The sequence below is a fragment of the Zalophus californianus genome, chromosome 11 (assembly GCF_009762305.2).
Source record: "Zalophus californianus isolate mZalCal1 chromosome 11, mZalCal1.pri.v2, whole genome shotgun sequence".
Classification (NCBI taxonomy): Eukaryota; Metazoa; Chordata; class Mammalia; order Carnivora; family Otariidae; genus Zalophus; species Zalophus californianus.
In genome coordinates, this window is record NC_045605.1 from 6,878,392 (window position 1) to 6,950,480 (window position 72,089).

Consider the following 72,089-nt stretch of genomic DNA (forward strand, 5'->3'; position numbering starts at 1 on the left):
TCAGTAGATTAATATTTCTTATCAAGTCTGGAAAGTTCCTGACCATTATTTTTTCTTTATATTTTATTTTCATTTTTTAAGAATTTATTTATTTATTTAAAAGAGAGGGAGAGAAAGAGTACCAGCAGAGGGGAGGGGCAGAGGAAGAAGGAGAAGCAGAGCAGGGAGCCCAATGTGGGGCTCGATCCCAGGATCGTGACCTGAGCCGAAGGCAGACACTTAACCATCTGAGCCACCCCGGAGCCCCTGACTATTATTTTTTCAAATATTTTTTTTCTGTCACTTTCTCCCCTCCTCCTTTCTCTGGAACTGTCTTGCAGGTCTCTGGAACTCTTTCATTTTCCTCTAATATTTGTCTCACTATTCTTTATGACTTTTATTTATCTTCCTTCCTGTATACTGATTTTTTTCTCTTCTCCCATCTCAGATTTTCTATGGAACCCATCTAGTGTATTTTTATTTCAGTTACTGTACATATCAACTTTAGAATTTCTTTTTTAAATAGTTCTTATTTCTCTAGTGAGAGTCCCTCTTAAGGTGTTGTCATCACATTTCCTTTAATTCTCTGGGCATAGTTTACTTTTGAATTCTTTGTCTGATGAATTCAACAGTTGGGTTCGCTCAGCATCATTTTATATTAACTGCCTCCCTCCCCCCCACCCCCGTATATCTCGTATATATATGGCACGTTTTCAATAATGCATTGTATGTGAATTCTGACTTATTTTTCTGAAACATTAAAAAATCAGTAACTACCTGAACATAAACTGCAAAATCTATCTTCACTGCAGTATATGGCTTTTGATATCTCTGCTTAGACCTTAGGGATTTCCCCGTGTCTGCATACCTAGTGATGAGTCAGTGAGCTAAACAGAAATTGTGCTCACACACCTTAAGCCCATAAGGCTTCTGTACCCTCTGCCCATTTAATTTGTGTGACTTTGGGAGTACACTCAAATTTCAGCCCATTTTCAGGGCTCTCTTGCCTTCACCTGTTTTATAGGCTTTTTCCAGTATCTTCTCCACATGCATGCAGTTTCTCAGACGGTGAGGGACGTGCAGACTGCTTGTCCAGACTTTCTGTGGCTCTCTCATTTATAGGATATCCTTGTTGAATTTCTGAATGGATGCCACTTTCTCCAACCAGGACCACAAACTTGGGCTAGCAAAGATAAAAGGTTTCTTATTTATTTTTTATCAGATTTACCACTTTTATTCAATAAATTAGCATCCACCCATTCTACCCTGCACCTGAAATCAAACTTTCTCAGCAAAGCCGCTGGGATTCTCAAATACAATGATGAAGTAATTGCCCTCGTTGACTGTGCTGGGAAGTGGCAGTGAGGTGACAGAATGGCCCAGCCAAGAAGGTCACGGATTCCCACTGATCTCATTTGAAGCTGTGGCAGGTTTTCCAAGAATAAATACTTCTCAATTTGTTTTTGCCTTTTATTAATTTCCAGGGCCCTAAATTTGTTTTCAATAATTTCATTCAGCTTTATAGTTCTTGTTCTATGGAAGTTAATCTAGCCTCCCTACACTCCCTAATTCCTGAAATTCTTTTATACAATTATTTTTATAGGATCACATCTTTTTAAATTAATTCCATGTCTTTTGGTCTTTGCCTGTTCCTTTTTTTTTTAATTTTATCTGTTAAAATTTTATTTTATCTATTTAATTTAATTTATAAATTAATAAATATAATATATATAACATATATTATATATAATAATATAATATATAATATATAATAAATATAATAATAAAAGATAAATTTAAATTTATCTATTAAAATTTAATTTTAAATTTAAATAAATTTTAATATTTATTTGACAGAAAGAGACACAGCGAGAGGGAACACAAGCAGGGGGAGTGGGAGAGGGAGAAGCAGGCTTCCCACTGAACAGGGAGCCCGGGGCGGGGCTGGATCCCAAGAACCTAGGATCATGACCTGAGCCGAAGGCAGACGCTTAATGACTGAGCCACCCAGGTGCCCCTTTGCCTGTTCCTTAAATGTTGATATTTTTCGAGGGTCTCTTCTTAACATTCTTCTATTCTCATAAAACTCACTCTCTCTGATTAAATGGAAAAAGGAGGTTCATTAGTCTGCTCAGGCTACTCTACAAAATACCACAAACCATGTGACTTAAACAATAGGCGTTTATTTCCCTCACAGTTCTAGTGGCTAGGAGACCAAGATCAAGGTGCAGGTGATTTGGTTCCTAATGAGAACTCCCTTCCTGACATGCAGTTACCTCCTCACTGCATTCTCTTAAGGCGGAGAGAGAGAGAGAAAGCACAAACACCTTGGTGTGTCTTCCTATAAGGGCACGGATCACATCATAACCTAATTATCTCCCAAAGGCCCCATTTCCAAATACCATCACATTGGGGGTTAGGACCTCCGCTTATGAATTTTTGGGAGACACAAATGTTTAATCCATCACAGGAGAGATGGAGTAGGGTCTCTCAGCCAGAGAAGGCTGGAACAGGTACAGAAAACATAGAGTAGGAGAGAATGGCTGGGTCACAGAGAATACAAGCAACTTAGAATGGGTTCCTAGGAAAGGGGCTCAGACTGATATGATACCCGGTGTCCCAAAACTACAGCATCAGTGATACTAGTAGGTGGGGAATGGAAGAGTACTGCTTGGCATAATAAACTTCAACAATTCTGGGAGTGGCAATGTAAGTGTATTTGACAGAGAAACTTGTGGGCTTGTGTGCACAAAAATCTATACAAAAGATTCTGATGACCTGAAAAAAAAATGCATTTTTCCTTCCTCGCTGGTATATTCTTACTAAACCTGTAATTCAACTTTCTGCCTTCCTAGAAAGTTATCTACAATTAGCAGTTAGGTAACAGGAGAAACCCTTACATAATCACAATTCTGACTAATCAGGACTTGGGAGAAGACCTACTTATGTATAGATTAAGTAGGGCATAGTGTTAACAAATATCTGAAGAGGGTGTTTTAAAGAGAATAAGGGAAATACTAAGTGAGACACAAGGGAATATGAGTAGGAGTAATGAGATGACAGGCAAAAGGGAGTAAAGAGACTAGAGCAGCCCATGATGGAGGTAAGAAGAAACATCACTAAAATTCAGAAGACTCAAATAAAATCATGCTATTTCTCTGAGAAGAGTATTTTATGAGTCTAAGAGACTCTAAGATAAATGCATAGGAAAGCAAAAGTGGAGTACACTTTCATGACCACAGTATCTTCGCAGTGAGGATGTCATACTTTAGTATTTTTATCTGTGCAAAAAACAAACAAACAAAAACTAAAAAAAAAAAAAGCCAAAAACAAACCCATCTGCGGTGTTGATATAAAAGTTCTAGTTTAACACAGTTGCTAATCTCTCAAAGATGTCAGGTGTCTGCATGATATACCACCCATTGCTGCCCAGGACATTCCCAGTGTTAGTTCCCTAGTGGCAATTTGTGTACCTTTGCAAGGGTTAGAGAACCGGGAGAAAGATACTTAAGCTAATCTATGTGTTCATGTCCACATAATAATTGAGGACATACTCAGCTATGTTAAACATTTACAAGAATTTATTTAATTCTTAAACGAATCCTATAAAGTATGTTCCCCTGTGTGGTAAGATTAGATTGATTTATTGTATCCAACTATTTTCTGTTCTCCCCAGAAGAGAACAGACATTGGCTACAGGCTTGAATACTTGACTTTCTCCATTGCTTATTTCCCACTGCTATGATTATAATATTTTCTAGGTATAAACTGTTCCTTTAGCCTGGATCTCAGAATAATCTGTGTCAGGCATCATTACATATGAAGCACAGCTAACAGATAACATGAACGAGACAGAAACCTGTGGTGTCTGCAATCTCTACAACTTGCAAGTTGTTACACAGTAGAATCTAGTGGGGGAACTGACCAATACATTTTGTTCCTATTTTATGCATGATAAAATTGAGTCACTGAAAGTTATAAAAGGTATAAAATTGGCTAAGAATGTACAATTCAAGAGCAGTGGACCTGAGAGCCCACACAGTGCCTAAGCTCTCCTAACTTTTACTATTTGGATTCAATATATCTTTTGTAAATCTCATTCTGTCCTGATTATTCAGACCCGGCCCTTTGCAACTCTACGTAACCCACTGATGGTGAATCATTGGGATATCAGACCTAGATTCAACTCTTTGGAAAGCTGGAATGAGAAAAAGTCATGTGTTAATAGAATCATGTATATGATCACTTTCTTCACTGAAAATATAAAGGACATCATTGGGTTTACTGAAAAGCTCTTGAGAACATTTTATTGATACTGGGCTTTATTTTATAGAGTTCCATACCTATTTAATGACTGATATTTTCTGGGCCAATATTGTCTGGGCTTATGATCCTTGTTGTAATGGAAAAAAATGTTAGAAATGAGAAGAACAAGGTTCCATTCCTGGTAATATCACTTTTCAAAATTCAACCAGGGATAAATCACTTATCTTCCCATAACTTCATTCACATTATTTGTGAAGTAAGGATAGTAATTCCTATGATACAGCCTAAGACAGTCATTAAAGAGATTAAATGAGACCTGTGATACTGCTTTATCTATTGTAAAGATCCACATGCAAACATAAATGGTTATTCTTCTCATTAGAGACTCAAAATGAGAAAGGCTTTTAAGGATCACATACAGATCTTTAACTTGCAGTGAGAAATGCAGATTTCCAGATAAGGGTTGAGAATGGGAAGAAAAAGGAAATTGTTCTCACCTTTACAAAACTCCACCAAGGCTGCTATGTTTGTTTTGTGAGTCTGTTCTCTCTGCAGTGAGGAGAAGAAAACACATTCTTTAATTAAGCTTAGGAGGGATGAACTCCTAGGGGACTGGAGATAAGGAAGAAAGAATAGTTAGAGAAGCAGAAAGATTACTTGCTCTAAAAAGTTTTCTTTTCTTGCAGCTGTGTATACAGTAACCAGCGTTCTGGTGATAGGCATGTATCAAAGTCAGTAATCAAACTTGGAGACGGTTCAAGAAATCATTTTTTCATTCATTCAGAAACATTTATTGAGGGTCTTCTGTGTGCCATGCTTTGTTCTAGATGTTAGAGATACAGCAGAAAACAGAACAAGGTCCCTCCTGTGACGTACATTTTAGTGAAGAGCGACAGACAATAAGCATAATTTAAACAAATACATAATAAGTAGAATTTTTAAAAAGATTTTATTTATTAGAGAGAGATAGCAAGGGAGAGCACGAGTGGGGAGGAGAGGGAGAAGCAGGCTCCCTGCTGAGCAAGGAGCAGATGTGGGACTCGATCCCAGGACCCTGGGATCATGACCTAGGCCGAAGGCAGCAGCTTAACCGACTGAGCCACCCAGGTGCCCCAATAAGTAGAATTTCAATAGTGACCAGTTCTATGGAGAATTAAAAAACAGAAGCTGAGTTGGGGTGGAGAGATGGAAAGACAGCTAAGATGGGCAGGAAAATACTGCTGAGAAAATGGGGGGAAAGCCCACTAACCAAGAGAGATATGCACTTGCAGAGGCACTGAGGTAGCAATGCAAGACAAATACGGTCCAAGCCCAATTCGAGGGAACTAGTCAGATAGGAGTGCCAAGAGGCTCCATTTTTTATTTTATTTATTTTTGTTTTTTTCCTTTAAATTTTTTATTGTTATGTTAATCACCATACATTACATCATTAGTTTTTGATGTAGTGTTCCATGATTCATTGTTTGTGCATAACACCCAGTGCTCCACACAGAACGTGCCCTCTTTAATACCCATCACCAGGCTAACTGATCCCCCCACCCCCTCCCCTCTAGAACCCTCAGTTTGTTTTTCAGAGTCCATCATCTCTCATGGTTCGTCTCCCCCTCCGATTTACTCCCCTTCATTCTTCCCCTCCTGCTATCTTCTTTTTGTTTTTCTTAACATATATTGCATTATTTGTTTCAGAGGTACAGATCTGTGATTCAACAGTCTTGCACAATTCACAGTGCTCACCATAGCACATACCCTCCCCAATGTCTATCACCCAGCCACCCCATCCCTCCCACCCCCCACCACTCAGCAACCCTCAGTTTGTGTCCTGAGATTAAGAATTCCTCATATCAGTGAGGTCATATGATACATGTCTTTCTCTGATTGACTTAATTCACTCAGCATAACACCCTCCAGTTCCATCCACGTCGTTGCAAATGGCATGATCTCATTCCTTTTGATGGCTGCATAATATTCCATTGTGTATATATACCACCTCTTCTTTATCCATTCATCTGTCGATGGACATCTTGGCTCTTTCCACAGTTTGGCTATTGTGGACATTGCTGCTATAAACATTGGGGTGCACGTACCCCTTCGGATCCCTACATTTGTATCTTTGGGGTAAATACCCAGTAGTGCAATTGCTGGGTCATAGGGTAGCTCTATTTTCAACTTTTTGAGGAACATCTGTACTGTTTTCCAGGGTGGCTGCACCAGCTTGCATTCCCACCAACAGTGTAGGAGGGTTCCCCTTTCTCTGAATCCTCTCCAACATCTGTCGTTTCCTGACTTGTTAATTTTAGCCATTCTGACAGGTGTGAGGTGGTATCGCATTGAGGTTTTGATTTGGATTTCCCTGATGCCGAGCGATGTTGAGCACTTTTTCATGTGTCTGTTGGCCATTTGGACGTCTTTGGAAAAACGTCTGTTCATGTCTTCTGCCCATTTCTTGATTGGATCATTTGTTCTCTGGGTGTTGAATTTGATAAGTTCTTTATAAATTTTGGATACTAGCCCTTTATCTGCTATGTCATTTGCAAATATTTTCTCCCATTCTGTCGGTTGTCTTTTGCTTTTGTGGACTGTTTCTTTTGCTGTGCAAAAGCTTTTCATCTTGATGAAATCCCAATAGTTCATTTTTGCCCTGGCTTCCCTTGCCTTTGGCGATGTTTCTAGGAAGAAGTTGCTGCGGCTGAGGTCAAAGAGGTTGCTGCCTGTGTTCTCCTTTAGGATTTTGATGGACTCCTGTCTCATGTTTAGGTCTTTCAACCATTTGGAGTCTATTTTTGTGTGTGGTGTAAGGAAATGGTCCAGTTTCATTCTTCTGCCTGTGGCTGTCCAATTTTCCCAACACCGTTTGTTGAAGAGACTGTCTTTTTGCCATTGGACATTCTTTCCTGCTTTGTCCAAGATGAGTTGACCATAGAGTTGAGGGTCCATTTCTGGGCTCTCGATTCTGTTCCATTGATCTGTGTGTCTGTTTTTGTGCCAGTACCATACTTTGTTGATGATGACAGCTTTGTAATAGAGCTAGAAGTCCAGAATTGTGATGCCGCCAGCTTTGCTTTTCTTTTTCAACATTCCTCTGGCTATTTGGGGTCTCTTCTGGTTCCATACAAATTTGAGGATTATTTGTTCCAAAAAGTGGATGGTATTTTGATGGGGATTGCATTGAATGTGTAGATTGCTCTAGGTAGCATTGACACCTTCACAATGTTTGTTCTTCCAATCCATGAGCATGGAACCTTTTTCCATTTCCTTGTGCCTTCCTCAATTTGTTTCATGAGTATTTTATAGTTTTCTGAGTAGAGATCCTTTGCCTCTTTGGTGAGATTTATTCCTAGGTATCTTATGGTTTTGGGTGCAATTGTAAATGGGGTCAACTCCTTAATTTCTCTTTCTTCTGTCTTGTTGTTGGTGTATAGGAATGCCACTGATTTCTGTGCATTGATTTTATATCCTGCCACTTTACTGAATTCCTGTATGAGTTCTAGCAGTTTTGGGGTGGAGTCTTTTGGGTTTTCCACATAAAGTATCATATTATCTGCAAAGAGTGACAGTTTGACTTCCTCTTTGCCAATTTGGATGACTTTGATTTCTTTTTGTTGTCGAATTGCTGTGGCTAGGACTTCTAATACTATGTTGAATAGCAGTGGTGAGAGTGGACATCCCTGCCGCATTCCTGACCTTAGGGGGAAAGCTCTCAGCTTTTTCCCATTGAGAATGATATTCGCTGTAGGTTTTTCATACATGGCTTTTATGATATTGAGGTATGTACCCGCTATCCCTATATTCTGAAGACTTTTGATCAAGAAAGGATGCTGTACTTTGTCAAATGCTTTTTCTGCATCTATTGAGAGGATCATATGATTCTTGTTCTTTCTTTTGTTAATGTATCACGTTGATTGATTTGCGGTTGTTGAACCAGCCTTGCAGCCCAGGGATAAATCCCACTTGGTCATGGTGAATAATCCTTTTAATGTACTGTTGGATCCTATTGGCTAGTATTTTGGTGAGAATTTTTGCATCCATGTTCATCAAGGATATTGGTCTGTAATTCTCCTTTTGGATGGGGTCTTTGTCTGGTTTTGGGATCAAGGTAATGGTGGCTTCATAAAACGAGTTTGGAAGTTTTCCTTCCATTTCTATTTTTTGGAACAGTTTCAGAAGAATAGGTATCAATTCTTCTTGAAATGTTTGGTAGAATTCCCCTGGGAAGCCACCTGGCCCTGGGCTTTTGTTTGTTGGGAGATTTTTGATGACTGCTTCAATTTCCTTAGTGGTTATAGGTCTGTTCAGGTTTTCTCTTTCTTCCTGGTTCAATTTTGGTAATTGATACATCTCTAGGAATGCATCCATTTCTTCCAGGTTATCTAATTTGCTGGCATAGAGTTGCTCATAATATGTTCTTACAATTGTTTGTATTTCTTTGGTGTTGGTTGTGATCTCTCCTCTTTCATTCATGATTTTGTTGATTTGGGTCATTTCTCTTTCCTTTTTGATAAGTCTGGCCAGGCTTTATCAATCTTGTTAATTCTTTCAAAGAACCAGCTCCTAGTTTCGTTGATCTGTTCTACTGTTCTTTTGGTTTCTATTTCATTGATTTCTGCTCTGATCTTTATTATTTCTCTTCTCCTGCTGGGTTTAGGCTTTATTTGCTGTTTTTTTCTCTAGCTCCTTTAGGTGTAGGATTAGGTTGTGTATTTGAGACCTTTCTTGTTTCTTGAGAAAGGATTGTATTGCTGTATACTTTCCTCTCAGGACTGCCTTTACTGTATCCCAAAGATTTTGAACAGTTGTGTTTTCATTTTCATTGGTTTCCATGAATTTTTCTTAATTCTTCTTTAATTTCCTGGTTGACCCATTCCTTCTTTAGTAGGATGCTCTTTAGCCTCCATGTATTTGAGTTCTTTCCGTCTTTCCTTTTGTGATTGAGTTCTAGTTTCAAAACATTGTGGTGTGAAAATATGCTGGGAATAATCCCCATCTTTTGGTACCGGTTGAGACCTGATTTGTGACCTAGGATGTGATCAATTCTGGAGAATGTTCCATGGGCACTAGAGAAGAATGTGTATTCTGTTGCTTTGGGATGGAATGTTCTGAATATATCTGTGAAGTCCATTTGGTCCAGTGTGTCATTTAAAGTCTTTATTTCCTTGTTGATCTTTTGCTTAGATGATCTGTCCATTTCAGTCAGGCAGTGTTAAAGTCCCCCACTATTATTGTATTGTTGTCGATGTGTTTCTTTGCTTTTGTTATTAATTGCCTTCTATAATTGGCTGCTCCCATGTTAGGGGCATAGATATTTACAATTGTTAGATCTTCTTGTTGGATAGACCCTTTAAGTGGGATATCGTGTCCTTCTTCATCTCTTATTACGGTCTTTGTTTTAAAATCTAGTTTGTCTGATCTAAGGATTGCCACCCCAGCTTTCTTTTGGTGTCCATTAGCATGGTAAATGGTTTTCCACCCCCTCACTTTCAATCTGGAGGTGTCTTTGGGTCTAAAATGAGTCTCTTGCAGACAGCATATCGATGGGTCTTGTTTTTGAATCCAGTCTGATAGCCTGTGTCTTTTGATCGGGGCATTTAGCCCATTTACATTCAGGGTAACTCTTGAAAGATATGAATTTAGTGCCATTGTATTGCCTGTAAGGTGACTGTTACTGTATATTGTCTGTGTTCCTTTCTGGTCTATGCTGCTTTTAGGCTCTCTTTTTGCTTAGAGGACCCCTTTCAATATTTCTTGGAGTGCTGGTTTTGTGTTTAGAAATTCCTTTAGTTTTTGCTTGTCCTGGAAGCTTTTGATTTCTCCTTCAATTTTCAATGACAGCCTAGCTGGATATAGTATTCTTGCTCCATATTTTTCTTGTTTAGTGCTCTGAAGATATCATGCCAGTCCTTTCTGGCCTGCCAGGTCTTTGTGGATAGGTCTGTTGCCAGTCTAATGTTTCTACCATTATAGGTTACATATGTCTTCTCCCGAGCTGCTTTCAAGATTTTCTCTTTGTCTCTGAGACTCGTATTTTTACTATTAGATGTGAGGGTGTTGACCTATTTTTATTAATTTTGAGAGGGTTTCTCTGTGCCTCCTGGATTTTGTTGCCTGTTTCCTTCCCCACATTGGGGAAGTTTTCCGCTATAATTTGCTCCAATATACGTTCTGCCCCCCTCTCTCTTTCTTCTTCTTCTGGGATCCCAATTATTCTAATGTTGTTTCGTCTTATTGTATCACTTATCTCTCGAATTCTGCCCTCGTGATCCTGCAGTTGTTTATCTCTCTTTTTCTCAACTTCTTTATTTTCCATCATTTGGTCTTCCCTATCGCTAATTCTCTCTTCTGCCTCATTTAGTGCCCCCATTTTTGATTGCACCTCATTAATAGCCTTTTCGATTTCGACTTGGTTAGATTTTAGTTCTTTTATTTCTCTGGAGAGGGTTTCTCTAATAACTTCCATGCTTTTTTCAAGCCCAGCTAGTATCTTTAAAATCATGATTCTGAACTCTAGGTCCGACATCGTACTAATGTCCGTATTGAGTACGTCCCTGGCAGACGGTATTACTTCTTGTTCTTTTTGTTGAGGGGATTTTTTTCGTCTTGTCATTTTGTCCAGAGGAGAATAGATGAATGAGAGAACAAAATGCTAACAGGTTAACAACGTCCCCAGTAAATATACTCTAAACAAATCAGAAAAGACCTGAAACCAGGGGAAAAGAAAGGTAAAGAAAGAAAAAAGAAAGAGGAAAAAAAAGAAAAAGTTAAAAACAAACAAAAACAGAACAAAACAAAACAAAAAAACAGAATATGATCAAATATGATCAGGCTAGTGCATAGAGCAGTGCCACACACTAGATTTTGGGTGTATTTTGGTCTGTTAGAAGAAAGTGCCTCCTAAAATTTTAAAGAAAGAAAGACTTATATATGTACAAAATAAGGGTTGATACAATGAAGGGATCAAATATGATTGTAAAGATGAAAATTGTAAAAAATTTTAAAAAAGCAATTGATAAGGTGCTTGAAAAAAGAAAGGATTAAAAAAAAGAGAGAAAGAAAAAAAAGGGAGAGAGAATGTGATCAGGCAGGAGACTAGAACAAAGCCATACACTAGAGATTTAGGGTATATTTTGATATGTTAGAAGAAACTGTATCCTAATTGTAAAGAGAGAACAACTTATATATATATGCCAAAAATAAGGGTAACTACTATGAAGGGATAGAATATGACTCTCAAAATGAAAAATAAAAATGTTTTTTTAAAAAAGGGATTGATAAGATGTTGGTTGAAAAAGGGAAAAAGAAATATTAAAAAAAAAACCGTTAAAAAAATTAACTTTGAAAGACTAATGAATCATGGTAAAAAAGCCATGAATTCTATGTGCAGTATTCCCCTAGTGCTGGAGTTCTGCTGTTCTCCTTGATCGGTAAACTTGGTCTTGGCTTGCTGGCTGTTCGTGCTGATCTTCTGGGGGAGGGGCCTGTTGCCGTGGTTCCCAAGTGTCTTTGCCGGAGGCAGAATTGCCCCGCCCTTGTCGGTCCGGGCTAAGCAAGCTGCTCGGGTTTGCTCTCAGGAGCTTCTGTTCCCTGCAAGCTCTCGGCACAGCTTTGGAGGACCAGGGTGAAAATGGCGGCCTCCCAATCTTCGCCCAGAGGAGCCGAGAACTCCGGGCCCCGCTCCTCAGTGCGCCCCCAGAGAAAAGCAGTCACTCCCGTGTCCCCGGGCTCCGGCCGCACTCCGTGCTCACCCGGCCTGTGACCGAGCGTTTCTATCTCTGGCCCCTGACCCCGTGTGGAGTCTCCAAACCCAGCAGATCCCTGCGGTGCGCTCCCGCGCCGCTCCTCCCGGGGGAGGAAGGGGAGTCTCCCCGGCTCTGCCGCTTGTTGGGTCCCTGCTGGAGGAGCAGTGGCCCGACTGTGCCGCGGATCACAGTTTATGGCCACCCCGAGCTGAGAGCCCGCGCCTCGGCTCCGTCTCTGCAGCCAGCTTCCCCGCTCCGATCCCTGGGAGCTCTGCCACACTCAGGCTCCTCTCATCTTACTGTGACCCCGAGGGTCCTGAGACCACACTGTCCCGCGAGGGTTCCACCCCCGCTTAGCCACTGCAGCGACGTCCCTCAGCGGAGCCGACTTCTAAAAGTTCTGATTTTGTGCTCCGCGGCTCTAGCACTTGCCGGAAGCGGCCGACGGAGGCCCCCTCTCCCGCCGTCTATCCTCCCGAATATTGCCTCGGATTCACTTCTCCGCACGTCCTACCTTCCAGAAAGTGGTCGCTTTTCTGTTCCGAGAGTTGTTGCTATTCTTTTCTTCGATCTCTTGTTGAGTTCGTAGGTGTTCGGAATGGTTTGATCCCTTTCCAGCTGAATTCCTGGGACCAGACGAAATCCAGGTCTCCTACTCCAAGAGGCTCCATTTTTATAGGACTTCTAGGCCAGGAGAGTGCCTTCACTTGCTCTAAGTGTAGTTGGAAATCACTGCACAGCTTAATTTTGCAGAGTGATGTGGTCCTGTTTATATTTTTTAAAAGATCACCTTTGATTTCTGTGCAGAATGTGGACAGAAGTGGGTCAAGCAGAGACTGGGAGACCAGTGAAGGGGCGAGGCAGTAATCGGGTAGAAAGTGCTTGTCATTAGATTGGCTAAAGTGGTGGAGTTAGGGCAAATTGGGCAGACTCATAGTACATTTTGGCAATGGATTCAGGGGAACACCCTGATGTTTTGGATCTGCAGTGTAAAGGAAAGAAAAACCAACAAGGATTTCAGGATGGATTAGGATTTTGGCATTTTACTAGATTAGGAAGACTTGTGGAGGAACAGCCGGCATGGGTGGGCAGTGATCAAGAGGTTTCTTTTGGATACCATTCTAGATGACTGTTACAACATCCAAAGGGACAGATGTAGTAAGCAGTTAGATATCTAGTCTGCAGATCAAAGGAAAGATTTAGGCAAAGGGATATGAATGAGAGATTAATCAGTATATGTATTAAATTTAAATCCCCGAAATCGATGAGAGTGTAGATGAAAGAAGAAGACCAAGGAAGATGCTGGAGCAATATAATATTTAGACCCAGAAACCTCCTACCACCCACACAGAAATAGCACAATAGCTAAACAATAAATATTTGGTAAGTGAATAAATTTGTTACCATAGGGGCTGCCTAATTTGTTAGTAAAAACACTTAATATGCTATGCCTGGGCCAACACATTTGATTTATCTATTAAAATATGCTAAGTTTGTCATTCTTATGCTAACAAATGTTGGGGATTGGTAAACTTTAAGTCTTCAGTTTCTTATATTATGCCAATAATTTTCACCCACTCTCAATCTTTGTGTAACGCTGGTAGTTTTTGTCATTCTCCTGGCCTGGGGCAGAGGGAAATCTTGAGCTGATTCTGTTTATTCTCCTTTCAGGTACAGATGTGAAGTGGAGGTTTTCCTTTATTTTCCCCATCTGTCTTGCACACCTGGTTGATCAAATCTTTGCTGTGGGGAGCTTATGAGTGTCCTGAGTTGCCATAATTTGGAAAGGGCTGAGCAAAATATTAGTCCAGACAAATAACACTCCTTCTCAATTATCAGTGTGTCATAGGGAATCAGGCCCACACAGGATGGTTATAGTAGGTTAATAGAACTTCATCTTGAAGGAAATTCACATTGCTTATTTGAGCTACAACAGAAGACCTTTTGTATACTGACTTGGTTTCCACTTTTGGTTAATGGCACCCATGTGGACAGATTTTGGGTGTTCTCTATTTGCTGATTCCCCTCTGATCTGTGAAGTGGAGCATCTTCCTTCATGGTTATGCCATCTCTAATTTTCCTCCCCGTCATCAGCTATGCAAATTCTTATCTATCTTCATGTTTGAAGTTGTATGGCTCTTAAACTATTCTCTTTCCCATGTGTTGCTTATACATAAATATTGTGTTTCTTGTTGCAGGAATTTTTTCTTGTTGCTCTTCAAAGCTGAACTCCTGGTATTCAAGGACATCACTTTACTTTCAAGAGATGACTGTCTTCACCATGATTTTGATAGTTTACTTCACAGGTGGATTTGGCATTTCTTTTAGATGGCCTCCTGAGGCTGTTAATGAAATTGAAGTAATTGGGGGCGCCTGGGTGGCTCAGTTGGTTGAGTGTCTGCCTTCGGCTCAGGTCATGATTCCGGGGTCCTGGGATCAAACCCCATGTCAGGCTCCCTGCTCAGCGGGGTGTCTGCTTCCCCCTCTGCCACTGTCGTGCTCATTCTCTCTCTCTCTCTCTCTCTCTCTCTCACATAAATAAATAAAATTAAAAAAGAAAAGAAATTGAAGTGATTGTTAGTATTGAGCAAGAGAGAAAACAGGGTAACCAGGAAAAAGTGGGAAGAAAAATCTTAGGTAATATTTAGAAAGAGCATCCATTGGTAAAATGTGTTAGGTAGGGAATATTCAGCATTATACTACTATAACTTTACTTTGTTTTTTATGTTTTAAAGGAAACACGTCTAGGGCAAAAAAAAGTATGCTTTCTAACATACAGAGAGCAGGGAGGCTTTACCGCCCTCCTACGTTCTTTATCTGTACTATATAAAATTATTCTCTGGGAGATAAGACCCTAAATGGCCCCATTATGTCATGGTTTGAGTTCCTGCAGAAGCAAACCCTGACTAAGGATTTGAGTGCAAATAGCTTACATGGGAAATATGCCAAAAATTGGGAGTAGGGAAGTAAGGGCAGAGAATGATGTCATTCCAGGTACGTTAATGAGCAGGTTACCACAGAGGACAACTGGGGCTCAGATACTGCTGGGTATCTTGGGAGGTTGTGTGGCGTGTGCTTCAAAAGGACGTGGAAGGAATGAATAAGCTTTGTCATTTGGCTCTCATCTTTCATTGGCTGAGTTCTCCTTGGGAAATCCACTGACTGATATTCCAGCCTGCCTCGCATGGGCCTATCATATCAGAAAAAAGTAGGGAGATGCAGATGCTTATAGTAGAAAGCTGTCGGGAACCCTTAAGAACTGTGAATGCCAAGGCGGTATGTGTGGGGCAGTTAACCTCTAAGTCTCAGTAGCTTACCAACAACAAAACACTTTTTCTCACTAGTACTGCATGTACATCACAAGTTGGCATGACAGTCTGTCTATTCAGTGACATCTTCTCTTCAGGGTGAGGCTAACTGAAAGTTGATGGTCTTTGTGGAAGAAGGAAATGGAGTTGTGGAGGATAAGACACAAATAATTAAATTCTCCTGCCTAGAAACAATAGATGTCACTTCTTCTGACAACTCATTGGCTGGAAATAGTCACATGATTCCTCTCAAAAAAAAAAAAAGGGGAGTCAGGAAATTCACTTTTGTATATGCTTGAAAGAGAGAGAGAAAGAGAAATACATGTAAATAAGCTGCACAACTTACCACAGTTTTCTGGTCACCAAATATTTAGTTAACATTCCTTCTCATATGCAAATATACTCACCCTCTCCCTAAGGAAAACTACCCAAAAGTCCTCTCTAGTCACAGAATTAGGAAACCCCTTCCTTCCCCATGCACCCACTAGACAATGGTGCAACAGGAATAGCATACCTGCAATAAAGACTCCCATTTGGAAATGGGAACAATGGAAATAGAAAGCTGACTCTAATCTGTGCTAATTCTGATATCCTACTGGGCAGACACTTGAAGGTGCTTCCTATGCAGAGAAGAAATATTCCTTGCTTGAACTGCACTTCTCTGAAGAAGAGCTCCCTTGTTTGTTTCCTGCATGAACTATGTCTCTACATTCTGGGATATCATTCATTTTCCATAATCCTCTTTGGTCAGATTTAAAGTGGGAGTTGGGGCTTGCCCTCCTGAAAGAATGAGTAGATTTCTTAGCCTGAGTCTTTGCCATAGAAAGTTGAGGGCCCACAGGTGAAGTCTTTTTTTTTTTTTTTTTTTTAAGAATTTATTTATTTATTATTTATTAGAGAGAGAGAGAGAGAATGAGAGATAGAGAGCACGAGAGGGAAGAGGGTCAGAGGAAGAAGCAGACTCCCCGCTGAGCGGGGACCCCGATGCGGGACTCGATCCCGGGACTCCAGGATCATGACCTGAGCCGAAGGCAGTCGCTTAACCAACTGAGCCACCCAGGCGCCCCACAGGTGAAGTCTTAAGCAAGTACGGTCTCCTTTACTCTAGACTAATGCAACAAACAAACAAACAAACTCTTTCAAAAACTTGTTTCATATGAGTATTTGATTTATGCCGTTCCATTTGTCAATAATCCCACTCAAAATTCTTTTCAAGACCCATTTTCATGTCTGGCATCTATCTTTCTTTTCCTCCTTACTCCATGCCTTTGCTTCTCTATTTAGTTGAAGGTGTGTGGAGCATATGAGGCTCACACTGTCAGTCTTTTCCCCCCTCGACATCATTTTATCCAATTGAAAGGATTTATTGAGGCTACCTTAATCCATTCAGAGATTTTTAAACAGTCAGCATAATAGCTACATCCTTGATTTGATTCTTGCTGCAAATTTGAATTTTAAATCTGTTACTCAAAGCACTGTTCAATTTTATCTATCATTATTTGAAGTTGGAAGCAATTATCCCCACTGTATTTACAAGTTTCCAAAATTGCAGGAGACCCCCCCCCCCAATTTTCTTTCATTCCTTCTTGAAATCTGGCCAATTCTTTTCTCTTTTCTGTTCTTTTTTCTGACAGCTTGCTGGACACAGCTACGAGCAACCAATACATACAAATAACACTGTCTTTCAACCTTTTCCCTGTTACTAAAAGTTCATTAAGTACATGCTTGGCTCCCCAAGTTACCGTAGACATCAGTTCTACCAAATGTCTTGCCAGTGTGTAATCTGGAAAGCTACCCTTCTAACTCTTGAGAATAGTTCTCTTTCCACCCACCACCTGACTCCTAAGCTAGCGGCACATACTTTTCATATTTTTTGTGGCGTTGCTCCACTTCTAGATAAACACATCTGCATCAGTCACTGTAATCTAAGTTATGCTGTAATAGGAGCAACCTCAAAAATTTCGGTGGTGCAAAATAACAGGTTTATTTCTTAATCATGCTTTTGTATCCATCGTAGTTTTGCTGGGAGATTTTCTTAGTGTCATCTTGTTCTAATTACATGCTGGTGGAGAAGCCATCATCTTGAAATTTGTCATTGCAGAGTGAAAATGTGGTCCGGGAAGTCTAACACAACAATTAAATGTTCCAGTCCCAAATGGACACACATGTCACTTCTGCTCACATCTCCCTAACCAGAAACTGTCATTTGGTGCTGTCTAGTCACCAAAGGGTCATGAAATTCAGATTTCCCTCTGCCTGGAATGAGAAAATAGCCTAATGCTTATTAAGCAGAGCAATGACCACCAGAGTCAATTATATGTTTTAAGCAGAACAAATTTGTCTAATATAATAAGGTTTGCTACTTATCTCTATGTAGGTTGCTAAAAAGGATTTTCTTAACTCAGATTTTAAGCTGTATTTGCGTGTCTCACTGTAACAAGGAAACTGAGGATAATGTACCTTGAGAATAGCTTGAAAAATCAGTGGACTCAAATTTTATTTCTTGTTTTTTTTTTCTGTTTAAATAATGATTTTGAGAAAGATTAAAATTGTACTGTTGGTATTGTGTAGTGTATAGGCCAATATTGCCTGTAATAAAGATTTTGTATTTCATTTTTATTATTTTTTTATTTTTTTGAGAGAGAGAGAAATGCATGAGCTGGTGAGGGGGGGTGGTGGCGCAGAGAACAGAGACAGAGGGAAAGGGAGAGAATCTTAAGCAGGCTCTATGCCCAGTGCAGAGCCCAGTGCAGGATTTGATCTCATAACCCTGAGATCATGACCTGAGATCATGACATGAGCTGAAATCAAGAGTCAGACACTTAATCAACTGATCCACGCAGGTGCTCCAAGATTTTGTATTTTAAAAAAATGGGGTAGAGTCTGAGCAGAGGAGACACACACTGCTCTCTCCCACCTCCTAGTAGATGGGAGGTAGAGAAGCAACCATCTCTTACTCTCTGAGTGTGTTCAGCAGGCGTCACCTGCTAACAAAGCCATAACAAATGCTTGCGGTCTTTGCCAGCTTCTAACCGCTTGGGAATATAGGACCTGGAGATACTGAAGTTTCGGAAACACAAAGTGTTGGTGCTTGAGGGAGTTTTCAATTTCATATAACCTAATTTCTAATTTTTTAAAGATAAGAAAACTTTACTAATGGTAGGCATTAATGATTTATACTACTAATAATTACCACTTATTGAATATTATGTGTCAGAAACTGTTTTAAGCAGTTTATGTTTGTTTTTTCATTTAATCCTCCAACCAAACCAATGAAGAGATATTGTTATTATTGCTAGCCACATTTTATATATTAAAAAGCTTCGGCTGAGGGAGGGCCACTGACTTGCCTAAATTAGCATGGACAGCCAGTGCTAGGTCCTGGACTCAAATGCAGATCCACCCGGTTCCAATATCTTTGTCGAACATTGCAGGATACCTCCTCCCATGACAGTAGCTCCTCTGTCATTATTAGATTTTCATTTTCAGTACCTTCTCTTTTAATACAGTGATATATTATCAGAATTTGTTTTTCCCTCATGATATTAGATATCTCTGAGTTATGTGATAAGCATAAAGAAATATCTTTGCTGAACTGATTCCAGTAAAGACTGAATCCCCAAATTCCAAGATGTTTAATTATTGTGTCCAGATGCTGGGATGACAAGTTTTATTTACATGCCCCTCATTTGTTTCCATGCTTGGTTTGGTTCCTCTTTGCTCTGCAACTGTCCTTGGGGGCATTTCTGCTTAATGGAATAACAAGATCAATAAGCAAGGCTGTTCTATTAGCCTCAACAAATGGCAGAATAACTGGCCTGATGGTCACATTTTTGTGGATCTGTTACCAGAACTTGGATGTTCTGCATTTTATAATAGCCATTGCTCAGGAAATGCAGATGCAAAGATTTAAAGAGAGTCCTGATGAAATTATGTAAACCCCTGGATCCAGTCATACTTGAGGTTAAGAAATTCCATATTCTCCCTGATACAGTTTTTTTTTTTTTCTCTTAAGGTACTTCAAGCATTAAAATTAGTTATATCGTGTTGTTGCCTTAATTCACATGGTCAAGGCACATTAGATATACTTTCTATTTCTTATGAATAGTCTCTTCTAACACAAATCTATATGAAGAAGAGGTACTCTAAAGGACACAGATTAGTTCTCATCTCTACATTATAAGGCCTTTACTTGCATTAATTGAGCAATTTGGCAACATCACCTCTCACTCTATACAATGATATTCACTTCAAAATTACACACATTACAATTTTATATCGTCTTTTATTCTAGGTCTTCATAATAAAGAGTCTGTATTAGTTCCTATAACTGTTGTGACAAATTACCACAAATTTAGTGGCCTAAAAACCACGCAAATTTATTCTTACTATTTTAGAGGTCAGAATTCAGAAATCAGTATCATTGGGTGAAAGTCAAGGTGTCAGCAGGGCAGGACTGTGCCCCCTTAGGTGGCTTTAGGTGAATCCTTTTCTAGCTTCTAGGGCTGTATTCTTTGCATTCATTTGTTTATGGCCCCTTCCTCCATTGTAAAAGCAAATGGCATTGCATCTTCAAATCTCTGCTCCGTTACTTCACTTCCTCCTCTGTGGCAATATTCCCTTCTGTTCATCTCTTACAGTGATGCTTGTGATTATATTTAGGGTCCATCCAGATAATTCAGGATAATCTCCCCATGTCAAGATCCTTAACATCCTTTGCCATATAAAATAATATTCACTCTTTTGCCATATAAGGCAAAAATTACAGGTTCCAGGTAATAGGAAGTGAGTATCTTTTGGGCTCATTATTTAGCTTACCACAGTGCCCCATAGAAACCATTTCTCTCTCTGTTGTAAGGCCTGATTTGAGGACATTGTCTTCTAATATGTATTTCTACATACGAGGAATGCAATTTTGAGTTTCATATTGAAAAAATATTTCTCTTAAATAATAAGTGAACTTTTTCTTTATATAAATTATGATGGCCCCATTTCAGTCTTTTTAAAAAAAGATACCAGGTAATGTGCTTGAGATGCAAGTTACTTATAGGCCGGGAGAAAAGGTAAATGTGTGAATAAGGTAAAATAAAATGTGTTAAATAGCGATATAAACCATGTTTTCACAGAGTGAAGTAACGGTTCCTGGGAGAGGTGATATATGAATTGGGTTTTTCAGGTAAATTTGCATAGAAGAGGAAAGGCAGGGACATAAATGAATTCCAGATTGAGGGAAGCATTAATTCCTTGTTTAATAAAGATTCTTCTAGCACTGTTCTGGGCACTGGGGATACCCGAGTGAACAAGAGAGATAAAGCAGTGTTTGTAGTCATGAAAGAGGAGGTAGACAATAAACTTAAGCAAATAAGTGTATAGTCAATTAACACAATAACAATTAAGATGAAAACTGTCACACCTGAGGAAGGAGACATGGTCCGTGCAGCTAGAGTAGTGGTTCTCAGGCAGGGGTGATTTTGTCCTCTCGTGGACATTTAGTAATTACATGGAGACATTCTTGGTTGTCAAAATGGAGAGGTGCTACTGGCACCAATGGTTAGAGGTCTGGGATGCTGCCAAACTTCTTACAACGCGCAGGACAGACTCCCAGACAAAGAATCATCTGGACCATCCATCAGTAGTGCTGAGGTTTAGGAGCTCTGGGCTAGAGAATGAGAGTGAACTTGGTAGGAATTGAAGTCACTGAGGTTAGCAGAGGCCTGCTCATAAGAGCCTGTTGACATTGGTAACCATTTGGGTTTCATTCCATGTGTAACGGGAAGCTGTTGGAAGGCTTCAATCAGGGAAGCCGAATGATCTGATTTGCATTTTAAATAATCTTTTTGGCTGTTGGTTGTAGAAGGAACTGTAGTCGATGCCACAGGGATCAGGAAGAACAATGAGAAGTTTATTAAAATAATGTGTGTGAGCTTGTCATGACAAGCATGAGGCTTCTAGAATATGTCTTCAGATTCTTGGATAGTCCTCCCTTGGAGAGATAGAACTTAATTTCCCTTCCCCTGAGTGTGGACCATATTTAGTGACTTTTGTTTAACAGACAGAATATGCTGGAAGTGACAGTGTGACTTCTGAGGTTAGGTCATAAAAGACATGGTATCTTCCTCCTTGCTTCATCTCTGGGGGAAGCCAGATGACATATTATAAGGACACACAAGCCCTGTGGGGAATTCCATGTGGTGGGGAAATGAGACCTCTATCCAGTACCACACAAGGGGCTGAGGCTTCTGCACAGAGCCAAGTGAATAAGCCATCTTGGGAGCCTTCACATTACTGCAACCCTGGCTGACATCTAGGCAGGAACTGCATGGGATCCTGAGCCACAGTCGCTCAGTTAGACCACTCCTAATTCCCGACTCACAACAACTGTGAGCTAGTTAATATTTATTGGGGTTCGGGGGTATTTTGTTATGCTGCAAAAGATAACCCAATACAGGCAAGGAACCAGGGTCAGCGAAGGTGCTGCCAAGGGCAGAGGGACTATGGGATGGGTAATAGAGGAAGGAGGTTGTAAATACCAGTTACAACAATGTGACCAAATATAGAACGGAAGAGTGTCATAGTTATGAATATCTCTTTGTTAATTTGATGTGCTCATGTATATATTAACCAAATATTCTTGTTTTCTTCCTCTCCCATTTCACCACTATCTAATATAAGATGTGTTAATAACAGTTAACTTTACACACAAGATTTAAGTAACAGGAATGTAAATAGCTCTAAGAACGAACATCACCGTGGGCATTAAGGAGGACACGTGATGTAATGAGCCCTGGTGTCAGATATGACTGATGAATCACTGATCTCTACCTTTAGAAACTAATAATACACTATACGTTAATTACTTGAATTTAAATACATTTAAAAAAAAAGAACGAACATCACCCAAACATAAAAATAGGACATTGCCTCCTTTTTAGGGGGGAAAAGGTTAGCATGTTTTCATTTGTAGGTGGGACCTGTCTCATGTTAGGTGGTAGCATATTTTCATTACTCTCTTTATTTGGAAATTAGTATGGCTATGTTTTAAAGAGGGGTATATGGGTGCCAAGTTGGCAAGGTGTGTACTGTGGTGACCTTGTCATGTGTCAACTTGCCTAGGCTGACCTCAGTTTCCCAGATTTCTCTATATGTTTTTGGTTAAAGTGAGCCACAAGAGAGATGTTTTTAGAATGAAATTTGGAGAGCAGAAGTAAAATTACAGCCATTTTGGTTTTTATACTCAGTAGTTGGAGACAGCAAGTTTGCAGCTTGCATACATTGTTGCTTATTTGCTGGAGCACCTTGTTGTGTGGGGCATCAACCATGCCTGAAACTACTTGACCTTCCCCTGGATTTTTTTTTTTTTTAATCTTTTCTGACCTGTGGGCCAGGTGTATATTTAGCTTTGTAATAAAGGGCACCAACTTCTCTTGCAGGATAACCATGTTAGCATGGTTGGAGGCAGTGGCAACAGACATGGGGTCCATTTCACCCTTGTGGGTTCCCCCCGCTCACCCGTTTTATGTCTATATTCCCTTCCTGCCTCCTGCCTAAACTGTAGATTTCCAGCTCTTGTAGCAAATGCAAAGACAACAGCTCTTAAGAGACTGTTTAACCAGCCAGGCTAATTGAGTAAGATCAGGTTCCTGTGACAGATCACAGATAAACACACTCACACCCTAGTAGATTATCTCCGATTGGGTCCTGATGGTTGTGTTAGTGGAGAACTGGTAAGAAGTAGCTGGGTTTGCAATACGATTTGAAGGTACAACCAGTGGTGGTTTCTGGAGGTTTTGATCTGGGGAATGAAAGAAAGAGATGAGCCACAGATGATTTTTAGGTTCTTGATCTAAACCACTGAGTGAGATTTGGAAGACGCTCATCAGCTCTTCAGTCAGCAACTCCTGAAACAGTTCCACTAGGGCCCTCCAGGGTTTGCAGTCCAGCTCCAGCAAAATTACCCATTTCCTCAACAGCCTCTCTCTGCTCAACTGAGACCTGGATGGCTCTTGCCTAGGATGTCATCTCTCACAGTCCACACCCACAAGGTCTGAAGGTGCATTGAGTGTCCTCTCATTTTACCACTTCCAAGCTGGACTTATCATCAGTGAATGGCATATTATCAGACTCTTCAGCCATTACCTCCCCCTGGAACACCCCACTCACTACTTAGGTTTTAGCTCCTTGATTACTGACTCTTTCCAAAACTATTATCATAATTCCTGGATATGTCAATGTCCATGAAGATAATCCTCCCAAGATCCTGGAATGTTAGTTACTGGGTCACCTTGCACCCTCCATATCCAGGTTACCCACTCCCATAGTTCTCTCTTATCATTACCAGTAATTCAACCTCTCTATTGCCTCAATTTTAAGTACCTGTTAGTTCCAGCTAACCTACTAAGATACCTCACATCTAAGTGTCTTGATTTCCAGGACTTACAATCCATTGATGTCACTGAATGTAATCCTTTCATAACCTTACTGGCCCTCTTACTCAGTTTCAATTGCATGGTTCATCGCCGTAAATTGTCTCCTGCATATATCCTCAAGTCTCTGGCACCTCTCATACTTGCCTAGCAAAATCCCTGTCGTGGTTAAATCCAGTCTTCCACTTATTTTGTACCTGTACCCCAATAACCACACATGGTCTGGGGAAACTCGTAAACATGATTGCTATGGATGGGATGTGTGTGCCCCCCCCCCAAGTTCATATGCCAAAACCTAATTTCATAACTAGTAGCATCAGATAAGCCCCGAGTGTGGATCTTACACTTACTGTGTCTTCCTAGTTCTTTCATTCCCCGACTCTTCCCGATGACAGCTGCATGCTATGTTCTAAAGCCTCCAAATATTTGTCCTCACTCTTCTAAGTCTTCACTCCCCGCAACCTCAGTGTTTGGCCTCACTTTCTTTCACTGAGAAAATAAAAGCAAAAAGGAGAGAATGCCAGAGGTGCTCACCATCACCAGTAACTACATACCTTCTTGGCTTGTGCCCATTTATTGTGCCTTCTAGCTTGTTGTTAGGATGAACTGAGCCTTCTTCTACTTGAGTCTGATCCTTCTACTTGAATGTTAGGTCTTGTTCCCTTTCACTGACGCCAGGATGTATTTATGGTAATCCCCTCTTTTTTCATGAATTGTCAGTTTTACTGTCTCTAGTTGATCATAATCTCAGTTTATAAATGACTTTTGTAAGTCATTTATATAACAGCCTTTTTTGACCCTAATATCTCTTCCAGTTGCCCCTCATTGCTCTACCCCTCTTCATAGTAAACATTTCCAAATATTTGTCTGTATATGGTAGCTCTAATTCCTCTTCTCCCATTTTCTCTTGAATCCACCCCATTTGGGCTTTCACCTCTTAACTTATCCATTGAACCTCCACTTGTCAAAGTTACCATGCACCTCCTTGTACCATGTCCACTGATTAATTCCCGAGTCTACACCTTACTGGATCTATCAGCTGCTTTTTACATAGTCCTCTTCTTCTACACCGTTCCTTCTTGGCCTCTAGAACTCCACACTCTTTGTTTTTGGCTTACCTTGCTGGCTGCTCCTTCTTAGTTGGAAAATAGAATAAACAAAAAAGTTTGTTTCGTCTTACTGTTTTCTTGTTGTCAGCTCTTTCTCACTGTCCTGACTTCCAAACTTTGGAATGCCCCAAGACTCAGTCTTTGAGTAGTTCCTGATGATTCCCATTTTCTTTTCCTACGTAGAGCCCTAATGAAGCTGCGCTTCCACAGTGTTCTCCCATCACTCAATGACAATTCCATTCATCCGGTTGTTTAGGCACAAAACCTAGGGATCATCCTTTAGGTTCATTCCTCAGGACTTGGCCATTGCTATTTTTTCTGTTTGTTATATTCACATTCCAGACAAGCACATAGGTGGCTTCCCCACCCCTGCAGGGCTTTCTTTACTCACAAGTTGCTTTATGAGGGAGGAATCTCTCTGACCACCCTATTAGAAATTACAGCCTTCCCCTACCCACCTCGGTACCCTCTTGTACCCTTATCTCCCTTTCCTGCTTTATATTTTTCCATAGCATTTATGATCTGATGTTTTATATTTTTTACATATTTGTTTGTGGACTGTCTCCCCTCCCCCCAGCATATAAACTCCACAAGGACAAGTATCTTTGTTTTGTTTACTATTATATCCCCAGTGTCTAGACACTGCCTCGTATATGGTAAGTGCTCAAAAATATTTGTTGAACGAATGAATATGCCTCAACAGACTCTAATTCCTTATGTATATTTGGATCTCAGTGAATGGTTGTTGAATTCATCTTTGTTCAAGATGGAAAAGGATCATTGGGTACACACCTATATTTTGCAAATGAGAAAACTAAAATCTTAAAAAGCAAGTGATTTGCCATAACTGCACAAATAGCAGAGGGCAATAGCTAAAAGTCTCCTGTAAGTACACATAACATTTAAGTTTGAAATAAAAGCAGAGGTTGATAGACTTCAGATAGTTTGGAGCAGTGAGGACCAAGAATGGATATATTTATTTTTGTATCTGTTCTGTAAGTATTTATTTAATAGCCCGATGTGCTTTGCCCCGTTCTTGGGTCTGTAATAAAATTTTGAACAAGACAGAAAAGATCCCTGCCCTCGAGAGGCTGTCAAAGGAGACAATTAAACAGGCAATCATAATAAAATGTGATAGTCCATAAGATAGGGAACTGGAAGGTGAGCAGAGAGAGATATCTGACCCGGGAAGAGCCTTCCCAGATGAAATTACTTTTAAGGTGTGACCTAGGGCGAAGCAGGAGAAACTGATCTTAGCTTCTTCCCAAGCAAAGCTGGGAAGTTTGCGACTAGAATTGTACCTCTTTGAGAATCTTAGAAGTCAGAGTGTGAAATAATCTAATTGGATTCCCATTAGCTTCTCTATCTTATCTCCTCCATGTTTATTGCTACCTCCACAATCAGCATTATCATCATCTGGCTGTTGTTTTAATTTCTGGTATAGTAAGGACTTGCACCTTATTTGAATAAGGTGGCTTTAAAAAAAAAAATCTACACAGTGTCATGAGAATTTCAGCAGCGTTTGCATCCCGTGAATGAACGCTGAGGATGAATATTTTCCAAATAGCCCTGAAGGTGCATTATGTAAAAATCTGGACTTGCTTGATAACCTGTTCCTCTCAAAGTACCCAATATACTGAGATCTTTTTTCTTTCCTTCTCCTATCTGCCTCAGCATTACTTTAAATTTTTTTATTAGAGCAGTTAGGCATTCAGAATATTAATAAGGACTAGCATAGTTATTAAATTACAATGATATGTTAATATTCAGAATTTCGGTGTCATTTTTATTTTGGAGTTTGGGCCACTAATAAAGGCAACGCAGGGTCAAGGTGATTTTCAGATCATTTTAACAGGATAACTAATGTAAAAGGATAAAAATTTCTATCCTGGACTGCTTTCCATTTCAAAGTTGATGAGGACACTGTTCTGCTAGCAATAAGGACAGAAAATTTATAAGGGTATGCAAGGCAGATTACAGTGCGACCTAGCTGTTGAATTTTTCATCAGTACCATAAACAAAGAAGGATGAGAAACATTTACTCTGCCTTTCAAAGATCTGTACATGAAAAGAGGCTGTGGAGTAGGAAGCCAGCACAATTAAGTTTCTGTCTTTAAAATGTCACTGCATTTTAGACATTTCTGTATATGCCTTCTCTTAATTTTTTATTTTTCATTAAACTTTATGAAATGCCTATCTCGTTTGGAGAACAAGTCACTGAAAAGCAGGAACCAAGGGATTATAGCTCCCAGTTACATTATAGGTTCTAAACTAATAGGGTCCCAGTGTTCTGGTACAGCGGTGATTCACATGAGGAGATTTTCTTATCTTTATAACCCACTTGTACTACAGTATAACACCCTGATAACAATCCCTGAGCTGGGTAAAATGAATTATCATCATGGGTGTTGGCAGAAAGTTCAAATCGGAAATGCAAAATAAACTGAAATTTTAGTGACCACGTAGTGTTGCCATAAAGGATAATGCCAAAGATTTTGGTACATGCTCAGAAGGTGAGGAGGAAGGATTAAGCCAAATGTTTCTGACAAGGACAGCAAGGGACCTTTAAAGGGTACGATGTTTATTTCCTCTGACGTCAAACACTGACATCAACAGGGTCCAACAGTGTCATTGTGTTAACGTCAGGTCAGCATTTAGTAATTTCTTCTGATTCCAGCAATATTGATTATAATGTTTCACTTTTTGCCTTCCCTTACTGTTTATATAAGGGCCATCCCACGTTGCACATATTGTTTTTATTCCTTTATCTGTGTGTATATGTGTATTTATGTGTTGTGTGTGTGTATGTATATACACATATATTAATAGACATACATATAGTAATTTTATTTCTTTCAACTACTTTACAATGTATGTTTTTATTCAAAAGAGGGATATGTCATTAATACCTATGAATCACTTTGGTTTAACAGATTGAAAGATTCTTTTTTTATTCAGCCTTAAAATGGACTTTTTCACACTTACAGTAACTTCTTAGCATATGCTAATGAATGTTTGTGCCCATTTAAGGATGTGAAGAAACTACCTGTGATAAATGTTAACCATTTGGAATTTAACAAATATACTTAGGCTCCTTCGAGACTCTTGCTTGATGTTTATAGGTGTAAGTTAGAGACCTGAAGGCATAAACAAGGCTCTGATGCATTGGCATAAGGCAGAGGTTGCAATCAGGTGGCCCGCCATGATGTTTTATTTTGTCATGATTTTAAAAGCATTTTAATATTTTGATATTTAATATTGTAGTATTATTTGATTTGTCAACACTTAAAAATTGAGTGTTCACAAAGACATCTGACTTTCTGCTTGTCTTGAAATATTAGGCATCTGGGAACCCTTGACATTTATTTAGGGGTGCAGTGCAATGATAGATGCTTAACATCTGGCTATCAAGGAAAAAGAATCCTCATTCACAGCATTTGCCAATTTCTGTGTTGTAAATGCTCCCGCCATTACTGATTTCCAGCTACCGATGTGATGTGATTAAAGCGGAGTTGGGAAGATATGCGTACAATCAGCTGTTGCAAACTGGTCCGAAGCCAGCTCACCACTCTCCATGTCAGTCCTCAGCACAGCCAGCTGAGGTTACTAGTTGCCCCCTTTAGAGAAGGCACAATCTCCCTCGTTCTCCGTATTTCCTACTGATTCTGTGTCCCTTATTTAGGTGACTTGCTAATCCACAGAAAAAGAGCTGACCCGATCAGGACAGCATGATAAACCGGGGCCTGGTTGGTCCTAAATTAGAAGGAGGAACAAGAATTAGACGAGCTGTCAGTTATTAATCAAGTCCTGTCATTTTAGAGTTAGATTGTTAGAGTAAGTTACTGTGCGGTTTCCTGAATTGTTAGTAAAGACAGCAATCGGGCTTCCTGCAAGTCTGACTTAGAGCCATCTGGCTTCCTTGACTGATTATTGCAAATAAGGGGACTGGTTTCCTGGGCAGGTTGCTTGCTCTAGGTTGTGGGCCAGAGCTCTGTTTTCATATATGGTCTGGCCATTGTCTATTTGTATATTCAGTCTCACGTGCTGACCCTGACTGCCCTTCTCATGGACCGCCTTTTCTCTGTTATACATTCTTATTTCTGAGGATATTAGCAAATTGAGTCTGTCAAATTAGGTCCTCCAACAGTCAAAAGACGTTTTATAAAAGGCATGTTTTAGGTGGTATAATATTTATGGTAAGAAATATATATTTGGTCTTCATCCATGGTTCTGAGCATATAGCTCCTAAAGCCCTTGGATTTTCCTAATTAACGCGATGAATTTTGGAAAGCTAAGGATGGGAGTTGGTTGCCAGGGGAACCAAACCCCTCAAGCTTCAGGGAGAGGAGAGGGGCTGAAGATTGAGTTCACTCACCAGTCATCTGTGATTTATTCAATCACGATTATATAACAAAGCCTCCATTAAAAACCCAAAAGTATGGGGTTCAGGGAGCTTCCAGTCTGGTGAGCCCATGCAGATGCAGGAAGAGTGATGCATCCCTTTATCAGAAACCGGTAATGTAGTAAGTGAAATGTTTCTCTGAGTTCTGGGAGTGCTCTAGCAAATTAATCGAACCCAAGGAGGGGTCGCTGGAACGTCCGGTCTGTAGCCAGTGAGTCAGAAGCATGGGGGACAGCCTGGATCTGCAACAGGCATCTGAAGTGGGAGCGAGGGGGTCCGTCTTGTAGGACTGAGGCCTTAACCCATGGGATCTGGTGCTATCTCCAGATACTACTGTCAGAATTGAGTTGAGTTATAGGATACTCAGTTGGTGTCCTGGAAAAAAAAACCCACGTGTTGGAAATGGGTAATGCCAGAATCACAGTGGTGGGAATGGGAGATTGATGGAGACGGTGTGGAATGGTCCATGTCACGGAGCTGCAAAGGGAAAGGAGAGGGCACACAGAGAAGGCCCGGCCCTGGCAACAGGTCATGCCCAAGAGACCAGACACTTCTCTAGTGCTGCCTTTATTGTATTTTGGTCTTGCTCAAGTTTTAGCTTAGGCCTTTCCTGGAGGAATGATAACTGAGCTTAGCTGCCCACCTTGAGAGATCTAAACCAGCGAAGGGGTTCAATATATCTTAGCTAAGCAGTCAAGTGTAATATGCCCATAGCCAATGATGGTGGCTTTTTAGACAATGCTGTTGACTTGGGATCAGGCCTGGGTCTGAGTCCAGCCTCTGTGGCCTCTGGTCAACGGACACAGCAGCTGTCCTCATACAGAGCAGTACACACCGTGAACACCGCCATTTAGGTTCCTTTCAAAACTTGACAAGATATTTCCTTTGCTAATTAGAAGCAATAAAGTAATTTCTCTCTAGTTTTGCCTTATCTTAATGAAGTATGAAGACTTTCCCTCCCACTACTCTTTTTTTCTACCTCTCTATTTTTCCTTATTTCTTCTTATTTTTAGCTTGTTTGCATGTCCTTTGGCTTAGCTGTGCCTGTGTTATTGGTTAGTGTTGATGGGAGTTTAGAAGGCAGGATATGTTATTGAATTTGCTTTGCACTGCATTTAATACCATACGATATCCAGCTGTGTTTTCTGGTTTGACAGCAATGCCACCAGAAAATAGATTTTCCCCCCAGATGATACACTGAACTTTTCAATTTCAAACCATCCATGCTAGATCCCTAGCAGAAAAAAAAGTCAAATCGTTTTGCATTATTTGTGGTGGTGTCTGTTCAAATAGATTAATAGGTATAGAAAAGCAAAGGAGATAGACTGGGAGCCACAAGGCATCTACGGTTGTAAGGCTACTGGGAAGCTACTGGATTTTTTTTTTTTTTTTTTTTTGACCAGTGTGTAATATAAGGTAAGTTGCTGATAACCAAACAATGCTTTGGGTAAGGTTTAAATGGTAGGTGTCTTTGTGCTACTTGTCTTCAGACAGACAAATTTGTTTAAAAGTCTCTCCATCTCTCCTTTTGGGCATATACTCCCTTTTGAACGTATGACTCAAAAGTGAGCACAAAGTGTTTTTTCAAGAAGAAAAATTCACTCCTTCCTCCTGGCAATCATTCCTCCTGCCAAGGTGGCCCATGACTCAGCAAATTCTGCCCCTTGTCCCGTTAGCTGGGTGGTTTTAGTAGATGGTGTCTTTCAGTTCCCCTCACCTCACAGTGCACTGACCACCAGCCGCTTTCACCCTGGGCTGCTGTATCCCTCGGGGTTCCAACGGAAGAGCAGAACCAGTGGGCAAAAGAGAGACAGAGATTGACTGATTGACTGCAAGGACTGGCTTACAGATTGTGAGTGCCGACTAGGCAAATCTGAAGAAATCCATAGGGCAGGCTGTCAGGAAGGGCGGGCTAGACTTCTCAGGCTGAATTTGCCCGAAACTGCCGTCCACAGGCAGAATTCCTTCCTCTTCAGGAAGCCTCCATTCTGCTCTGAAAGCCTCCTAACTGGTTGCATCAGGCCCACCCAGATTATCTAGGATGATCTTCCTTCCTTAGAGGAAACTGATTATAGACTTTCATCACATCTACCAATACCTTTACAGCAGCACCCAGTGTTTTGTTGGGTAACTCGAGAGACCACAGCATAACCAAGTTCACATATAAAACTATCACCACCACCCTTCCTCCAGAGAGTTGCTCTCAGGTGATGGGAGCTGCCTGGCTTGGGGGCATATGCTCCCAACTCAGCAGCTGCCAGTCATGCACTGGCTGGGGGGTTACAAAGGCCTGCCTGTTCTCTTGTAAGCTGGGGATGATGTGTGGTTCAGTTTATATGAGTTATTACATATGACATAATATCACTATATGTTACATATTATTATAATATATAATATATAGTATCTATAAAATATGTTATAATATGTAATGTATAATATAGATCGTGTTATATATTTATATAATTTATATATTAAATTCATAAATGCACATACATCCTAAATTACCGTTGCCTTGTGCACCAGAAACCATGCTTTGTTTTCACCAAATCCCTTTTCCTTTTCTTCTTCCTGGGCGCATAGGAAGACGACGTTATTTTAGGGTGGGCCACGTGACTAGTTCTGCTCAGGGGCCTCTAAGCAGATGTGATGTGTGTCAGTCAAGGCCACAGTATGGAAGGGCAAAAGAAGTGTGGGTTCTCTGCGTTTTCTGTTCCCTTCTGTGGCTACCTGCCCGGTGTGGATGGTGGCGATGCTCTGGGCAGTGTAGCCCTGTGATGCTAGCAGCCATGCCGATCCACACGTCACCGACTTGGAGGGGTCTGCCCTGGAGAGCCGCTGCACCTGCTGTGGATTTTCGTAAGCAAGAATTAAACCTTTTTATGTTATGCCCCTGAAATTGTAGGGTTTATTTGTTACCAAGCCAACATATATACATCCTTTCTTCTTCTTTGAGGGTAAGAGATATTATATCTACCTAAGGTTTTTGGTTTTGTCATTGTTTTTATTTTTTAAGATACAATGTAAATGATTTTCTGAAGCCACCCTGCATTCTTATACTTCCATGCTCATTCTGGTATTGTCTTCTTGGTCTAGAAGGTTCCGAGGCAGACTTGCAATCAGTCTGAGGTCCAGTCCCTATTCTACTCTTTATAGGTAGAATCTTAAATAGATTACTTGGATTCCTCATTAATGAGAAAGTGATAATAATTCCTAGTCAAAGTGTTGGTTTTATTTGGACTTAATAAACCAGTGTTTCCAGAAGCCCTTAGTATAATCTCTGATTCAGAAGTTAAAATGCCTAGCAGAAACTCATTGATGGTTTTGCTGTCTTTTTCTTTCCCCCTTATTAAAAGCCTAACACATCCTTCAAGGCTTACCTCAAATGTGACTTCTTCTTGCTTAAATGTTTTCCATTCTTCCTTTGCAATCATGAGGCTCGATATATGCTCCCTTGTTTAGCCTTATCTCGTTCTGCCTAGAATTAGAGCTATTTGTTCACACCTCTTACTGCTTTCTAGTAGATTTTCAGCTCTTCAAGGGCAGAAAGACCTGTCTTTTTCATCTTTGTATTTTCTCCTTCCTCCTTCCAGCACCCAGTGAGCGCCTGGCGAGAGGAGGTTCTCGACGGTATTTATTAAAATGGAATGAAATGAAACCTAGTGGGTTTTGCAAATAAAATGGCCGTGTCTTTTCCCAGAACCTCCAAAGACATTTTGGAGAGGAAGTGTACCCAGTGTGTGTTCTCTAAATCATTAGCAAGGTTAAAACTGAAGGTCTGTGATATCTGGCAGCTCTGACAAGGAATATTCGGAGTTAACCAAGTTTTTATGCGATAGTCATTCTACACGGATTTGGCACAGCTCTGCTGATAACAAAGACTCCACAGAGATAGTTGACATTTTTCTTTACAGACCTCGTTCCGCTCAGCTCTGGACTCAGAGCTTCACTTAGCTTGCATGATGGCTGTCAGAAGAGCGGAGAAGCCTGCACCTTCAGTCTCGGAAGGCGGCGAAAGAGAGAATGAGACCTACCTACAAAGGCATTTTAGCTTTTGTTACCTTTTGACCACAGGGTTTAAAAATAATTGCAATGGCAGAGATCTAGACACTTAGGAGAGGACAGAAGCAGTGTGTTTTTAAGTGTTTGCTGTTGTTCTTTTCAAATAAGTCATAATGGTTGTTAGAATAGTTCATGGAATTATGGTTAGAACAATTTTTAAAACTTAGCTTTATAAATTTAGCTTTATAAAATTTAGTTTTATAATAAAGGAATGAGCCATTAACTTTAAGAAATATTCTGAGACATTTAAATAAATCATATTTTTTTGCAAGATATTTATCAACTGAGAAAAAGGTAAAAAGGAGCAGGTTATCAAAGAGGAGCAACCCGATGAAATATGTATGTCTCAAAAAGGGTGTGTGTGCCTATGCATAGAGAAAGCCTGGAAGGAAATATATCAAAACATTAATCATATGTGCTCTTTTCAGTTTTTGACTGGCAAAACTGTTGTGGGTAATTTTCATGTGTCTTGTTTGTTTTTTTGTTTTAAATATGGAACCTTCACAAATTTGCGTGCCATCCTTGTGCAGGGCCATGCTAACCTTCCTCTCTATCGCTCCAATTTTAGTATATGTGCTGAGGAAGCAAGCACAATTTTGATGTTTTTACATGTACTTTTCTGTGTCTCCGTTTATATTTCTATAGGATTTCCTTTTAGCTTTTCCCTTAGTTCTGCTGTAAAAACAGAAGAAATCAGAAAACAAAAGATAACTTATTTTGACTTAATGTATTAGCTTACCTTTAGGTACTTAGTATAGGTTAGGCTCATCTCTAAGCATTTTTCATGAGTTATCTTATTTCATCTTCATAAAAATCCTGCTATTATTTATATTTATTTACCAGGTGAAGGAATCAAGTCATGGGAAGGTTAAGGAACGTGGTTGTGGTGACCCGTATGTAATAAGTAAGAACTCAGATTTCACATCCACGGATTTGCTCCAGAGCTGTGCTCAGAACATTAGACCCCAGGCAATGCCTAGGATGCATGGAGGGGAGGGGAGGGGACGTTTATGATGACATGTGCTTGTATTATTTGGAGGGAATTCTGTTCCCAGCCCAGCCTGCTGAAAGCAGTGAGGAAGACTAGGGACTGATGTTGGAATGGAGGAGAGATGATCTCTGAATTAACAGGGAAGTAGGGTTGACTGGAAATAAAAATTGTTTTTTTTTATCCAGAACAAGTTCCCAATTTTTGATGGCCTGAATGATAGCTATAGAGTTGAGTTGGGTGGTCTTGGAAGGTTTTGACAGGAGAGTGAGTGGTAGTCAACCCTGTTCTTTATTTTTTTTTTTTTGATAAGAAAAATATGTCTATTTTGTAATGTGTGTTACAGTAAAAAAGTCTATCTTTAATATATATATATAAAGCTCTTCCAAACCAGTAAGAATGGAAAAGTACAAGAACAGCCAACTACAAAGGAACATGTATGACCAGAAAACCTGTGGAAAAATACCTTTCTCATTAAAAAATTTCATAATCAAGCAATAAAATGTGATACCTATTTCTCTTGTCAAATTGAGAAATGATTGACATGCAGCACTGTATTAGTATTAGGTGTACAACATAATGATTTGATACATAAGTGTAACACAAAATACCTACCACAATAAGTGAGCATCCATCACCACACATAGTTACAAATTATTTTTTAACTCCATTCTATTCAATAAATATTACCAGAGACTACATCCTGGGGACGAGGATCCATGCAAGTGGTTTTGAAGGCTGGGTGGGAGGCTGGGGGCAGCCAGGACCTGAGGTAAGTCCCTGGAGCATAGGAGAGAGGTCAGGTTAGGCTTAGCCCACAAACAAGAATGCCAAGTGCCATCTGCATGCTGCTTTCCAGTTTCCAACATGATTTCGTAAACTGTTTTACTTATTTTTAATTTATCCACTGAAGAACCTTACAGAATGGAAAGACAAGCAGTATTTAACAAGTACTCACTCTATGCTAGGAACTATGCTAGAATTTTTGCTCATTCTGGCTCATGCAACTTTCTGAAAAACTCCTTTTAGGAGGTCATGGTTATGTACTAGCCACCTGAATCTCGCAAGAGTGAATTAACACGCGGCGAACTCTGGAGTCCCCCTGCATCCAAATACAGAACTCTGTCCATTGCTCTGCTCTGCATGGGCTCTGGGTCATCTAAGGCTGACATAATGGAACAGGTGCATTTCTACAAAAGAGAGATGTTCTTAATCAACTTGGTACCCTTTTCAGCTTCTTTCTCACCTATAAAAGGAGTTCCAGTTTGAGCATGCTCACCTAGCAGTTTCTCAGAAAATCCCACTGTTCACCCACTGGGTCAGGATCCACTTGCTATATTCATGGCCACCTAGTGCAGGCCTTAGGCCTTGGATTTAATTTTTTCTCCTCATTAGCCTACTTTGGAATTGGGCTCAGCAAAGCTCAGCATGGGGAATTTTGGTAAGATGGCGGAGGAGTAGGAGACCTGGATTTCGTCTGGTCTCAGGAATTCAGCTGAATAGGGATCAAACCATTCTGAACACCTACGAACTCAACAGGAGACCGAAGAAGAGAGTAGCAACAACTCTCTGAACAGAGAAGCGACCACTTACTGGAAGGTAGGACGTGCGGAGAAGTGAATCCGAGGCGATATTCGGGAGGATAGACGGCGGGGGAGGGGGCCTCCGTCGGCCGCTTCCGGCAAGTGCTAGAGCCGCGGAGCACAAAATCGGAACTTTTAGAAGTCGGCTCCGCTGAGGGACGTCGCTCCAGTGGCTAAGCGGGGGGTGGAACCCTGGCAGGACAGTGTGGTCTCAGGACCCTCGGGGTCACAGAGAGACCGGGGGAGCCTGAGTGCGGCAGAGCTCCCAGGGATCGGAGCGGGGAAGCCGGCTGCAGAGACGGAGCCGAGGCGCGGGCTCTCAGCTCGGGGTGGCCATAAACTGTGATCCGCGGCCCAGTCGGGCCACTGCTCCTCCAGCAGGGACCCCACAAGCGGCACAGCCGGGGAGACTCCCCTTCCTCCCCCGGGAGGAGCGGCGCGGGAGGGCACCGCAGGGATCTGCTGGGTTTGGAGACTCCACACGGGGTCGGGTGCCAGAGATAGAAACGCTCGGTCACAGGCCGGGTGAGCACGGAGTGCGGCCGGAGACCGGGGACACGGGACTGACTGCTTTTCTCTGGGGGCGCACTGAGGAGCGGGGCCCCGAGTTCTCAGCTCCTCCGGGCGAAGATTGGGAGGCCGCCATTTTCACTCTCGTCCTCCAAAGCTGTGCCGAAAGTTTGCAGGGAACAAAAGCTCCCGAGAGCAAACCCAAGCAAATGACTTAGCCCGGACCCGGCAAGGGCAGGGCAATTCCGCCTCCGGCAAAGACATTTGGGAACCATGGCAACAGGCCCCTCCCCCAGAAGATCTGCAACAACAGCCAGCCAAGACCAAGTTTACCGATCAATGAGAACAGCAGAACTCCAGCGCTAGGGGAATACTGCACATAGAATTCATGGCTTTTTTACCATGATTCTTTAGTCTTTCAAAGTTAATTGTTTTAATTTTTTTCTTTTTCTATTTTTTTTGAATTTTTCTTTTTCCCTTTTTCAACCAACATCTTATCAATCACTTTTTAAAAAAATCTTTTTTATTTCTCCTTTTTAGAGTCATATTCTACCACCTCATAGTAGTTAACCTTATCTTTGGTATATATAAAAGTTGTTCTCTCTTTAAAATTTTGGGATACAGTTACTTCTAACAGACCAAAATATACCCTAAATCTCTAGTGTATGGCTTTGTTTTAGTCTCCTGCCTGATCACATACTCTCTCCCCCCACCTTTTTTTTTAATTCCTCTTCCTTCTTTTTTCAACCAACTTCTTTTCTTATTCTCCTTTTATAAAATCATTTATAATATTCATCGTTATAGTCATATTCCATCCCTTCATCGTATTTACCCTTATTTTTGTACATATATAAGTTTTTCTTTCTTTAAAACTTTGGGAGGCACTTTCTTCTAACAGACCAAAATACACCCAAAATCTACTCTGTGGCACTGATCTATGCACCAGCCTGATCATATTTGATCATATTCTGTTTGTTTGTTTGTTTGTTTCTATATTTTTCTTTCTTTTTTTCCTTTTTTCTTTCTTTCCCTTTCTTTTCCCCTGGATTCAGGTCTCTTCTGATTTGTTTAGTGTATATTTTTCTGGGGATGTTGTTACCCTGTTAGCATTTTGTTCTCTCATTCATCTATTCTCCTCTGGACAAAATGACAAGACAGAAAAAAATCACCTCAAAAAAAAAGAACAAGAGGCAGTACCGACTGCCAGGGACCTAATCAATACGGACATTAGTAAGATGTCGGAACTAGAGTTCAGAATGATGATTTTAAAGATACTAGCTGGGCTTGAAAAAAGCATGGAAGATATTGGAGAAACTTTTATTTCTGGAGAAATAAAAGAACTAAAATCTAACCAAGTCGAAATCGAAAAGGCTATTAATGAGGTGCAATAAAAAATGGAGGCTCTAACTGCTTCGGTAATGAGGCAGAAGAGAAAATTAGTGATATGGAAAATGAAGAAGCTGAGAAAAAAGGAGATAAACAACTACTGGATCACAAGGGCAGAATTCGAGAGATAAGTGATATCATACAAAGAAACAATATTAGAATAATTGGGATCCCAGAAGAAGAAGAAAGAGAGAGAGGGGCAGAAGATATATTGGAGCAAATTATAGCAGAGAACTTCCCTAATGTGGGGAAGGAAACAGGCATCAAAATCCAGGAGGCACAGAGAACCCCTCTCAAAATCATTAAAATTCGTCAACACCCTGACATCTATTAGTAAAACTTACGAGTCTCAGAGACAAAGAGAAAATCCTGAAAGCAGGTCGGGAGAAGACATATGTAATCTATAATGGTAGAAACATTAGATCGGCAACAGACCTATCCACAGAAACCTGGTAGGCCAGAAAGGACTGGCATGATATCTTCAGAGCACTAAATGAGAAAAATATGCAGCCAAGAATACTATATCTAGCTAGGCTGTCATTGAAAATAGAAGGAGAGATAAAAAGCTTCCAGGACAAACAAAAACTAAAGGAATTTGCAAACACAAAACAAGTCCTCCAAGAAATATTGAAAGGGGTCCTCTAAGCAAAGAGAGAGCCTAAAAGTAACATAGACCAGAAAGGAACACAGTCAATACATGGTAACAGTCACCTTACAGGCAGTACAATGTCATTAAATTGATATCTTTCAAGAGTTACCCTGAATGTAAATGGGCTAAATGTCCTGATCAAAAGACACAGGCTATCAGATTGGATAAAAAAACAAGACCCATCAATATGCCGTCTGCAAGAGACTCATTTTAGACCCAAAGACACCTCCAGATTGAAAGTGAGGGGGTGGAAAACCATTTACCATGCTAATGGACACCAAAAGAAAGCTGGGGTGGCAATCCTTAGATCAGACAAATTCGATTTTCAACCAAAGACTATAATAAGATATGAGGAAGGACACTATATCCTACTTAAAGGGTCTATCCAACAAGAAGATCTAACAATTGTAAATATCTATGCCCCTAACATGGGAGCAGCCAATTATATAAGCAAATTAATAAGAAAAGCAAAGAAACACATTGACAACAATACAATAATAGTGGGGGACTTTAACACCCCCTGACTGAAATGGACAGATCATCTAAGCAAAAGATCAACAAGGAAAAAAAGACTTTAAATGACACACTGGACCAAATGGACTTCACAGATATATTCAGAACATTCCATCCCAAAGCAACAGAATACACATTCTTCTCTAGTGCCCATGGAACATTCTCCAGAATAGACCACATCCTAGATCACAAAACAGGTCTCAACTGGTACCAAAAGATGGGGATCATTCCCTGCATGTTTTCAGATCACAATGCTTTGAAACTAGAACTCAATCACAAGAGGAAAGTTGGAAAAAATTGAAATACATGGAGGCTAAAGAGCATCCTACTAAAGAAGGAATGGGTCAACCAGGATATTAAAGAGGAATTTAAAAATTTCATGGAAACAAATGAAAATGAAAACAGTGTTCAAAATCTTTGGGATGCAGCAAAGGCAGGCCTAAGAGGAAAGTATATAGCAATACAAGCCTTTCTCTGGAAACAAGGAAGGTCTCAAATACACAACCTAACCCTACACCTAAAGGAGCTGGAGAAAGAACAGCAAATAAAGCCTAAACCCAGCAGGAGAAGAGAAATAATAAATATCAGAGTAGAAATCAATGAAATAGAAACTAAAAGAACAGTAGAACGGGTCAATGAGACTAGGAGCTGGTTCTGTGAAAGAATTAATAAGATTGATAAACCCCTGGCCAGACTTACCAAAAAGAGAAATGACCCAAATCAACAAAATCATGAATGAAAGAGGAGAAATCACAAGCAATACTAAAGAAATACAAACAAATATAAGAACATATTATGAGCAACTGTATGCCAGCAAATTAGATAATCTGGAAGAAATGGATGTATTCCTAGATATGTATCAACTACCAAAACTGAACCAGGAAGAAATAGAAAACCTGAACAACCTATAACCATTAAGGAAGTTGAAGCAGTCATCAAAAATCTCCCAACAAACCAGAGCCCAGGGCCAGATGGCTTCCCAGGGGAATGCTATCAGACATTTAAAGAAGAATTAATACCGATTCTTCTGAAACTGTTCCAAAAAATAGAAATGGAAGGAAAACTTCCAAACTCGTTTTATGAGGCCACCATTGCCTTGATCCCAAAACCAGACAAAGACCCCATCAAAAAGGAGAATTACGGACCAATATCCTTGATGAACATGGATGCAAAAATTGTCACCAAAATACTAGCTAATAGGATCCAACAGTACATTAAAAGGATTATTCACCATGACCAAGTGGGATTTATCCCTGAGCTGCAAGGTTGGTTCAACATCTGCAAATCAATCAACGTGATACAATACATTAATAAAAGAAAGAACAAGAACCATATGATCCTCTCAATAGATGCAGAAAAAGCATTTGACAAAGTACAGCATCCTTTCTTGAGCAAAACTCTGCAGAGTATAGGGATAGAGGGTACATACCTCAATATCATAAAAGCCATCTATGAAAAACCCACAGGGAATATCATTCTCAATGGGAAAAAACTGAGAGCTTTCCCCCTGAGGTCAGGAATGTGGCAGGGTTGTCCACTATTCACCACCGCTATTCAACATAGTATTAGAAGTCCTAGCCACAGCAATCAGACAACAAAAAGAAATCAAAGGCATCAGAATTGGCAAAGAAGAAGTCAAACTCTCACTCCTTGCAGATGGTATGATACTTTATGTGGAAAACCCAAAATACTCCACCCCAAGACTGCTAGAACTCATACAGGAATTCAGTCAGGTGGCAGGATACAAAATCAATGCACAGAAATCAGTGGCCATTCCTATACACCAACAACAAGACAGAGGAAAGAGAAATTAAGGAGTCGATCCCATTTACAATTGTACCCAAAACCATAAGATACCTAGGAATAAATCTAAGAGGCACAGAATCTGTGCTTAGAAAACTATAAAATACTCATGAAAGAAATTGAGGAAGACACAAAGAAATGGAAAAACGTTCATGCTTATGGATTGGAAGAACAAATATTGTGAAGATGTCAATGCTACCTAGAGCAATCTACACATTCAATGCAATCCCCATCAAAATACCATCCACTTTTTTCAATGAAATGTAACAAATAATCCTAAAATTTCTATGGAACCAGAAAAGACCCCGAATAGCCAGAGGAATGTTGAAAAAGAACAGCAACGCTGGCGGCATCACAATTCCGGACTTCCAGCTCTATTACAAAGCTGTCATCATCAACACAGTATGGTACTGGCACAAAAACAGACACATTGATCAATGGAACAGAATAGAGAGCCAACAAATGGACCCTCAACTCTATGGTCAACTCATCTTGGACAAAGCAGGAAAGAATGTCCAATGGAAAAAAGACAGTCTCTTCAACAAATGGTGTTGGGAAAATTGGACAGCCACATGCAGAAGAATGAAACTGGACCATTTCCTTATGCCACACACAAAACTAGGCTCAAAATGGTTGAAAGACCTCAGTGTGAGACAGAAGTCCATCAAAATCCTAAAGGAGAACATGGGCAGCAACCTCTTCGACCTCAGCCGCAGCAACTTCTTCCTACAAACATCGCCAAAGACAAGGGAAGCAAGGGCAAAAATGAACTATTGGGACTTCATCAAGATTAAAAGCTCTTGCACAGCAAAAGAAACAACCAAAGCAAAAGACAACCGACAGAATGGGAGAAGATATTTGCAAATGACATATTAGATAAAGGACTAGTATCCAAAATCTATAGAGAACTTCTCAAACTCAACACCCAAAGAACAAACGATCCAATCAAGAAATGGGCAGAAGACATGAACAGACGTTTTTCCAAAGAAGACGTCCAAATGGCCAATAGACCCACGAAAAAATGCTCAACATCGCTTGGCATCAGGGAAATCCAAATCAAAAACTCAATGAGATACCACCTCACACCAGTCAGAATGGCAAAAATTAACAAGTCAGGAAATGACAGATGTTGGTGGGAATGCGGAGAAAGGGGAGCCCTCCTACACTGTTGGTGGGAATGCAAGCTGGTGCAACCCCTCTGGAAAACAGTATGGAGGTTCCTCAAAAAGTTGAAAATAGAGCTGTCATACGACCCAGCAATTGCACTACTGGGTATTTACCCCAAAGATACAAATGTAGGGATCCAAAGGGGTATGTGCACCCCGATGTTTATAGCAGCAATGTCCACAATAGCCAAACTGTGGAAAGAGCCAAGATGTCCATCGACAGATGAATGGATAAAGAAGAGGTGGTATATATATACAATGGAATATTATGCAGCCATCAAAAGGAATGAGATCTTGCCATTTGCAACGACGTGGCTGGAACTGGAGGGTATTATGCTGAGCGAAATAAGTCAATCAGAGAGAGATATATCATATGATCTCAACTGATATGAGGAATTCTTAATCTCAGGAAAGAAATTGAGGGTTGCTGTAGTGTTGGGGGGTGGCAGGGATGGGGTGGGTGGGTGATATACATTAGGGAAGGTATGTGTTATGGTGAGTGTTGTGAATTGTGTAAGACTGTTGAATCACAAAACTGTACCTCTGAAACAAATCATACATTACATGTTAAAAAAAGAAGAAGATAATTGGAAGGTAAAAATGAAGGGGGGGAAATTGGAGGGGGAGAGGGATCATGAGAGACTATGGACTCTGAGAAACAACTGAGGGTTCTAGAGGGGAGGGGTTGGAGGATGGGTTAGCCTGGGGATGGGTATTAAAGAGGGCACGTATTGAATGGAGCACTGGGTATTACACGCAAACAGTGAATCATGGAACACTACATCAAAAACTAATGATGTAATGTATGGTAATTAACATAACATAATAAAAAAAAGTTCATTGCATGAGATGATGGCTGTCTTTATAAACAAAGTTTTATTGAAATATAGCCAAGTTCATTTTTTTACATACACTTGTGGCTGTTTTTATGCTACAATGAGAGAGTTGAATGGTTGCCAGAGAAACTAGCCTTCAGAAACTAGCCAAAAAAAAAAAAAATAACCTCATCATAATACACTTTGTCATATTGTCTACCTGGTTCCCCTATTGCTATTCCTCCTGACTGCCGTTTTAGTTCAGTTCCATCTTTGTTCCAGGAACCCACCATCATTAAGCTAGCCCTGTCAACTCCCTGCCCCACCCCTTCCTTTACTTTGGACATGAGTTTGAGGGAAAGACAGAAGGATATCTCAGGTCTTGGAGAAGTCAACAATTACAAGAAAAGAGGAAAAACTGAACTGTCAGATACAGAGTTGCAGAACCTAACAGCAACCAACAGACAGATTTCAAAGCAAAACAAAAGACAGGCATTTAATGGTGTCTAGAGTTGCAAAAACATTTGAGAAAAATGAGCAATGAGAAAAGGCTACCGAACTTGACCATTGGCAGTTCACTGGTGACCTTTGGAACTGTACTGTCAGTTGAGTGACGTGGGAGGAAACCAAATTTCTGGCAGTGAAGAAGGTAATGATCTGGACTTCCAGAATGAACTTTGAATTAGTGGCTGAGGAGGTTAGCAGTTCCTGCCTGACTAATTTCTCATGGGCAATTTTGTGATTTTGTTTCCTTATTTAACTTCTCTGCACATTAAGAAGAGCTAGTTATGCTCATCATTTGTAATCAAGCAGCTGTTGCCTCTGGAGGCTCTCTGGACAGCCACAATCCACATGCCTGGTTCCCTTGTATCTCTGATTGTTTGGTTTCACTTAAGTTTTTTTTTTTTCCTTTTTTTGAAAGTGTGGAGATATCATTTTTGTCCTGGTCTGTGCTCCTTAAATCCTTGATAGCAGAAGCCCTAGAATGTTAGGTCATGTCTTTGTTGGTGGACAGACAGATCAGTGGCTTTCAGGTGTTAATGAGATGTCCTCAAAATTTATGCCCATTGTTAGAGAGCTGATGGCTCCCGGCTGAACTCTTAGATCTTTCTTAAATGGACGACCAAAGGCATTTTGTCAGCCCTGTACAAATTTCAGTCATAGGGCTTGGGTATGCAGGACATGCCATAGAAATCTCAGTCATCTCAGTGATGGACTTCTTTCCCTGCTCCTTCAAACCTGAATGTCTCTGACCTCAGAGAGAACTGGTCCTCTCCCTTCCAGCCGCGAGTTTGATCCACATTTCTATCACATCCTGCAGGCATTCATCCATCATTTATCCCATCTCTTCAATATTCTTAACTTTTTCCTTTCCACTGCTTTTTCTCGTCAATCTAGAAATATATATAAGCTGCTCCTTCCTGAAGAAAAATTTCTCACTTTATCTGCTTTTCTCTCAAGTTATTGCACTCTGTGACACCACTCCCCTTCTACGGCAAACTTTGTAAAAGAGAACACGAACTCTGTGTATTATTCCCTTGCCATTTTTCTCGCCTTCATCCAATTGGTGTGGGCTCCGCCTTACCATTGAAAATACTCTGGAAAGGTCATTGCTGATCTCCCAACTGCCAAACCCACTGACTTCTTCCTCTTCTCCCCTCAGGCCCCACAAGCATCTGGTCCCTTTCCCAGAAGTCTCTTACATCATGTGCTAGGGATCCACTTGTTTTCTGGTTCTTCTCCCTCTCAGATCCCTTGCTTCTCAGTCATTTTTGTGAAATCCTATTTCTCTATGCCTTCATGCCGTGGTTTCTCAGATTTCTGTTCCAGGCCTTTTCCTATTTACAAATTCTTTCTGGGATCCTTCATCCTCATTAATGAATTCATCTGCCTTTCAAATGCTCAGATAACTCCCAAATCTGTATCTCTGCTCTCTCTCTCTCTCCTGAGTTCAAGACCAGTGGTACCTGATAGTAGTTTCTGCAATGATGGGAGATTTTTCTGCGCCAGGTGATGCAGTAGCCACTAGCCTCATGTGGCTATTGAATATCTAAAATGTGGCTAGTGTGATGAATTGAATATTAAGTTTTGGGTTTTTTTGAGAAAGAGAGAGACAGAGCGTGCACGTGAGCAGGTGGGGGGAGGGGCAGAGAGACTCTTTAGCAGGCTTCACACTCAGGGTGAAGCCTGACTCAGGGCTCGATCTCACAACCCTGAGATTATGACCTGAGCCTAAATCAAGAGTCGGATACTTAACCAACTGAGCCATCCAGGTGCCCCGAATTTTAAGTTTTATTTAATTTGGGCAGATCACAATGTCAGTAGCCACATGTGGCTAGTGCCTACTGTATTTGACAACACAGCTGAAGACCCTTTAATTTAAATCCCCCATTATATATCTCCTTTTAATTTCTCCCCCTTTTTTCCCTTAACGTATCCCAAACCAAACTCATCACCTAATCCCCCAAATATCTCCTTCTCTTATATTCCCCATTTCATTAAAATAGCATCACCATCTAAACATTTAGCCAAATGCCAATTCTGATTTGTATTTGTTTTTTTTTTCCTTCACCTCACACTGACAATCAATTGTTTCTGTTGGCACAGTATTTCTTGAATCTGATTTCTCTTTTACTGCTAATGACTGCTTTATGGCCAGCATCCTTTGGCTTTTAGTGCATTACCCAATCACTTCATACACATATGCACACACATACTCGTGCTTGATATTTGCCATTTTAAGTGCTAAGACACACCCATCTGTACAGCCAGGGAGATCATCCTGGTTACAAACTTGAAAAGAATGAGATATCTTAAAGAAAAGTAAAAGTGTTGAATTCCTTAGATTGTTCTGTTCTCTGGGCACCCTTTGGGACCTCCGCCCCCTGTTATTTCAAATGCCACTTGTGTCACAAACCAATGTTGCAATGGAGGCTGCTGATTCTTTCCTTTTCCTACTCCTTAAAGATCAATCAGTAGTTTACTTCAATTCCTCCTCACTGTCTAGTGATTTCAGCAGCAACTATATTATGTCCTTAGATTGTGGCCAGAAGCTACTTTGAGGGACAGCCTTCTAGTTCTACTGATGCCATACAGCAGACCCTAAGGAAGTATCATCTGGTTGCCAGTGTCAGAGCCAAGAGCTCCAGATTTCACTCACAGAGCACCAGCCTCTGGAGTTCTTCCCAATCATAAGGCCTATGGTGGGATCCAAAAAATCCATGCAGCACAGAAAGTACTAGGAATGCACAGAGGAACCCCAAGAATTCACCAGGGTGATGGTCATATCCCATGCTCAGTTGGTGTTGCTGTTTTAATTGTTTGTCCTTTTGGTTAAAAGTCAAAAATATATTCTCTTGCTTAAGTGATGGGGATTGGGACTATTACTTTTGCTTTCAACACTTAAATGGAGAAAAGCTAGCCTTTTCAAGAAATGATGCTGGAGCAATTGAACATCCATAGGCAAAGAAATGAACCTTGAACTAAGTCTTATACCTTATACAAAAAACTAGCTCAAAATGGATCATGGATGTAAGTGTAAAATGTAAAATGTAAAACTTAGAACTTTTAGGAAAATGACTTGTAAGAAGGGGAGGAGAGATCAAACAAAGACCCCACAAGATTAAATGTTACTTCACTTTAGAAAATAGTTCCCCAAAAAGTTGATCTTAGACTTGCCATACAACTTAGCAATTCCATTCCTAGGAATCTGTCCAAAGGAATCAAAACATAAGTTCACACAAAAAAAGGATACATGAATGTTAATAGAGGCATTATTCATAATAACCAAAAAGTAAGGACAGTCTAAAGGTTCATCAACTGACAATGGGTAAACAAAATGCTGTATGTTTATAAAATGGAACATCATTCAGGGGCGCCCGGGTGGCTCAGTCGGTTAAGCTTCTGCCTTCAGTTCAGGTCATGATCTCAGGGTCCTGGGATCGAGCCCCTGTCATTGGGCTCCCTGCTCCTTGGGGAGTCTGCTTCTCCCTCTCCCTCTGCTCCTTGTGCCAGCTCCCCCCACTTTTTGCACACTCTCTCTCTCTCATCCTAAAATAAATAAAATCTTAAAAAAAAAAAAAAGATGGAACATCATTCAGCTGTGAAAAGGAATGGAATGCAGATACATGATACAACATGGATTAAGCTTAAAAAACATAATGCTAATTCAAAAAAGCAAGACACAAAGGTCACGTGTTATGTGAGCTATCCAGAATAGGAAAATCCATAGAGACAGGAAAGAGCTTAGTGGTTGTCAGGGAATGGGGAGGGAAATATGGAGAGTGACTACCAATGGTTATGGGGTTTCTTTCAGAAGGGATGAAAATGGACTCCTGTCTCCCATTTAGGTCTTTCAACCATTTTGAGTCTATTTTTGTGTGTGGTGTAAGGAAATGGTCCAGTTTCATTCTTCTGCATGTGGCTGTCCAATTTTCCCAACACCATTTGTTGAAGAAACTGCCTTTTTTCCATTGGACATTCTTTCCTGCTTTGTCCAAGATGAGTTGACCATAGAGTTGAGGGTCCATTTGTGGGCTCTCTATTCTGTTCCATTGATCTATGTGTCTGTTTTTGTGCCAGTACCATACTGTCTTTTTTTTTTTAAAGATTTTATTTATTTATTTGAGAGAGAGAGAGAATGAGAGATAGAGAGCACGAGAGGGAAGAGGGTCAGAGGGAGACAGTACCATACTGTCTTGATGATAACAGTTTTGTAATAGAGCTTGAAGTCCGGAATTGTGATGCCGCCAGCTTTGCTTTTCTTTTTCAACATTCCTCCAGCTATTCGGGGTCTTTTCTGGTTCCATACAAATTTTAGGATTATTTGTTCCATTTCATTGAAAAAAGTGGATGGTATTTTGACAGGGATTGCATTGAATGTGTAGATTGCTCTAGGTAGCATTGACATCTTCACAATATTTGTTCTTCCAATCCACGAGCATGGAACGTTTTTCCATTTCTTTACATCTTCCTCAATTTCTTTCATGAGTATTTTATAGTTTTCTGAGTACAGATTCTCTACCTCTTTGGTTAGATTTATTCCTAGGTATCTTATGGTTTTGGGTGCAATTGTAAATGGGATCGACTCCTTAATTTCTCTTTCTTCTGTCTTGTTGTTGGTGTATAGGAATGGCCACTGATTTCTGTGCATTGATTTTGTATCCTGCCACCTGACTGAATTCCTGTATGAGTTCTAGCAGTTTTGGGGAGGAGTCTTTTGGGTTTTTCACATAAAGTCTGGTGCAGCTACTCTGGAAAACAGTATGGAGGTTCCTCAAAAAGTTGAAAATAGAGTTACCATATGACCCTCCACTTGCACTACTGGGTATTTACCCCAAAGATAGAAATGTAGGGATCTAAAGGGGTACGTGCACCCCAATGTTTATAGCAGCAATGTCCACAATAGCCTAACTATGGAAAGAGCCAAGATGTCCATCGACAGATGAATGGATAAAGAAGATGTGGTATATATATACAATGGAATATTATGCAGCCATCAAAAGGAATGAACACTTGCCATTTGCAATGACGTGGATGGAACTGGAGGGTATTATGCTGAGCGAAATAAGTCAACCAGAGAAAGACATCTATCATATGATCTCAACTGATATGAGGAATTCTTAATCTCAGGAAACAAAGAGAGGGTTGCTGGAGTGGTGGCGGGGGAGGGATGGGGTGGCTGGGTGATAGACCCTGGGGAGGGTATGTGCTATGGTGAGCGCTGTGAATTGTGTAAGACTGTTGAATCACAGACCTGTACCTCTGAAACAAATCATACATTATATGTTAAAAAAAGAAGAAGATAGTAGGAAGGGAAAAATGAAGGGGGGAATCAGAGGGGGAGATGAACCATGAGAGACTATGGACTCTGAGAAACAAACTGAGGGTTCTAGAGGGGAGGGGGCAGCGGGTTGGGTTAGACCGGTGATGGGTATTAAAGAGGGCATGTATTGAATGGAGCACTGGGTGTTATACACAAACAATGAATCATGGAACACTACATCAAAAACTAATGATGTAATGTATGGTGATTAAGATAACATAATAAAATTAAAAAAAGGGATGAAAACGTTCTGGGATTTAGTGATAAATTTTATAGTGGTGATGGTTGTAACATCTTGTGAATATACTAAAAAATGTACACTTTGAAAGGTGACTTTAATTGTACATGAATTACATCTCTAAAATAAATAAAAGAAAGAAAAAGAACCTATATATGCAACTACCACATAATCCTGCGATTGTACTCTTGGTCATTCATCCCACAGAAATGAAACCTTAGGTTCATTAAAAAACAAAACAAAACAAAAAACAAAAACTGTACATGAGTCCTCGTAATGGTTTAATTCTAATAGTCAAAACTAGAAATAACCCAGCTAGTCTTCCCATGGGTGAATGGTTAGTCCATTCACTATGGTACATTCATACCATGGAACACTACTAGCAATAAAATGGCATACACTCTCGATATAATCAGCCACCTAGATGAAATGCCAGAAAATTATGCCTAGTGAAAAACAGCCAATCCTCAAAGCTTACCTACTGTATAATTCCATTTCTGTGACATTATTGCAGTGACAGAATTCTAGAAATGGGAAATAGGTTAGTGATTGGTGAAGGTGAAGAATGCAGAAGGGAGGTATTGGAGGGTGGGAGGTATGACTCTAAAAGAAACAAATAGTATCCTTGTGAGGTTGGAAATGCTCCATATCTTGATTTTATCAATGTCAGTATCCCCATTGTGATATTGTGCCATCATTTTGCAGATGTTCCCATTGGGGGAAAATGGGTGAAGAGTATGAAGATATCTCAGTATTACTTACAATCGCATGCAAAGCTACAATGAACCTAACACTTAAAGGCTTAATTAAAAATAAAAAACAACCTCTAAAGTTGGCCTCTGGAGGTACTTGCCGGTTTAAACTCAGTGGAAGAACTAGAATACTCTAAGATATAACATTGGCCCTTAAACTATCTGTAGAATTCAGCTTGAGAGAAAATGCTAGGGAGATTGCACATTTGCTAAGCTGGAGCCATCTATGTCCACGAGATGGGGAGGGTCAAAGTCAGAGGCATCTCTCAGGGTAAGGGGGTGTTTTGCTAGAGAGTTCAGCTGATAGGATAACCTCAAAACTCCAGGCAGGATCATCTGACTTTGGAAAAGGGATTTTAATGGGCAGTTTTATGTGGCAGCTCGGCAAGGCTACAGTCCCCACTTACTCATTTAAACACTAATAATCCAGGTGTTGCTCTGAAGGCATTTTGTAGAAATGATTAACATAATAACCAGGAGACTCTAAGTAAGGAGATTATCCTAAATAATCTGGGTGGACCTGATTGAAGCAGTTGAAAGACCTCAAGGGCAGAACTGAGGCTTCCCTGAAAAAGAAGAAAGTCTATGGGTGGGGTGTGGGCAAAATGGGTGAAGGGGACCGGGAGATACAGGCTTCCAGTTACAGAATGAATAGGTCACAGGAATAAAAGGCAGGGCATGGGAATGATAGGCAGTGAGCCTGTAGGTAACAGTGTTGAATGGCCTCAAGTAGCAGCTACAGTTATGGTGAGCACAGCGTAATACAGAGAAGTGAAATCTCTGTGTGTTGTTCACTGGAAACTAATGTAACTTTGTGTGTTAACTGTACTCAAATGAAAACATTTTTTTAAAGAAAGCAGAAATTCCACCTGTTGATTGCAGTTTCAGTTCATACAGATTCATGTTTATGCCTGAGATTTCCAGACTATTCTTTTTGGTGGTCTCCCCCATAGATTTTGGATTTGCCTGGCAAGCCCTAGTTGCATAACCTACTTCCATGCAATAAATATCTTAATCTATATCTTAATATATACAGTTGACCCTTGAACAACACTGGCTTGAAATGGATAGGTCCCTTTGTATGCAGTGTTTTTGTTTTTTTGTTTTTGTTTTATAAATACAGTGCAGTACTGCAAATGTATTTTTCTTCCTTACAATTTTCTTAATAATATTTTCTTTTTAGCTTATTTTATTATATAAATATTGTAACAATACATATACAAAATATATGTTAATCAACTGTTGGTGTTATCAGTAAGGCTTCTGGTCAACAGTAGACTCTTAGTAGTTAAGTTTTGGGGGGATTTCAAAGTTATATGTGAATTTTCAAGGGCACAAAGGGTCAGTGTCCCTAACCCCTGGGTTGTTCAAAGGTCAACTGTATGTTTCAAGCAATAAATCTCTTAATATATATATAATACCAGTCTCCCTACCCTCTGGTGAGACCCTGACTGATACAAGGGTTTGCTGTGTTTAAAAACAAAAATAAAACCTCTTTTCTCATCTAGCAGATTCCAGAAATGTTTTGAAAACAACTCTGTAGACTCAAACTTTATTATGTTATAGTTTTAATTTATTTGCTAGAAGCCTATGAGTTGCAATAAAACTACAATTCTTAACAGTCAATTAGAAAATAATAGAGTTAAGTCTAAAAGAACTCGCCCTAAATTTAGAGACCAAATGAGAGTGAGTGGTTTGATACTCAGTTTTGATGAGACATTATCAGCTAGAAGATGGAAGTTGATTTCATTGTCAAAAATATATTTCCTGGGGCGCCCGGGTGGCTCAGTCAGTTAAGTATCTGCCTTCGACAGGTCATGATCCTGGGGTCCTGGGCTAGAACCCCACACTGGGCTCCCTGCTCGGCGGGGAGCCTGCTTCTCCCTCTCCCACTGTCCTCTTGCTCTCTCTCTCTCTCTCTCTATCTCAAATAAATAAATAAAATCTTTTAAAAAATAAATAAATTTCTTTCTCTGTCTTTTTCTCTGTGTCTGCCAGTCTTGTATTTATCAAACGTCCACTGAAACTTGGCTGTATCAGGCTAGGTGCTAGATACTGAGATTACAAACACAAGTGAGTGGAATCCTGTCTTCCTTCAAAGACCTGCTTATGGTCTCTCATGGAAGAAACAAGCATAATTGACTAGTATAAAGAGTGCCTTGCCCTAAGGAAAGAGATTAGTCTCTACCATCTTTAGAGATTCGTTTTCCATTTTGGGGCAGAGTGGGGGGCATCCATGACATATCATTTGTTCATGATTTTGAGGAATCTTTGAATTATTTAAACTGCATGCCCAACAGCACACTTGACACCAGAGAACAACCTGCTAAATTCTTCTGAGTTGTTAACATTCTTTACACATGAACTCTGCATTTCCTACTGATAACATTAGGAAGCTTATTTTATTAAAGCAAAATTTCTGGAATTATTCCCTATTGCCACTTTGTCCTTTTTGGTTGTTTTTTTTTTCCCCCTTGCATAGGCTGAACGTGAATATCTGATTATACTTTCTCACCCAAAGTAGTGCTAAGTTCATATGTTGGATGGCAAAGTAGTAGGCTCCACGACATGCAACCTCTCTTCGGGTTCTGATTTTACCTCTATTTTAAAACTCTCTCTGCTGTCCAAAAAGAACTTTCTGTTCTTGTTATTGTATCTCTTGTAGGAGTTTAAACCAGCAGAAGAGTTATTTCTTCTTTGCCAGGTTTTTGATATCAAAGTAAAGACCCTACAGCTTTTATTAGGAATCATGACTTTAATTTACTTGTTTAGGGTCTTTTCGGAGCCGTTAAGCATGATGGTTAGGAGGATGGCTTTGGGGACAGTATGACAGGCTTATACCACATGAGCCTCAGTGTCCTTATCTGTGAAACAGGGATAATAATAAGTCTGCAAGGATTAAAGGAAGTGGCTAGCTGAGAAATACGCCCAGCGTGCAGTGAGTACTCTGTGAATCTTAGCCATGGTTTCTGTCATCCCAGCAGCATTGTAGAAGTACCCATTTTGTTATAGCATGTGTCCTATAAGGCTAAGAAGTCATGGAATTTGTAGGAAGGGAGGCAGCTCATCATGGCTAACAAATACCCTGACTCTGTAATCAGGGTAAATCCTAATCTTCAAAAAAGTCTCTAGAGATATATTGCACTTACCATTTTTAAAGAATTCACTTCCTCATCTGCTTTATTTACCGTACACATTTATATGACCTGCAAAGGCACATCTACTTTCCATTCCACAAAGAAGTGGTTCTTCAAGAAATGGAGGAGGATTCTCAAGCTCAAAATCTCAAATGAGGAAGACGTTGAACTAGAACTCTAGTTCTTTTGATTCTGTATTTTCCCATGACATCTCACTTATTTTGTCTAAATCAAGAATTCACGTTCTTTGAAAGTGAAGAATTTGAGTCTGATGAAAACATCCCATTTTTCAGTGACTTCCTTTTTAACACGCCTCACCGAAGAGTGGAGATGCGCAGTCTGTGTCTCTCAGGATCTGCTCTGGTCAGAGCTGCCTGGGATGAACTCCCTCTTCTGTACAAACATCTCAGTCATTCCGTCTTTCAAAACAAAGTTCAATGCTCATATCTTCTTGATCACCCTTGACTGCTCTTTTGTCTGTCCAACTCCCTGAACATTTATCCTGTGCTCCTTTTTATTGTTAGTTTCCTTTTTATGTGCATGCCTATTTCTTCCGTGTGACTGTTAATGTCCTTATGCAGAGGGACCCTAGCCTAGCACCGTACAGAGTTCTTTGATGATGAAGACTGGGATAATAATAGTGATAATGATTATAATGCTTACTACAATATCTCCAGGTAAACTTTTTGTGGGTGTGACCTTGGCAAGCCACCATCATTTGGTCACTGATTGTTCACCTGTATTCATTCATTTGACCAATATTTTTTGAGCGTTTTCTGTATACCAGGCCCTATCTAGTTTCTAGGGTTATGAAGACAAGGTCTGAACTGAGGGACTTGCATTCTAATGGAAGAGACAGACTTAAAAACAAATATGTACGTTGACATTATATATATTTCAAGTGCTATAATAGGAATAATATTAGGATGGCAGAAATGAGGGAAAGATTCCTAAGTTATTAAGAGGGCAGAGGTGGGTTCAAGAAAAACTCTAGAGAAGAGGTGGGGTTTGAAGCAAGTGCTAAAAAATGAGTAAGTGGGACAAGCTTACTTATGTCTGTTGTTTTTTTTTTTTTTTCTGCTATTGGCAGCAAATATGTCCCAAGGCATAACAAGACCACTAGTTTAAAGTGCCTGGAGCTAAAACAGAATGGGAGATTTTGACCTTCAACAACTGGAGTAGAAGGTAATGACATGATCTAATTTAAAGATATAAATTACCTGTTATTTGGAGAAGTTGACTGTGAGATGACCCGGAATTGTGTTAAGATCATTGCGGCCTGCTTGTTCCAAAGAGGTTCCTCATCTCTGCCACTCCATGGGTTTCTAAAAAGCTCACAAAGAAAAACAGAATGCTCTGCATTTGAGACTTCCACAGAAATGGCGTGGAGATATGCCTCCTTGTACAGGAGTAGGCAAAATCACAACATCACTCAAAATCTCAACATAACATATTTTATTCATAATGTGGTACCCTGTGCCAGGTACCATTACAGGAGTTGAGATTCTAGAAATGAATAAAATAGGAAAAATTATTACCCTCCTGAAGCTTATATTCTAGTGGGAGGAAATCAATAGCAAGCAAATAAATAAGTAAATTATATAGTACGTTAGGAAAAGAAAGTGTTATGGAGAAAAATAAAGTAGGGAAGGGGGGTAGAGAGTATTGGGTAGGGTGGGGTAAGCAAGTTGCAATTTTAAATAGACTCATTTGAAAAGGTCTCACTCAGAAGGGGGCAATCAAACCAAAATGTGAAAGAGATGAGGGCCCAAGCTATGTAAATGTGTGGGAGAAGAGAATTCTAGGCTGAATAAACAGTATGTGCAAATGCCCTGGGGTGGGACTATGCCTGCTCCATTAAAGAACATCAAAGAGACCGTTGTGGCAGGAATAGAATAAGTGAGGGGAAGAATATGAGGTTAGCGAGATGACTAAGGGACAGACTGTGAAGTAAGTTGGCTTTAACTCTGAGTAACATGGGGGAGACATTGGAACTTTAAAGCGTGATCTGTCTTGTTTCCGTGGAATAACCTAAGCTGCTGTATTGAATATATTCTCTCAGAGAGCAGGGGCAGGATTAGAGAGAATAGTTAGGAGATGTTTCTCAGTAATCCAGGTAAGAAATGATGTGGCTTGGTCCATGATGGTCCAGTAAGCCAGGTAAGAAATGATGTGGCTTGGTCCATGATGGTCCAGTAAGCCAGGTAAGAAATGATGTGGCTTGGTCCATGATGGTCCAGTAAGCCAGGTAAGAAATGATGTGGCTTGGTAGCAGTCATATATATAATGAGAATAGGTTAGAGTCTTAATAATTTGAAGATAAAGTCAACAGGATTTGCTGATGGATGAGATATACTGTAAGAGACAAAAAGAAAGGTAAAAGTGCTTTTGATCTGAGCTGTTTGCTGTTAACTGAGATGAGGAAGGCTACAGGAGAAGCAAGCTCCGCACTAAGTCAAGTTTTGGACATATTGTCTATGAAATATTTACTGGACGTTTAAGTAGAAATGTTGAGTGGCAACTGGATATATGAAACGAGAAGTTAGGGGGAAAATCCATGCTACAGATAGAAATTTTTGAGTCATTGGCACGTAGATGATATCTGAAGTCATAAGACAGGATGTATTTAGAGGCTGTGAAGATGAGAAAGAACCAGCAAGAAGTCTAAGAAAGAGTGGCCATTAAGGTAGAAAGAAAGGTGGTAATGTGTGGTGTGCTGGAAGCCAAGTGAAGGAAGTTAACAGAAGGAGTGTATCCAATATTGTACCCAGTATTTCAGTAGATCAAGATGAATGAGAAGGGAGAATCAGTCATTGCCCTTAGCAACATGGTAATCGTTGGTGACTTGATGGAACACTTATCAGTGTAGGGTGATGGGAAGAAAGCCTGACGAGACTGAATTTAAGAGGGAATGAGGACAGAGAAATTGGATATAGCAAATGTAGACAACTTTTAAATGAGTTTACTTTAAAGTGATCAGAGAAGTGGAGCTAAAGTTAAGGAATACAGTATTTTTTGTTTGTTTTGTTGTAAGGGGATAAAAATATTGTACCTGTATAACCCCATTATCCTTATTTGAAGAATAAAACTATATGCCCAGTGTAGGGACAGACCAAATTCTGGGTATCTACATCATTATCCTTCCTCTGTAAAAGACCAAATGTTCTAAGAGATTGTATTCTTTCAGAAGAATTTTTTTCCCTTAATTTAACCAAAGTAGCAATCAGAATAGTTTGACTTAAAATAAACCAAATTGTAAAATCATGAGCCTCAAAGCTGACAACCAAAATCAAGATTCAACAGTAATATCCCTGGTTGATTTCACTCTTAGAAGAACACTGTCAGCTTAATGCCAACTTTAAAAACAATAATTTGGTGACCAAACTATGAAATTTTGATCATATTAAGTCTACACATTTAAGGATTATTCTTGGAAGAATCACAAAATATAGGGGTAAAAGCAACTTTGAAGAGGGTTTAATTTAATGTGCACCTTTTATTAATTGGTAACTTGAACTCCAAAGACATAGCTGAGATCACAAAGCCAGTAAAACAGGGCTGGAACTAGACCTTAGTTCTTATGGTCCCAGCAGGGGCCCAGTATTGTGTCTTGAGCTCATTTCAACCTGGGAGAATGCTCTGCCAATGCGTAAGTGGCCTGTGTATCAGTTTATATGGCAATTTTCCGTGAAGAACAGACATTATAAGAAAAAGCTGCTAATTGAGCTGGTAAATGCTGAAGTCAACACTATTGATTGCTTTCCGCTGCGATCAGCAGCTCAAATAAGGAATTAATGCCCAAAAGCTCTGTTTCATTCCTTATGTGTTTCCAAGCATCATGCAGACATCTAAGAGGGATAGAATGAATTCTGTGCTTCCTTAGGGCTTATGTCATTTCTAGAGAGGAGAGGGAGAAAGAGGGCTGACAATTTCTAGGCTGGGCACCTTCCTGTACAGTCCCTTCTTAAATCTCAGCACAACCATGTGGGTTGGGGATGGTCATTCCCTTTTTACACGTAAATAAAACTGGGGTTAAGCAAGGTTAATCAAGTTCCTCAAAAAGAGCTATTCCAGACAGACATTGCCGAACATAGGGACAGTGTTTTCTTCATACACACCCAGTGGGCAACAGGAGCCTGATATTTTATTTACATGGTAAGGGCCTCTTTCATTTACATTTTTGAGGGACCAGAAAGAAAATGTGAGGAAAAAAAAATAACAGAACCCAAGAGAACCTTACATGTGTTTTGACCCCGTGGCTCAAAGAAGGGGTACTGTGCTGTCCTTTTATGTCTGGGTGGGGTGGGGGAGAGGAAGAGGGCATGAGAAGCCCCTGCAGTTAGTTACTCAGAGTTGCATTGTTCTGACTAATTTCTATTGTGCCACACACTGTATGAGCATTTTTCAGCAAGCTGGTTATGAATTTTAATGTTTAGAATTTAGTGACCAGTCATGTTGTTCTATCTTTGAAAAAGTTGAATTATAATAACTTAAGGAACAATAGATTTAAATAAATGGATGTTAAATATAGTGGCAGAAAACATACATCTAGGAGTTGGAATATCTAGATTTTGGCCCTGACTCTGCTTCTTACTAGCTCTGGGACTGGTGGCAAATCACTTTGGTAGGACTCCCTGAGTCCTAGTTTGCTCATCTTTAAAATGAACATAATGATGAGTGTTAATGGGCATAGTTCTTGAGAACAACTGAGATAATATATGTAAAAGTGCTTTATAAACTCCAGAATACCAATACAAATCTGAGTTATCATAATTTTTATAAGTATTCTTAAATTTCTGATTGCACTATAAGGTATTTTGAACATACCAGGGTTGTCCAAGAATTTTTAGTCCTTTCTTCTGGTCCTTCTGAGAGTCTTTGCTTTTGAGGGATCTAGAATTGCAAAATCCAGTTATATCTCCTGGGCCACTTCAAAGAATCCCTGACTCTCAGAAGTTCTAGAACCCTCGGAGGAAACAATGAATCTTGGAGTACCTTGGACTCCAACCAAATTCCCAGGTCTCTCCCATGCTGGACCTAACAGTGGACTTGGGATTATATATGCTTTGGAAACGTGATAGTATTTTGGGGGTGCTGTGTGCTGGTCATCAAAACTACACTGAAAATGAAAAACATGGGCCGTTCTTAATGAAAATATACTTATGCAGTTATTAATGTGTTGAGCATGGGTCACTGTACTTGATTATGTACTGCTGGCCCCTTGAAAACTTGGAATTTCCAATGTGTGAGCTAAACAACAGATGTTCCTCGGGATTAATATGAAGGACATTATCATTAGAAACATCCTCAGTGTATTGAGATCTTGCATGGAAATCTAATTCATTGGCTTATTTTGCACAGAAATTTCATTTAAAATCTACGAAAGAAAAGATAGAAGGTAAATTACTGTATTAGGAACATGAGAAGATTTAATTAGAATTGTGGCTCACTTTTTCTTTTAAATTAAATGATTCGGTGTCTTTATTGTTTCCCACCTCATTACTGCATTCACGACTGCAGTGGATGAAAGGTAAATTGTTCTGATTTAATGGGTTGAAATTACTACAGAGGGATTTGATAGTCAGAGTTCTTCTTAGCTTCTTGTAAATGAAATAGATTTGCGCTAAATATACACTGTTAACACTTTAAATAAAATACCTTTTATCAGCAGAGAGCAATTTTCATGGGACAAATTTAAGCCTGTACCTTTCTGACTTTGTGGGCAAAGGATTTGATTAAAATTGACCAGCTAAGTGTGACTGCCCTTTAGAGCAATGGAACATTCTAATGAAAAACCCATTTGCTGAGAACCGTCTGCTAGTGAGCGGTAGCTGACCGGGAGTCACCTGTGTGGTTTGGGCTGAGGAGCTGCTCTCTCTGTGTGAAGAGGAGAACAGGGAAGCAGAAATAACTTTCATGGGCCAAAGTTGGCCAAATGAGATTGTAGTCACCTTGGTCAGGAATTGCTTGGTCACAAGTAAGAGAAATCCGTTCAAATTTACTTTAATATAAATAAGGCACCAATTGCTAAGAAACAGGGTCTCTTTTGGAGGAGGGAGTGTAACAGGCCTCATGGGCGGCTGAAACCAGAGACTGGACAGCAGGTAGAAGCCCAGGCAGCCTTGTTGGCTTCTCAGCTTTTCTCCACATCAGTCCTTGGATTTGCATGGTCGCTTGTCGTTGCTTCTCTCAGCATATTTGCTTCATTTTTGTCTCTCTGGACACTGGCTTTCTCTGGTCACTTGCACATGGGCCCGATGAAGCCACCCCAGACCAAAGGTGTTGGAGCCAGTCCTGAAGTCTTTTGCAATCTGATTACATCTCTTGGAGTTCAAGGCCTACTTATTTCACTCTGAAACTGACGGTATAGTCTGGCCTTTGGGATCCCTGGAATTCTGAGCAAGTCCCAGAACTCCAGGGAGAAGCTCTGAGGGCTGGGCCCCAACATATTGGTGTGACTTGGTTAGGAAGAATCTGGGAAAACCTGAGGTCAGCAGGTGCTCTTGGCTTCCTCCCTGGTTTCCATCTGAGTGTCGTCACCCTGTTGGGGGCAGGTGCTGCCCTCATACTTCCTCCTCTGATCCCCATCTTCTCTGTCAGCAGCATCCCTTTGTGTAGCCTCATTTTTATGATCTCCATTGCCATTTGTACCTTCCCAGCTACGACCTCTCATTTATTCAGCTATGATCTGACACCACCTAGCAAACATGGAACCCTCTGCAGTTGACAAAGAATACTTGTTTTCCGAAGGCCTTCAAGCAATGACTCAGATGAGGAGATTGCCAGATGCGAGGCAGGAGTCATTTGAGGTCAGAAGGGTCTTGATGTAAATGGTAAATCAGAGAGGTTTGGATTGAATCCCACCTCTGTTACTTTTAGTAGTGAGAACTTAGAAACTTGGTTGGCATCTCTGCTGCAGCATTTTTAATCATTTCATTTCTACTTACCCCATAGAGTTGCCATAAAGATTAAATGAGGCAAGAGATGCAAGTATATAAGGTACCCAGGTTCGGTAGGCTTTCATTGAATGATAACCCCTCAATCTTCTCCCTTCTGCATGCCCTTCACTCACCTCTCATTACAAGAATGGTCACCTTCTTAGAGTAAGATCAACACCTTGTGGGAACCTTCAGAAATTCTACTGGCTACTCTTTCCAGATCAGGTAATTCCCCTTTCTTATGCACAGGTTGGAGATAGGCTATCACACTCTTCTGATGAAAGGTATGGTTGGTTACAACTTCCAAGACAACAAAGTGTTCCAAGACAAAGAGGCATTTCAGATCTAAAAGGTGTGTGTGGACATCATGGACCAAGGAAAACATGGGGAACACATTTCTAGTGACATCACCTTTTAACCATGGAAGCTTCTTTTTTATATAGCTCTATTAACTTACATATAACTCAGGTGTATACCCAAACGTGGCAATAATCGTGAAGATAATAATCTTATGAACAAGTGCTACATTTTTGCCACCGGTTCTATATTTACCATATCAAGTGTGTCGCGTTTTATCTCGCATAAAACCCTCAAGTCGTTATCCCATTTCACAGATAAAGAACTAAGACTCAGAGCGGTTCAGTAACCTAAGGTTTGAGTGTATTAAAAGATATAGGGATTCCGACCCCAAAAATGGTGCCTTTTCGCACTTGCAGCATGTTGTGCTATGCCTGTGCGGTTTCATTATCCTGGGCCCCCATCACAGCGCTCACAAAGCCACCCGGGGAAGGTCCAGGTCCCTGTGAACACTCACCCTGCTGGTTGCATGGAGAAACTGCAGCCCCACAGCTCAGATCCAGGCCCCGTCCGTCTCCTAGATGTGGAACTCTGCTAGTCATTACAAACGCAGAATCTTACCTCAGACGTACTGAATAAGTACCGGCATTTAAAGAAGCGTCCCAGGTGGCTTCCGTGCATGTTCAAGTTGGAGAAACACTGATCTGGTGTGTGAACCACAGTGGATGCAGATAATTGCTTGGCTATTTTGCAGTGTGTTAATCTCCTTTCTGCATTCGCTACAATGTTTGATCCCTGTCAGCAATCTCTGTGGTGGAGCTTTTCACCTTCCTCTCCTTTCCTAGCTTTATTCAATAGCAGTTTCTGCACTGACTGAGAGGATTTGGGAACCAGGACAGAATTTAGTTTTGGGGGGACTCCTTCGCCCAACCCCAAATGGAAGGCACTGCTCAGGTCCTCCACCACAGAGGTCAGGCCCGCTGACTGGGGAAGCATTTGCAGCTCAGAAGCATAAGGGATATTTTTCCTCATTTGCTGGATTTGAGCCTTCCTCTTTTCTGTTTTCCTTTCCACTCTGGGCTTAAATGCAACACAGTTGCGTGCAGGATACCCGTCCATCTCTGAGGTGAGAGTGCTGAAGGTGTCAGCACTGTGCGCCCCGCTCGTGGCTTTCAAATACTTCTGTCTTATTTTTAAGAGCTAAGAGGGCCAGGGAAGGGTAATTGATTCCTTTAAGGTAGAGACAGAGGGGCACTGGGCCCTTCACTCAGGCAAAACAGAGATTTCAAGTAATTCTTAATACGTGGCTTTTAAATTGCCTTGAGGTTGGTGAAAATAGGTCAAGCTGTCCTTGGTGCTAGTCAATCAATTAAAATAGATGATTTTTAAATCTTTTTAAAAAATTTGATGATACAGAGATGCAGCTTCCCAGGACAGGAGAGCTTCCCAGACCCCGCTCCTCTGCTCCTTTCCCCAGAGCCCTGCTTAGAAGGCCCCAGAAAGGACGCAGATGGGGAGTGAGGCCCCCATGATTGCTAGCTCCAAGGCCGCTGACGGTAGAGCTCAGATGAGGAGGCTGGAAACCCTGGAAAGGGGAATTCTGTGAAATCTGACTGTTGCCTCCCACGGCTCCACAGTGGTTCTTAGGGAAGGGATATGCTCCGGGAAAGACAAGAAAGACACAGCGTGGGGAGAAGACTTGGCCATCATTCGTGTTCCAAATCATTTTTTCTTTGGTTATAAAACTAATACATGCTCATTACAGAGAATTTAGAAAATACAGAGAGGTCCATAGAGGGAACTAAAAATTGCCTGTAATCCCACTAGCCAGAATAATTGTTTATATTGGGTTATAGTTCTGTTCAGATATACACATTTTCTTCTACTTCACATCTTCATGATGGTTAATATTGTTAAAAATGTGACTTGAATGACTGTGCCATATAAATGTGCCCAGTCTCACTTAGGTAAAATTACTAAATGGATCATTTCAGCTATTTCTAATTTCTAGCTATTAAAAATATGTTACGAATGCTCTCTAACAAATCTTGAACCATCTGCAATTAGCTCCTTGGAATAAGCTGTTAGGAGTAGGATTATAAAGTGAAAGGTGTGATGCTTTTCAAAGTTTTTGATTCATTTTGCCTACTTGCCCCCGGGTAAGGTCGCTTCCAGTTTGCAGCTTGCTAGTTCCTACTGTAGCCTTTTCAGATGAAGTAGTTAGTATGCTTTCAGTTACAAATAATAATAACAACCACTAATTCAAAGTGACTTACACTGAAAGGAGATTTAGTGACTTGAGTAACTGGACAGTAGCTTCATTGTTTCCTCCCTCTGTTAGTTTCAACCTCAGTCTGATTTCCTTGCAGTTGTGAGATGACTGCGGGCAAAGGGCTTCTTCTTTCATACCTAGAGGAGAAGGACACCTCAGTCCCACCACTGTGGATCGATGCCATTCTGATTGTCCAGGAAAGGCTAGGATTACCAGACATTGGGGCTAGAGGCTTCCGGTTACCCTGATGGGTGCAGCCACCGAGGGGCACCCTGGGAATGGAAGCAACAGAGCGAGGGGCAAGCCCACCTTTGCCATACTGTTGCTCACAGCAGCAGATGGGTGTCATGGGTGTTGGCAAGGCAATCACTATGCTCTTTATATCGTCTCAAATACTGGCAGTTTCAGGGACACCTGGGTGGCTCAGTCGGTTAAACTCCCAACTCTTGATTTTGGCTCAGGTCATGATCTCAGGGTGGTGAGGTCGATCCCCACGTCAGGCTCTGCACTGGGCGTGGAGCCTGCTTAAGATTCTCCCTCTCTCTCTCTCTCTCCCCCCCTCCCCCCTCTCCCTCTGCCCCCCCTTAAAAAAATCCATTCTCTTTACAGATTGTAAAATTGCATTTAGGAGCTCGAACGGTGGCTCTCATCCTGGTTGCACATTAAACTCATCTAGGGAATTTCAAAAAAAAATATGATGTCATTACCCACCTCCAAAGATGCTGATTTAATTCATACAGTGTATGTTTTAATATCTCCCCTGGAGATTCTAAATTGCTTCCAGGATTGAGACATGTTAACCTTTTGAAATACTCGCCCTCAACACTCCAGTCTACCTGTATCTCTTTCACATCCGACTAAACTTTTCTTCTTTTATAGATTACTCTGCAATCCTACAAGATACCATAAATGGCTCTCATAAGATGGAGCACTTATTCAAATGCTGGAAAAAACCAGAATGAGATGAATATTCATGACCACTTAGTATCTGTAAGTCAAGCCATCAGCAGCTTCACCAGCAGGCCAGTGCAGCAGTGCTCAGACTCGCTGGAATCACTTACTGGCCTCCTCCTCTCTGTTTGAGGGGGAAAGGCAAAGATGTCCCTAAGAAACTGAACCCAGAAACAGTGTCTTTGTAAACAAGGGAGCTCCATGGGAAAGTGTTCCTGCTGAAAAGCAGGAAAATATTTACCTCTACCTTGGTTGTTGATGGTACTTTAGCTGTACTACAGAAACAAACGGAGCTATGCTTGGTTTATTCCCACTCCTAAAGAGTCCCAGGAAATGGGAGCAGACATTTCTTTTAACAAATGACAGTGCTTCTATTAAGCAGCTATTCTGCATGCATCTCCCCTCTCCAGGTTTGGGGAATAGCAGGGTAGTTGTTATTCCCAGGATGTGTTAAGTCAATGAAATCAAATGAGAAACTTTGCTCCTTCCTAGATTGTGCTGACGAATGGGTTGGATTTTTCTTTTCTTTTTTTTTTTTAAATCAGAAACACCTCACTGCTTCAAATCATCAATCAGGAGAAATTGTTTCATAAATGTTCCTTTTCTTGGCTGTAACTAAGATGTACTACTTCCTCCTGCGGCATTCAGGAGGGCTATAAAGGTCTTTGAGTACTAAGGGGAAAGGCAGCATTCCATCCCCCTGGTTCCTGCCATTGCCTCTAAGTACTGCTTTGATAAATAATCACATACACTTGAAATCTTATGTTATGCCTCCATCATTGGTTGATCGTCTTTAATTATCTCAGTCTTCTTGTAGATGTATCCATAAGCTGTTTGCTAATGTTTTATTTATCAGATTATAAAAATATTTGGCATTTTAAACAAACACATAAACACCATCTGTGCAAAATAGTTGCCACTATTACTAGAGTTAAGTACCCAGCAATGAGGCATGGTAGACTTGCTGGCACTGACAAGTACTTTCATTGTCCTCAGGGAAAATGACAAGGTGAATGTATTTCAGGGGAGGGCCAGACAAGCATAGGACATCTAGGAACCCTCCCCTGTATAAGACAGAACCCTGTGCTTTATACGTTTTAACTCAGACTTGCATACCTGCTTGTCCAAAAGGTGTGATGGAAACTCCTAAAGGACTTTATTATCCTAGTAGCCTAATTTTACCTACCAAGCCTGCAGCAGTATTCAGTTAATCAAAGGAAGTCTTTTTTTTTCTTGCTTCCTTGAGAGTTAATAATACAAAAATGCAGACTTTTGAAAAATATAATCAGTCCCCAAGGAGATTGCTCCCATCTTTACAATTTGCAAATCCAGCAAAGAGCAGCAAACTGTGCAGTTTAGCAATCAGGGGAAGAATCCCAGACCTCAGAGAGGCAACATAGTTTATCACTTTCTGAAAACTCAAATGTCAAAGCCCTGGGAAAGATATGGCTGAGATTTTTCTTGTCTGGCAGACAAGAAGAAAAGGTAGGCGGTAGCCCAGGTGATACTCAACACAGTATTTTCTTGAAATGGAAGGCAAAAATAAACAAAATTCCAGAATAGACTCTGCACCTATGACCCAAAAGATACTGGGTGGCCCCCTGGCTATTTTTGGAGGCACTTCTGCTCCTACCCTGTTTTCCCAGATAGATGTCTCCCCTTCTTACATGTGCGCACTGTCCTCTTTAGGTAGAGGAGTATAGCAGAAAGAGCAAGGCCTTGAGAACCAAAGACAACTTGATACAAATCTCCATCACAAACACATGGTGTGACCTGGAGTAAGTTATTGACCTATTTATGATATTGATACAATTCATCAACTTCTTTCAGATTTCACCAGTTTTATATGCACTCACGTGTGTGTGTGTGTGTGTGTGTGTGTGTGTGTGTGTCTTCATGTAATCATCACTAGAGTCAAGACACAAAACATTTCCAATCAAAAGGATTCCTCGTGCCACTGTTTAATAGCTACACCTAACTCCCTCAACCACCCCGATCCCTAATTCCTTATAACCACTACTCTGTTCTCAGTCTCCATAATTGAGTCATTTCAAGAATGTTATAGAGATAGAATCCTATATTAGGTAACATTTTGAGGTAGGCTTTATTAACTCAGCATAATTTTCTTGAGAGAGAGCAAAGTTGTATGTATTGATAGCTCATTCTTTTTTATTACTGAATAGTAGTCCACAGATCAAATGGTTTCATTTCTTATTTTTTCTTTTCTTTTCTGTTTTATTTTAATTCCACTGTAGTTAACGTACAGTGTTATATTAGTTTCAGGTGTACAATATAGTGATTCAACACTTCCATACACCACCCAGGGCTCATCACAGCAAATGCCTTCCTTCATCCCCATCACCTGTTTCCCCATCCCCCACCCACATCCCCTCTGGTGACCAGCAGTGTGTTCTCTGTAGTTGAGAGTCTGATTCTTGATTTCTCTCTCTCTTTCTGTTTTTCCTTTGCTCATTTGTTTTGTTTCTTAAATTCCACATATGAGTGAAATCATATGGTATTTGTCTTTCTCAGACTGACTTATATACTCTCTCGCTCCATCCGTGTTGTTGCACATGGCAAGATTTCATTCTTTTTTATGTCTGAATATATTCCAGTGCATATACATATGCACATTTTCTTTATTCATCGTGTGTGTGTATATATACACACCACATTTTTTTATCCATTTATCTATTGATCACACAGAAATAAATCCACAATTATCAATTAATTGTTGACAACGCAAGAAAGAATATCCAATGCGAAAAAGACAGGCTCTTCAAGAAACAGTGTTGGGAAAACTGGTCAGTTACATGCAAAAGAATGAAACCGGACCAATTTCTTACACCATACACAAAAATAAACTCAAAATGGATTAAAGACCTAAATGTGAGACCAGAAACCATAAAAATCCTAGAAGAGAGCACAGACAGTAATGTCTCTGACATCGGCTGTAGCAACATTTCCCTAGATAATGTCTGCTGAGGCAAGGGAAATAAAAGCAAAAATAAACTACTGAGACTACATCAAAATAAAAGGCTTCTGCACAGCAAAGGAAACAACCAACAAAATTAAAAGGCAACCTACTGAATGGGAGAAGATATTTGCAAATGACATGTCCGATAAAGGGTTAGTGTCCAAAATATAGAAAGAACTTATAAAACTCAACACCCAAAAGGCAAATAACCCAATTAAAAATGGGCAGAAGACACGAAGTTATTTCTCCAAAGAAGACATCCAGATGGCCAACAAACGCATGAAAAGATGCTCAACATTGCTCATCATCAGGGAAATGCAAACCAAAGCCACGATGAGATATAACCTCACACCTGTCAGAATGGCTAAAATTGACAACACAGGAAACAACAGGTGTTGGTGAGGATGTGGAGAAGGGGGAACCCTCTTGCACTGCTGGTGGGAATGCAAACTGGTGCAGCCACTGTGGAGAGCAGTATGGAGGTTCCTCAAAAAATTAAAAATAGAATTACCATGTGATCCAATGATCACACTACTGGGTATTTACCCAAAGAATATGAAAACAGTAATTCAAAAAGATATATGCCCTCCTATGTTTGTAGCAGCATTATTTACAATTGACCTTTTTATTTTTTTAATTTTTACATTTTAAACATTATTTTATTTTATTTTATTTTTTAGAGAAGGGGAGGGGAGAGAGAAGCAGAGAGAGAGGGAGAGAGAGACTCCTAAGCAGGTTCCATGCCCAGTGCAGAGCCTGACATGGGGCTTGATCCCACAACCCTGAGATCATGACCTGAGCAGAAATCAAAAGTCAGACACCCAGGTGCCCTCTTATTAACCCTTTTAGACCAAGTTTTTTCAATAGAAAAATTGACCTAAATAAAAGTAGGAGCTCAAACAATATAAAGGAAGAAAGGGATGCTGGGAGGAGAGAGACAGACAGAGATCAGAGAGAGAAGAGAGAGAGAGAACAGGGAGAAGATGGAGGAAGGATGGGAGGGAAGGAGGAAGATGGATGTTATTAGAATCAAAGGAAATAATTTCTCAGCCAGCCTTCGTTCCCTACCCGTTCTCTTTTCCTTCAGCTTCTCCCAGTCCCTCTCCCTTTACCCTCTGCTCAGAGCATCAACAACAGCCAGGCAAAGCCCTTGACCTAAGGACCATCCAGCTCCAGGGATGCTGATGGGCACAGCCAGGTAGCCCATTTGCAGCATAGAATGGAGATGACACAAGGCATTGGTCTGTTTGAGTCAGGTTAGCCTTACCAGAGGCTGTCTTCAGTGTAGGGAAGGTTGAACACCAAATTATTGTTGGGGAAGCCTGCTAGTAATCCATGTGCTGTTGTTAGGCTTTTATTCAATTTTCCCACCCCAGTTAAGGCTTTTTAAAAAATTACCATTTCTGTGCTCTACAGAGGAATAAAAGTAAAGCATAAAACCAAAAAAATCTCAGGGTTTTTTTCTAGGAGGGGTGGGCACGGGGAAAATAGGGACAATAAAGGACATTAACTAGCATTTGCTGAACACTTACTAAGTGCTGCTCAGTTTGTGATTTATGTATCTTAATCATTATAACAATATCACAAGGTAGGTATGAGTATAGACCATCTCTTTGTACAGAGACAGTGGAGGCACAGAGAGATTACAAAATCTTCTCAACTAGACCTTGAGCTAGGGAATGTGGAGCTGGAATTGAAACCAGACACTCCTATTATAGAATTCTTGAGCTTAATTTTATGCTGAGAGTGGGCACAGGCTTGGAGTTGGACAGGCATGGGGCATGGGGTCAAGCATTAGCCCTGCCACATGAGGGCTGAGGGGCATTGACTTTGCTACTTAAACTTTATGAATCTTCATTTGTAAAATGGAGATGCTGACAGAACTTTGCATCAGAGGTCTGGTTGAATGTTAAATAAGATAATGCATGTAAAAACCCTTAGTATGGTACTTGCCATATAGAGTCACCTTTCCGTAAGTGCTAGCTATGAAGAGTTTCATTTTATGATAGAGGTGACATAAATAGCAACATTACCTTGTTTTAATTTGCTAATTTTTGTACATTCATCAGCACATAGGCACAATTGACGTTGGTACAACTGTTAAATATTTTTTTTAGACACTAATTCTTACTTTGGAAAAAATGAATTACATTCTGAAAATTTCTCATGCACTAGGATGAAATGGTTTCTGCTATTATGATAAACTCCTAAATAGGATTTAAAAATCATCCTGGAGAGAAGTGGACTGTGTACAATAATAAATTGCTACCCTATTATCCTGCTTTCTTAATACCATCTAATCCTCGTTGTTTTGTCTAGGTCATTAAGAAACTATACCTGGAGGCCTCAAAGGAAGGCAATGTTGTGGAAAAAATTAGAGTTCAAAATTCAGATACGAAGATTCTTTTTGCTCACAAACTCGAGGCAAATATGTGATTTAGTTTCTCATGTTGGATATATTTTAATATATACGGGCCACCTTTTGAGTTTTCGTTGAAAAGGGACGAGTCACAGAATAATAGCTCCACGAGGAAACAACCTTAAAATGGTGCCAACTGTATCAAATCTCGTTTCATGACCGTGTACTATTTATTGGCTCTGCACTAGCAGATTGAGTAAAATGAAGGAAACAATTTAACCACCTTTTCTGCCTTTTAATGATATGTTGAAAAGCGTTCCCAATTCCCCTAAATGCCCCCAATCATCGTGCCTGAATAGTGTTTCAACTCTGCAATTTGAACCATTTCCTGAGCTGTTTCTGATCCATGTATATTGTTTTCATACCAACTAATTCTAAAGAGTTCTCAGTAATTTTCATCTTTAGCAAAAAGTCTTGTAGGTGGGAAAAACGAAGGCTTCCAGGAGTGAAATACAGGTAAAGAGAGAACCATGAAAGGGAAAAGAAAGTAGGGTCAGAGTCTCCTGGAACAGAGGCTGGGGAAGATGCGGAGTCTCTGGGAAGAACACTGGGGTTGTTTCTCTAATTGCTAGCCCAATCCCCACCTCTTTAAAGGGCCCATGACCCCAAGGAAGAGAGAAAACAGCCTCTCTTTTCTCCCAAACCATGCGGAAGCTAAAAAGATCCTTTGAAAAAAAAAATTGTCATGGTTTGAAATATGCTTTTTTCATGTTATAGTATTCAAACGGAAAAGAAGAAGGAGGAGCAGGTAATGATGATACTGGATCTCTTTTCCACGTGCCAACGAAGTAAACACTCCTGTGTCATTTTTGATACTAATCAGAAACAGAAGGTAGGGATGGAAGATAAGAGAGAGGATGAGAGAGGTGGGGGAGGGGAAGTAGAGTCAGGGAGTGGGGAGAGAGAGAGAGAGAGACTGGCCAAAGGGATGATCATGGTTGAAATCCCTTCTACTTTGCCTCATGTATTTTTTTCAGAAGCTCTTCTATCCCACACATTACATAAGCCTCCAAAAGGCCACCCCACTATGATACCAGCCGTGACACAGCCTTCGGCCAGTTCAGGAACTGGCTACATGCACTTGAGTGCGCTGCCAAGAAAATCAAGATGACAGACTCTATGGGTGTCCCTTGTAGAGTAGAGGCTTTATTTTTAAAAGCAAATCGAAGAGGGGCACCTGGGTGGCTCAGTTGGTTAAGCGACTGCCTTCGGCTCAGGTCATGATCCTGGAGTTCCAGAATCAAGTCCCGCATCGGGCTCCCTGCTCAGCAGGGAGTCTGCTCCTCCCTCTGACCCTCCCTCCTCTCATGTGCTCTCTCTCTCTCTCTCTTTCTCTCTCTCAAATAAATAAATAAAATCTTTAAAAAAAAAAAGCAAATCGAAGAGTCAATGATTATTTGCTACTTGGCAATCCAAGTATATGCACATGGACACATTCCGAAGCAGAATGGGTGGTACTGAGAAGGAAAGTCATCTCTTTCAGAGAGAACTCGTGATGGCCAGACACACTCATAGACAAAGACATTCGGGTCCTGGGCTTTTCTGGAGGAGAACGAGAGAAGGAGTAATGGGCAGCCATGGAAACATGTCTCACCCAACAGATCAACGGCTAGAAGGACTCATGTAAGTCTGGAAACTCCAATTTAAGGTCGAGGAAACTAGTCTGAATCAGAAATGATTTGTCCAATGTCCAAGGTCAATGTTTATTGTCTGGCATAAATAGCAAAAAACCCTGGTTTCTCAATCAGGCCATTTAAAAAAAAAAATCACCCTCCATTTCGTCTTAGAGAGTTAGCAGATCCGGACCCCAATGTGGTTAGCTCCCCAAGTCTTTCATGCCTGTCAGTGTTAAGGACTCGTGACTGCTCTGCCCCCATCACCAGCTCTTCCTGAGGCCTCTCTAGCCTGCCCATTCCACACACATAGACACACAAGTACCCAATTTGGTCAGTTCTTTTCTGTGTAATATTTTGAATCTTTGTAAATTGGCATTTGGATGAAGAGGGGAGGGTGTTTGGTGCTAACAAATGAAATTATCATAGCAAATGCCACAACATTTTCTAGAAAGTGACATCTAGAGCACTCAAAATACCTCATCTGTAGTCTTTCAAATAATAACAGCCACAGTGATTCCTTTTTACTATGTAAAGATCTAGAATTCCTATTTCTTTCACGTTAGGAAGTGATGAAAAGATTATTTCTTCCTGTCTCCGTCCTTTAAATCTGCAATCCCATAACCATCACTTTATCGATTACTCCGTGTATCAAATCACTCATCCCTATTTTATTGTATCCACTTTGTGTACTTGCTCCTGGCACAGTCTATTACTTGCCCCCTTCAGAACAGAGGAAAAGCACTGTAGCTCCTTTCCCTCAGATTCAGGAATTGTTCCAGCTTGTTCTCCCTTGCCTGCCTAGGGGATTTCATTCATTGATTCCCCTGTCTGGTGTCTATATCTCACAGGTACAGGAGGTAACAAAACCAACAAATAAATATGCTCCCTGTCTTGAGAGAGCTTCTAGCTCATGGGAGAAGACAGATCCTTGCTACTATGGTCCTAGGGCTAAAGTATCAATATACCCGTGACCCTGTTAGAAATGCAGAATCTTACATGCATTTTAGATGTACTGAATCAGAATCTTCATTTTACTGAGATTCCTGGGTGATTCAACTACACGTTAAAGTTTTGGGAACTCTGAAATCAGCATCAGACAAGGAAGTATAGTGCAGGGTTGCTTTTTCCATTATCTGGGAAGTAAAAGATATTGGTTCTAGAAGCACACAGGTGGGCACTTAACTCTGATTTGATGAGTCAAGGAGGACTATTGAAGCTGAAATCTGGAAGACACAACTGTGTGCATAGGCACTGGGGAGGAGGTAGTTAGGGAATATGGAGTGATTGGTCAGAATATGTCAGGTTCTGCTACAGTAACAGACAACCCAGAATCTTAGTGGCTTGAAAATATCAACGATTTCTTTCCCTCTTATTGTACTTATTTATTGTAGATCAAACTCAAAAACCCAATTGAAGGGAGACTCCAAGTCTGCGTCCATGTTCTCTGAGAAGCAAAGGACATACAATGACTTGTATACTCATGCCTCAGCCATCAGCCCAGGAGCGGTTCGAGATACTTCTGTGCACATTGCATTAGCCAAATAGATTGACATGGCCACACCTAATCATAAGGGGGCATGGAAATATAACCATGCTCTCCTTGGACAGAGAAAGTGCTAGAATACTGGTAAACAATCCTTAAGACTGCTATGATAGAAATAGCCATTGGGGAAGTTTTTCAGGGAAAGGAAATAGCACGGCCAAAGTCCCAGAGACAACAGATAGCAAAAAGTGTTCTAGGCTCTGATTGAAGTTTTGAGGTTCAGAATGGGGTTCAAGAGGAGGACTTGTAAAAGATAAAGCTTGAGAACCAAGACAGGAGATTACTCAGGGTTTCATAAGCTCTGTTAAATAACTTGGAATTTTATCTTAAAAGGTATGAGGAGCCCCTGAAAAAGTTTCGAAGTTCACCACAGTGCAATCAGATCAGCATTTGAGAAGATCACTCTGGAGGGAATACTCTGGAGGGAAACAGGAAT

The 72,089-nt window shown here is 40.5% G+C and overlaps 1 long non-coding RNA gene and 1 other non-coding gene across 4 annotated transcripts; both read right to left on the bottom strand.

The window, feature by feature from the left end:
• Nucleotides 1-745: 745 nt before the first annotated feature.
• Nucleotides 746-57,563, bottom strand: LOC113915348. 3 transcript variants are annotated; one of them, XR_003517627.2, is made up of 6 exons: nt 57,468-57,563; nt 53,861-53,965; nt 24,057-24,195; nt 22,954-23,075; nt 4,743-4,794; nt 746-1,162 (listed from the first exon to the last, which is right to left on the bottom strand). It is a non-coding gene; the product is annotated as an uncharacterized LOC113915348 (long non-coding RNA). The 3 variants fall into 3 exon arrangements; XR_003517628.2 differs by having other exon boundaries at nt 53,861-53,973; nt 57,468-57,552; XR_003517629.2 differs by lacking the exons at nt 53,861-53,965; nt 57,468-57,563 and adding an exon at nt 35,858-35,902.
• On the bottom strand, nt 33,763-33,868 carry LOC113915571. The gene has a single exon (XR_003517721.1). It is a non-coding gene; the product is annotated as a U6 spliceosomal RNA (small nuclear RNA).
• Nucleotides 57,564-72,089: the final 14,526 nt, after the last annotated feature.